Source organism: Lygodium microphyllum, chromosome 30 (assembly GCF_053477565.2).
Source record: "Lygodium microphyllum isolate KBCC chromosome 30, Lygodium_microphyllum_v1.1.10, whole genome shotgun sequence".
NCBI classification, from domain to species: domain Eukaryota; kingdom Viridiplantae; phylum Streptophyta; class Polypodiopsida; order Schizaeales; family Lygodiaceae; genus Lygodium; species Lygodium microphyllum.
Window position 1 is genome coordinate 40355344 of NC_141164.1, and position 72089 is coordinate 40427432.

General features: G+C 41.6%; 2 protein-coding genes across 2 annotated transcripts; both read left to right on the plus strand.

Moving 5' to 3' along the window:
- Nucleotides 1-25540: 25540 nt before the first annotated feature.
- LOC148009768 (uncharacterized) lies at nt 25541-26394 on the plus strand. The gene is made up of 3 exons (XM_087672826.1): nt 25541-25590; nt 25710-26210; nt 26285-26394. The coding sequence occupies exons 2-3, from the start codon at nt 25841-25843 to the stop codon at nt 26392-26394; spliced, it is 480 nt and encodes a 159-aa protein (XP_087528952.1). The 5' UTR covers nt 25541-25590; nt 25710-25840.
- A 2361-nt stretch (nt 26395-28755) lies between these two features.
- LOC148009769 (uncharacterized) lies at nt 28756-29456 on the plus strand. Its single transcript, XM_087672827.1, has 3 exons — nt 28756-28844; nt 29022-29156; nt 29279-29456. The coding sequence occupies exons 1-3, from the start codon at nt 28756-28758 to the stop codon at nt 29454-29456; spliced, it is 402 nt and encodes a 133-aa protein (XP_087528953.1).
- The last annotated feature ends 42633 nt before the right edge of the window (nt 29457-72089 follow it).

Below are 72089 nucleotides of genomic sequence, written 5' to 3' on the forward strand. Positions count from 1 at the left end.
GGTGAGGTATCTTAGTGGACATCTCCTATGATGGATGATAATGCCTCAAATATATCACTAATGGGGGCAATGGGGTCAACATCTTAGGGACCAAGAATTCCTTGCTTGGCATAGGTTTGTGACAGCTCTAAAGTGACTCCTCGGAGAAGATGACCTACTTGGACGTGGAGAGTCTTCTATCAAGGAGGGGGTATCTCTTTGGTGTTGATTGTGGTGAGGAAATTTGTGAGCACCTTGTGTCTCGATAGGTCTAGAAGTGCTACTCTCCTTCCCCTAAGGGTTCTCTTTATGCCATGTTATGTCACAAGTAAGAAAAGTCTCGAACATCTTAAACCTCATACTCCTGACCAAAAATAATGGTCCTTATAGTCCATGACCAAACATAATGATCCAAAATGTTGTTGGAAGAGGCAGTTATAGTATATAATGGTATGGCATATGTAGTCCTCCTTTGGCTTTGCCTCCACCCCAGAAAGTTGACAAATGCAGTGCTTTGGTGCAACACACACGCACGTACACACACACACACACACACACACGCACGCACGCACGCACGCACGCACGCACGCACGCGCGCACGCACGCACGCACAAGTACGTACATGCATGCATACATTCATACATAAGCCACCTATGAAACAAACTACATAATGTTGATATTTAATCCCCTTCATTAGCTCACTTGGGATCTATTGATATTCCACTTAGATCCCTTCGTAATTGGTGATATCTCTAACTAGCATATAATAGTGTTTCCTTTCAAGTACCAACATGAGCATAGCATTGTCTAGTGTAGCAAAGGCTCATACCCTACGTTAAGGGGTCCACATAGAAGATCTCCTAGTGGAAGAAATGCATCAAAACTATCATCAAATCCTACTATTGATGTATGTATGTCTCAACAACTTGCATTCAACACAAGGATCTACTATTGATGTTCTCACTAGTCAAGCAAATGAGAGCACCAAATAACAGGGTTTGCCATTCAAGCCTTTGCCAACATAGTGCCATCACAAGCTATTATAGCTAATCAAGTAGACAATAGGTCATTTTAGCCTACTTGTGTGAATATCCTATGAGCATTCTTGAGAAGTTACATATGCACATGAGAAGCACACATGAGAGAGAGAGTGAGAGAGAGAGAGAGAGAGAGAGAGAGAGAGAAGAGAGAATTTGAAGGTTGTAATATCCTTCAAACAAAGAGCATAAATAAAGTTCCCCTTCAAAATAAGGGTACACTTTGGATAAGAAGAGTAGTGTGTCCTTCCAATCTCTTCATAGAAAATTTTAGGTTTTACTACTGAGTTAGCATTTCCCTTCAAACTAAAATTTGGGATTCTCTTAAAATTCTAGCATGTGTGTGTGTGTGTGTGTGTGTGTGTGTGTGTGTGTGTGTGTGTGTGTGTGTGTGTGTGTGTGTGTGTGTGTGTGTGTGTGCGTGCGTGCGTGCGTGCGTGCGTGCGTGCGTGCGTGCGTGCGTGCGTGCGTGCGTGCGTGTGTGTGTGCGTGTGTGTGTGTGTGTGTGTGTGTGTGTGTGTGTGTGTGTGTGTGTGTGTGTGTGTGTGTGTGCGTGCGTGCGTGCGTGCGCATGCACATGGGAGTGTGCGTGTGTGCATGTGTGATGAAAGCAAAAGATAGTGACATAGAGCTCATCCTATAATACAAATTTTGAGTTCTTTTTAGAGGCAAAGGTTCTCACTTGTACCCTAGACTCTCACTAAATATAAGTTGGTGAAGGTTCACTCACACATGGCTAAGAATAAATATCCAACAAACCCCCCTTTTGGGCATGGGTGATTAAGCATATGTGACACAAGGAATTAATGGGCAAACCTTGGGAAGATCCTACTTGAAGATTAAAGAATGTCTTACAAAAGTAAGAAATGCAAAGACAAGAGGGAAGTCCCATGAAATCTCATATTCCCATTGTTGGGACCTAGAACGAGCCAGAAGGTGGCTCTCTCACACTTAAACACACCAACAAGCATCACCAAATGTAATGCTCGTGCTATCTGCACATCTTACACATTATTTGTGTACTTATTTTTTCTAAACAAATGATTTTTTAAATTATGAAGAATGGTTTGATAAGCATTTTGAAAAAAAATCTTTTATTTTTTATATTTTTATATTTTCCATATGAATTTTATGTAATTCTCTCTATTTTTTGCATACTTTTCATGACAAAGATCAATATTTTCTAGCACATAAATAGTGATAGACATGAAAACCAACAAAAGGGATAGAATTCATCCCATGAAAACACATGAGATCCATATTTTTCCAAACTATTTAAAAGAAATAGCCTTGAAACATCCAATTGACGTGTTTATTTAACAATTTTCTATGTGTTTCATATTACACAAGAATGTGAGAAGCCTCTAAGATACCACTAACATGCTAAAACACCAATGATGCGATAACTCTTGACTCTGTTATGCTTTGACAGACATCTCTTTCAATTGTATGCACTCATTTAGCATCCATCTCCCATCCCCTCTCACATATGAACATGAGCTAGTGGCTATGGAGGGAGAAGACAAAAAGATTGCAGAGAGGAGAGAGAAAGAATTTTTTTTAATACACTCCATGATAGGCCATGATGTTGGTATAGACTCATAAAGGACAATGAATAGGATCCATTCCCCATCTTAGATGCTACAGATGATAAAGATCAGGCCTCACACAATCAAAAATGCCATCATCAAGAAGGCTATGTCTCTCCTCACATTTCCTTCCTCTCTCTCTCTCTCTCTCTCTCTCTCTCTCTCTCTCTCTCTCTCTCTCTCTCTCTCTCTCTCTCTCTCTCTCTCTCTCCATGATTAGTTTTTGTGGTCCTTCACATCTTAAGGCTTATGCCCTCTTCACCTTTTTTCACATCTCTTCCAATTTTTGACAAAAAATTAGCCATTCTAATGTCCTCCTGTACCCCATTACTAAAATGAACTAACGCTATTTGACTCGAAATACATAGTTTTGGCATCCATTTGATGGTTAGCATTCAATTTCTTCCACTATGCCAATTTTACACTTTGCTTTTGGCTCTTGATTGTACCATAAATTGCACCTTGACTGCCTTGTAAAATATGACACCTTTGAGACTTTTTTCTTCATTTTGAGTTGTAGAACCACTTAAGATGCCTCAAAAGCCCCATAAAAATTATTTGAAGTTGCTCTTAAAATCTACTCTCATTGGCTAGCATGGAATAGGGTGACCTAGCTAGTCAAATCCACAAACCATGAACTTGTCCTACCAAAACAAGCACCACATGAAAGCACACTACAAGGAAGAGATACAACCAAATGAATGTAAAAGATAGAACATTGAGCCCCATACACATGGATCAAGCCAAGATGGAGACCAAGCGGGAGAGTGACCCAAGGATATAACACTCTATAACTCTTCATCCCATCAAGCGAACTTAAATCAAATGAGAGGGCACCTAGACTATCCAAATAGGCATGTAGAAGTCATCTCACCCCCACATAAGATGCACTTATGCTAAGGAAAGCCTAAGATAAGTTCCTTGCCACTTGGGCTCTCTAATGTAAAAAACATAAATGCTCAAGCACACTTATTTTGATTTTGTTTTGTATATCATGGCTTATTTTACTTCTTATTTGGTGGGTTTAGCTTTTGGTAGCCATTTTATTTTCTAACATGCCCCAAGGAGACCAAGGCATTAGTCCTGGGCCTATCTCCTACCTAGAAACTCACTAGGATCTTGCAAGGCAACATACATATTTTTATTTAGTTCTTCTTTTTAGCAAACCCCACAACTAGGGCTCATCCCAAGGAGGAGAAGGTATTGGCCCTAGGCATGTCTTGAACCCAAGGGGCCTACCAAGCCCTTGTGGGCCAACAAGTATGTTTTGGCTTAATATTGTTTACTTTTATTTTGTCTTATTCATGATGGGACTTTTAGTAATTTAGCATGTAGGCAATTAGCTCAAAAACATCCCCTCACTACACTATGAGACTTTATCATGACATAGACCTAACTAGAAACTCATACTTAGGCTAGCTACCTTGCAAGATAATGTTCTGACATAGACCTTAGCCAAGAACTCATACCTAGGCTAGCTACCTTACAAGGAAAAATTTGACACATATTGACCATCAAGGCTAGCTAAAATCTTGCTCCCATTCTTTTTATGGAAACCCTCACAAAAGGGAAAGCAAAAAAATTCCTTGAGTGAAAGCATGTATAGGTGGCTTAGAATGTGATGTCCAAGACATTTCTTTTTGGTACTTAAAGGTGGGCCGTTGAAAGTACTTATGATCTCAAAGAGAATTTCAAGACTAATTTAACAATATATTTGGTAATTTGGACATGCACAAGTCATTTTCCTCCATTAATGGAAGTTGCTAGTTACGGTCATTGTCCTGCATGGGCCTCTAGTTACTTTCTCTCTCTCTCTCTCTCTCTCTCTCTCTCTCTCTCTCTCTCTCTCTCTTAGTTCTATATGAGCACACTCTCTCTCCTATGTTCTCTCTATCTCCTATGTTCTCTCTCTCCCTCTCCCTCTCTCTCTCTCTCTCTCTCTCTCTCTCTCTCTCTCTCTCTCTCTCTTAGTTCTATATGAGCACACACTCTCTCCTATGTTCTCTCTATCTCCTATGTTCTCTCTCTCCCTCTCTCTCTCTCTCTCTCTCTCTCTCTCTCTCTCTCTCTCTCTCTCTCTCTCTCTCTCTCTCTCTCTCTCTCTCTCTCTCTCTCTCTCTCTCTCTCTCTCTCTTTGTGTCTCTCTCTCCCCCCCTCTCTCTTGTTTTTTCTCTTTCTTTATCTATCTATGTATTCACAAGTCTATAGAGCTTGAAGTGCTAACCCCCTCTATTTGAGCTTTCTCTTTGAACGAACTCTGTTTTGGATATCTCTAAGCTTCTTGCCTCATAATGCATAGATACTATTGTTGCAAATCAATGCAAGATATTTTCACGTTTCTACAAAAAGGAAGCATGTACTTATGATATGTCTTGTTGGTCTTGTAGGGGAAACCCTATAATAATGGATCCCTCCACGATCTCTCCATCACTGAATCAAGAGGCTAAACTTCAGTGTAGAAAAGCAAAGAAGGAATATTGGGCTTCTCAAAAGCAGAAGCAACGTCATGTGGAAATGGTGAATTGTAGAGGGAATGCAATAATGTGGTGCTTGATTAATTAAATAAATGTAGGACATGTCAATCCATGTTGGAATACTTTAGAGAAATTAACCATTGGAATGGATGCATGTGATGGGAAGAAAGTTTTTGATGAAGCTCTTCAACATCCTTTCTTCCACCCTACACAATATAAGTTGAAAGAGTTAGAAATAAAATGTTGACAAACTTCTACAACACCTTGAATCATGTGAAGATCCCAAGATCTTTAGATGAGTTCTTAGTAAAGAAATTGGCGATGTTGATATTGATGAATGGAGAAAGTGGGGGAAAAGCATTGACATGAACATATCATAAGCTGCCAAGCTCATGGGAATCCACAAAAGAAACCTATACAAAACCAAACATCACTTGGCAATGGCAGGTGAAGCTAATGGTTTGTTCCATGCATTTGTGTATCATGGACAAGATGGACAAAGAACCCACATCTCTAAAACTATCAAAGACTTAGTCTTTAAGTTTTGGATGGATGAGACAAAGGGGCCCCCCAATAAAAAGGATGTTTGTAGTAAAAGACGCACTAGATATTTGTGTGTAAGACATCTAGTAGTCCACCTTCTAGAGGATCCTTAGGTAGTGATTTGTTTTGTACATATTAGTGTTTACTAGTACTACAACCTGGTTTGGGTATTTTCCTCCACTTGATAGTACTAAGAAGTTTTATGTAATGTGCCCGCCTATCGGCTGTCCAAGCACGTTTTAATGGTCCATCGAGAAACGAATCTAAGCATCGCCACTCGACACTCCCATCGAATGTTCTAGGATTTGTCACATAGGGTTTCCTGAGTCCGCCTCACAACAGAACATTCGCGGTCGAACCCACTAGGATCGACCTAAAATATGGGTTCCTAGTTGTCAAGGTCTCCTGACAGCATTCTAGCGTCGAGTTTTGGGCATCCTACTTTATGCAGAGATACCTAATCCGAAACAAATCCATACCACACTTGGTTCAAAGAGAATGGAAAATGAGAGGGATGCACCACTCAACCTCTCTGCCCGTAGGGCATAGTCCCATTTCGGTCCCCTAAAATAGCATGAATCTGGTTTTAACTTAACAATACCTAAAGTCAACTGGCGATAAATCCTTGTGAGAAGCCTCCCAATTCTCTAGGACCATCCTAGCATAGGGTGGACCTGTCGGGGATTTTGTCCACCCACTTTCCTTGATAGCTTTAGTTTTCTAATTAGGTCCTACCACATTTATGTGCGACATTTAAAATCCACTTCATTAATTAGGCCTTTTAGGAAATGTGGTTCATTCACATAATTTACAGCACCAACACCAAAACAAAACAAGCAGTCCTTTTGACAAACAAGTTCCTTAACTTATCTTCAAATTAGTCTTTGTCTCCTGCCCATACAGGAGGATTATGTATCCCTTCTGTCAACAAAAGTACCTGGTCCAAATCACATGGCACAAAAATTTTCATCCTTTATCTAGAATAAGATCTTCCAACGCCTCTAGACATTGGGCTCACGACAATCTACAACTCCGTTCCGGACTCGGCAAGGGGTGTCCAGAGCTCCACTGACCCCTAGCCTTTGGTTCATGAATCGAGCAGTGCCCTCTCGGGGTAATCCACGGTGCGATCTTGGAGATGATCCACCCGTGCAAATATCCTTCCTTAATTAACCAATTAAGAATCAAGCATAATCAAGGCAATCATCCCTAATATCATCTTCTAGGAAAACATTCATTTATTCCCATGGAAACTTGTCATTACAAACCCATGCCATGCATTTGCCATCAACACAAGCCTTGGAATATTTATCAAAATCAAAATGCAACAATCTATTGATTGAAAGAAAAACATTTAGGGTCTTGTTCAATCAACCAACAAAACTAATTGTATTTTTCCCGAACAATACAAGAATAGACGCGATAATAATTCCATCACATATTCTGTCTCCCCCTTGGGATCAAAGAGCGATTCTATGCAAATTTTTCTTAATACTTGTATGCACAATTCTTAATGTCATTATTTTTATGATTATGCTATTCATAACCCCTAACCGATTGCTCTATCAACGAAAAATCCATATGCAACTAAGTGCAATTAACTTTCCTTGATACATGCATTTTGCGATTTCCATCTTTCAAATATGTGAGAAGAGGTCTATCCCTTCCCATGACCTATTCTCGTCCATCATAGTATGGAGCCTAATGTATCTCATGCGAGAATTAAAACAAGTATCTATCCATTTAGAAATACATTACTTACAGCCGGAATCGCAGTTGGATTGATAGTGATACCTTTGCCCAAAGCTTCGTTGCTGGTTGTAGGATTACCATCCGTACATGACATTCTTTGCTTGGAGGCCATCGTCCCAAGTAGACTCAAGAGATTAAGAAGGCAGAATAGATTCGAGATGGGAGAGGGTAAGAGAAGATGGCTACGTCGAGGATCAAGATAGAGGGAATTGTGCAGCCTCTGAGGATAAACTCTCTCTCTCTCTCTCTCTCTCTCTCTCAAGCTTTCTCTCACAATCTCTTGGAGGGGTATCCTTCTCTCTACATCTCTCTTGCAGCATCTCGGGGTCTCCTTATGCTCCCTTGTGCCTCCCCATGCCTCATATTTATAATGAATTAGAGAGGAGGGGATAAAGCTGAGAATAAGAGTGGAGGGGCTCTTGGAAGACTAAGTGATCTGATACTCAGATCATAAATTTGATGGTTGCATTGGCTCCAAAAGGGGGGTAAAACCCTAAGATGCTTAGTTAGAAAGCTCTCAGTTCACTCATTCTTTTCATGTTCGAAGTATTGTATACTACCTGTAGATTGCGATCGCGGCGCACACAATTTCGCCAGTCACTTTTCTTTTTCTTTTTTTTTGTCCAAAAATCTTATATTTTTGGACCATCTAAACTATACACATTAATACTAGTGATTAATATGGCTCATAAGTCTCATTCAGGTTGTAACTTCCGTGAAGGGTGGCTACGGTCCTTGTCAATCTGAGAAAAATGTCAGATTACGACTCTCGATTTATTTTAAAATATATTTTTAATTAAATAAAAATTATTAGTTATTAATGTTAGTTATTTTTTACCTTAGTTAGTCTTTAGTTAGTAATATTACTAACTTATTAATTGACTAACTAACTTTCATTGCGTGGAAATATTACATTTTAAAACATTTACTATAGTAGTCTCTAACAATTTCAAATGTAATTTTTGAGTCAATATGTCTTTGTTTTTGAAGCAATGATGTTGGTGAATGGTGAAAGTGGGGTGAAGCTTTGACATAAGCATAGCGCAAGGTGCCAAGCTTTATGGGAATCTACGAAGGCAACTTATATATAGCCAAAAATTACTTAGAAGTGGTAAGTGAAGCTAATGCTTTATTACTTAGATTTGGCAATTCACTATACTAGTCTATAACAATTTACAATGTTGTTTAACTTTAGTATTTCTAAATATTTCTAAAGCCCTTATCCTTGTGCTTAATTTTTTAGTGGAGCTAGTCACAAGTGGTGCATTGAAACTCTTTTTTGTCTCTAAACAAGAGTTTTATTTTATATACCACTATTTTGTCTTTGAACTAGTTTTTCATTTTATTAGAGGCAATATAAGTAGTGCAGTACAACTCATGGGTGGTTGCCAGCACTAACACTTCTATGCTACTACTTCGTCATAGTACACTACCACTTACAAGCTATGCAACTCCCATTCAAAAAGGTGTGCTACACAATGCAAGCAGTCCACTCTACCACTTACAACTAGAACCCTAACCCTTGAAAGTGGAGCACTACCATTCATAAGTGATATGCCACCCTCTACAAGTGGTCACCTATATCACTTACAGCTACATCTCCAAACTTTACAAGCTATCCCCTACCAGTTGCAAGTGATACCCCACCACTTGAAAATGTTCCTCTATCACTTATAACTAGCCATCTATCACTTGCAACTAGTCCCCTACCATTGGCAAGTGGTGTGCTACCAATTTCATCTGGTCCCCTACCACTTAGAAGTTGTGTGCTACAACTCATAAGTGATGTGCCACCCCTTATAAGTAGTCCCCTATCACTTACAACTCCTCTTCTAAACTTTACAAGCTGTCCCCTACCACTTGCAAGTGATTTCCCACCACTCGAAACTGGTCCTTTATCACTTGCAATCAAGTGGTCATGTATAACTTGCAACTGCTCATAAGTGATGTGCCACCCCCTATAAGTCCCCTATCACTTGCAACTGCTATTCTAAACTTTACAAGTTGTCTCCTATTACTTGCAAGTGATTCCCCATCACTTGGAACTCGTCCTCTATTACTTGTTGCAACTGGTCCTCTATCACTTGCAACCGGTCCCCTACCACCGGCAAGTGGTGTGCTACCAATTGCATTTGCTCCTGATCAGTTAGAAGTGGTTTACTACCACTCATAAGTGATGTGACACCCCCCATAAGAGGTTCCCTATCACTTATAGCTACTCCTCTAAGCTTTACAAGTTGTCCCCTACCACTTGCAAGTGATTCCCCACCACTTGGAACTGGTCCTTTACCACTTACAATTGGTACATTGCCACTTGCAAGTGGTGTGGTATCACTTGTAACTAGTCCCCTACCACTTACAAGTGGTGTGCTAAGGCTCCCATGTGTTCCCATAGAACTTGTAGTTGGAGCATAACCACTTCTAGGTGGTAAGCTATGATTTTCAAGTGGTTAGCTTTCTCTTACATGCGGTCCCCTACCATTCAAAGTGGTGCATAGAACTTTCAAGTGGTATGCTACCACTTTGCAAAGAAAGGCCATCATTTCAAGTTCCTTGCTACCACTTACAAGAGCTTTGTGTCTACTATGCAACTGTCTTTACCACTTACACACGGTCCATCACCATTTGAAAGTGGTCCTTACCACTTGCAATTGGAAGCCTTCTAGTGGCAGGCAATGCACCACTATTCCTAAGTGGGTTCGCACATTCCAAGTGGTTCTCTACCACTTCAAGGTGGTGTATATCACTTCCAAGAGGTCTGCTTCCATTGACAAAATTTTTGTCACCATCAAGCAACAATAAGACAAGAGGCATGCTACCATTTTTTTATGGTCACCACTTTCACTTTTTATGCTACCACAAAGTCATGGAAAAGCAAGCACAATGGGTAACTTACAACTTAAAAGTGATGAATCAACACTTTCAAGCAACGGTCACCATGTCCCAACTAGTGGCAAACCAATCTCTAGTGGTTTCTTTTCACTTACAAGTGGTTGTCATCTCTCGTAAGGGGTATGTCCCAAAATTTAGTGATCATTCACCTCTTTCTAGATATTAGCCACTCACCACTCTTGGGTAAGTTACTCACGAATATATGAATGTATCACATGGGTTCAAAATAAGGTATTTTTAAAATACCATTTTTATATATTATTTACAAATTAAATAGAAAAGGGTTATGTTTTATTCAAGAAGAATGCACATATAAGGATATTTATAAGTAGGCCTTGAAGACGATATACATATAGTAAGTTCCCCAAGTCACCACTTCAAAGTGGTAGCAACCACTCGAAAGTCCTTACTTTTTAACTAAGGAGTGGGTTGCTACCAATTATATATGCTCAATCATACTATTCTGCTAATTTGTCACATCCTCCCATTCATCGGTGAGCACTTTCATATGGTCAAATCACTACTTTAGAACAAAAATATGTTCTCTTTATTGGCACTCGGCATTTGAACACCATTGTGAAGTGGTCATTATGTAGTTTAACTTGTCGGTAAATTAAAAGTTTTGAATTTTGGCACTGAAATGTGCTAGCTTGAAAAGCACCCCACTAGTCTCAAGTGCTCATAGACCACTATTTTTTAAAATCAACCCCTACCACTTTCCAACCTATTGAAATCATTGTCTACTTTTGTGTTGTCTATATCACTTTATAGTGCTATGATAGTGCTTTTAGTATTACCACATCACTCTTGTGGTGTGCCAAACCACTCAATGTAGTGGTATTGCAACACTTTTTAGTGGTGCCTCGATACCCTTTGTGTTTTGTGTAGTTTACAAGTTAAACATTTCTGTTGAATGTAGTTCTTAGAGATGCGTCCTTTTAGTTGGTGATCTAGAATTTACTATTGCTAATTTTATTGCTAATAGTACTATACTTGTATATTGCAGGTTGAACTCTATATTAGATTCAAGGAAAAGTATATGAATATCCAGATTACTCAATGTTCTTTTGAGTCTTTGGATTCATTCTTTGTTCGGATATCGAAGGATCACTACACTTGTTAATGTATTGTGCATATACATATGATTTTCATGAACGAATCTGTAAGTCATATGCAAGCTCAAAGTTTTGGTCTTCATAGTTCTTATTGCACATGCAACTATTTTTTATGTGATTGTCATGGAATTGTTAGCAATGGATGTGTATGACCAAGAACACAAGTAATAGTATCGCTTTACTTTGGCAGTCAATCCTCTGTCCTGTTCCTTTTCTGACCATAGTTTCCATCGTCATAAATGCTTAATGGGAACATGCAATGTATGTGGAGTAAGTAACATTCAATTTTGTCCAGGAGAAGATCTTGATCAAAGTAAGCAAGCACCTATCAAGGTATTTCAAAATATAGTGAGTACTAGTGGATCAAAAAACAAACGTAGGAAGAGCACAATGAAAGACATTCTCCAAAAGAAAATGTTGCCTTTAGAACGTTAGCAAAGTGTATCAATGCCACTTAAAGAAGTATATCATTCACAATTCAAGTGGCAAGCACAATAGTTCAAGGACTACATTTCTTTGTTTCTAAAAGAGGTGCAAGGACTGATTTCCAGCTTTATCATGCTACTTTTTGACACTTTTCAACTTAGAAAACATAATGAAAAGTCTATCATATTCAGCTTGCAATCCATTAAACTTCTCTTTAAATGCATCCTTCCCATGTATCAAGACCTCCAAATTTTATAAAACAAAATATTTCTAAGTTGCATATGGCTAGAGATCGCTTGATGCATTCTCCTTGCAATGGCAATCCACTAATCATTTATTCTCTTTACCAAAACATTCTTCATCATGGTAGCATCACTCTACATGAACACCGACTTATCAAGATATACATCCAAATATAGTAACATCTAAACCTCTTCAGCGTTGTCTTTGTCATGGACTTCATAGAGAGCTACTCCTTATAAAGGAGTAAAAACAAGATCTAATCAATGCATTGGTACACTAGGTAGGTCACTATTTTAGTCATGATTACTTATTTTCGCATTGCATTGGATGTAATAAAGAAGACCATGCACTTTTTTGTCTTAGATGATAAACAACATGACACCTTGTTTGTGCAATAGGCTTTTCTCTTACATGCTCAATGGCTAAGAGATCAAGGGCTCAACTTTAAAAAACACTAGGTTTGGTCAGATGCTGTAGCTTCATAATTCAAAGTAAAGCAACAGTTTTACTTTGTTATTAGATATTGGGATCTTACTAACATGGAAATGACGGATTTTTTTTGCTAAGCACACGATAAGGAGAGCATGATGCAGTTGGGGCAGTCTCATCAAAAGGGATCTAACTCATGAGTAGTTAAAATAGAATAGTTTCTGCTTGACTTATGCTAGTGAAGTTGTTGGTTTCTTGAGAATGCACCTTAGTACAAGGGAAACTACTATGTATGACAAGAAAAAGAGGAAAGTTAGATGAGTCTTCTAGGAGGTCAAGCTTGGCAATGTTCAATGATCCTAGTAATGGGACTCCAAACTATTGAAGGGCTCAAGAGCAATGTACTCTGTGAATGGGTATTTTGAGACCAACAATTGTGCATTGCAAACAAAATGGTTGTCATGCTTCTGTTTTCCTTGTAGGGGTAGCCAATGGAGAAGGTGCAAGAGCAAATCACATGTAGAGATATGGCTACATCACACTTTGGAGCAAGTTGTTAAGGATTCCCAAGAAGGTGGAGACTCAAATGATTGATGCCCAAGTTGCCACCTATGCAAGTCATTATCATTCCTTGAGTAATGCTCTCTCACCTAAAGGGAAAATTTAATTGTCTTCCAAAGAGAATATTAATGAGAAGGTTGTTGAGTTCTACATATTGAACTATATTGCAACCAAGGACCTTACAAGTAAGGAGCAAATTGATGCATGAGGCAATAAGATAACTTTATGGTGATAGGTCATTGGTATAAATCTCTACTACAAGAAAACTTGTATGAGATGTGGGATAACAAAACAATGTCTTTCATATATTCCCACTAAGTTGATAAGGGCAATAAAGCTTCCTGGGAACCTGTAATGGTTGATGGAGTTTGAATTATCCAATAAAGATCATGAGGCTACATATAATAACATGCCCTTTGAATGGTAAGTCAAGTTTGTGTTTGAAAATCATGAGGCAATTTACAATAGAGTTGGTTACCCAATTTTTCAAGATTAAAAACATCATTTGGTATGTTTCATGTAATTCAATTTTGTTGTCCTATTTGATTACTTCAAAGTTGTACACCACTTTAAAGTAATGCATCGCCATGTTAAAATGGTGCACACCATTCAATGAGTGGTGCATTGCCACATTAAGATGGTGCACATCATTCAATAAACCATGTCTTTACATAACTTACTCTCAACTTTAAATCCTTAAACTTACTCTTAACATTGCTACATTCACTTTAAAAACGAATGGTGCTACACCAGCTAGGTCTTGTGTTGAACCACTGGAAAGTGATTCTACACCAATAAAAAGTGGTGCAAAACCACTAAAAAGTGCTATAGTGTTGCAACATTCCATTGGTGCAACACCATTGAAAGGTGCTTCTAAACCAATAAGAAGTGGTTATGCACCACTAAAAAGTGGTGTAGTATTGTTGCATTCCACTAGTGGAGCACCATTTGCAAAGAATTAATGTTGTACTACTAAAAAGTGGTTGTTCACCACATGGAAAGAATTCTTGTTGCACCACAAAAAGGTGGTCAAAAAGTGGTATAATGTTGCAACATTCTAGTGGTGCAACTCCATTGAAAAGTGGTGAAAAGTGGTGTAGTGTCGCAGCATTCCATTTGAAATACATTTGGAAAAAATTAATGTTGCACTTCTAAAAAGTAGTTGTGCAATACTTGGAAAAAGTTAGTGTAAACCATTGAAAGATGGTTGTGCACCATAAAAAGTGGTCAAAAGTGGTATAGTGTCGAAACATTCCAGCGATACAACACCACTTAAAAATGGTTGTACACCATTGAAAAGTAGTATAGTGTCCTAGCATTCCAATGATGCAACACCAATTAAAAGTGGTTGTGTACTACTGAAAAGTAGTCAAAAGTGGTATAGTGTTGTAGCATTCTAGTGATGTAATACCATTTAGAAAGAATTAATGTTGCACTACTAAAAAGTGGTATTGTATCACTTTAAAGTGGTAAAAAATACTAATATCATGTAAAGTGCCATCGCACCACTCAAAAGTGGTGTCTAACAACCCAAAAATGATTTTGAACATTTAGAGTACCCTAAACATGGAACAACCCAAAAACTATAAAGCCTAAAACTAGCAGTGTTGCAGCATTCTAATGGTACAACACCATTTACAAAGAATTCATGTTGCACCACTTGGAAAGAATTAGTATTGCACCATTGAAAAGAGGTCAAAAGTGGTATATTGTTGTAGCATTCCAATGGTGCAATTCTGCCAAAAAGTGGTCAAAAGTGATATAGTATTGCATCATACCAGAATTGTAGTACCATTTGGAAAGAATAATATTACACCACAGAAAAGTGGTTGTCTATCACTTGGAACCATTGAAAAGTGGTCAAAAGTGGTATAGTATTGCAACATTCCAGTGGTGCAAACCTACTTGAAAGTGGTTTTGTACTATTGAAAAGTGGTCAAAAGTGGTATAGTGCTGCAACATTCGAGCATTTAGAAAGAATTAATATTGCACTATTGAAAAATGGTTTTTTATCACTTTAAAGTAGCCAAAAATACCACATGTGTGTAAAGTGCCATCACACCACTCAAAAGTGGTGCTTAAAAAATCCAAAAGTGATTTTGAACATTTAGAGTACCCTAAACATGGAACACTAAAAAAGTTTAAAGCCAAAAACCAGCAATCTTATAGCATTCCAGTGGTGCAGTACCATTAAGAAAGAATTAATGTTGCGCCACTGAAAAGTGGTATTGTATCACTTAAAAGTGGTTTTAAAAACTAACTGCTTGTAAAGTCCCATCACACCACTCAAATGCAAAACACTACAAAGACACATAAATATCTCAAAGATTTATATATTCAAAAATATTATAGGTTGTCTAGATATCATGGTACATTTCAGCTAGTTAGAAGTGCATGCATTGTCTTTTGTCAATACAAAGTGAATATAGACCAACAGAGTTCATTCATCCTTAGGGTTGTTGAGGGGGTTGCTCCTTGTAAATTGAAGGGAGTTTGGGGTGGTTGCCCATCAGCACAACCATGGTTGGATCATGTGGATAAGGTAACATGGGTCCTACTACTCGTCCATAGGATCAAATGGGGGAGGGTTGATGTAGTTATCCTAGTCATTGTGGAGGTTTTTGTGCTTTCAACCATCAATGAGCACTATGTGATTAGCATTGTACTAAGGGAGCTTGTTCTAGATGTGAGAACAAGGTATTTAAAATTTTGTCTTGTCTCCAATCTCCTTTGGATAATTAGGAATCACCTAAAAGAACTTCCATGTCTCACACTATAACAGCAAGAATGTATCCAAAAGTTAATAATCTATGTCATAAAAAACCTTTTGTTAGCAAGATTTCATGATAAATTCAATGTTATTCAAAGAGCAAGAGCTCCATATAGTAACATCTATACTTTTTCTTGTATCCTACAAAAACTATTACACATCCTACCTCTATTAAACCCAAAGCCACTTCATAAGTCTAGTAAATAGAATGCGCTCTAACACTAGGATTCTAGGTTTGTAAGTGCTCCTATTTCTTCTTCTTTTTTGGAAATTCTATTTTGACAAGCAGCCCACTTAGATCCAAGATGACAAGTTTCTTGACCTTGCAAAAATTTGGGACTACATACATCCATCCCAACTAGGCCAATGAGATCTCCTGGATCTTGGGACAATCAGCAATCCTCCTTCACTTCATCTGCTTGCATGTATGCATTTGTTTAATTGTCAACCATTGCTTTGCCTACCTCATCATCCTCTAGTTCTTCAATCTCTGCCATTCAGTTTAGTTTTGCCACATAGAAGCTACATTTGTACGAAGGCTTGATAACACTTATATAAACTTAGTGTAAACTTAACAAGTGAATCCTCAAATTGAATTACGTTCAAGACACAAATATATAGTAAAAGACAGACTTATACATTTGATATAATTTTAATCTATTGTAACCTAGGAGACTCCCCTCCATTTGTTTTTAGAATCTAGAAGAAAGGGGGGGGGGTATCTAAAGTCCAAATGTACACCTTGACCAAAAAATAGCACCAACACAATAACTACTAGATGCAAATCAAAATGAACACTGGAAAAAATAAGGTATCGTTGTTCCATTTTAATTCAAGGTGTAAATCAAAAAAGAGGTTACAACAACAGAGCCATAGACTATAAAAAGGATGTGGAGCTTTACGAGCTTTACAGGGGACTAAAGTCTATACGAGTTTCTTTCAAGACTTCGATTTGGGAGATTTTATGTAAGGATCTTTGAAGTTAGTGCTTCTCTGAGGTGAAGGTCTCTAGTCCCTTTATCTCTTCGTTTGGATGCTATAGACTCTATTGCAATCTTCATCTTTTTCTTCAAATTGGTGCAGTGCATAGTGCCTTTCCTCTTCCTCTTCCTCTAAATTTTAGCACAGATCTTAGAGACCGTTTCAATCCCATCATTAGTCATCTCCATGGCTTCTCCTTCATCTGGCTTTTTAATTTCATGTAGCTACTACCTCACCTCATGCGACCCGGCATGGCCAAGTGTGAACGTGTGGCCCGAAGATAAGACGTGGCCGAGTCGTCGACGACAAGCAACCATGACCCCTGACGATGCCACGATAGGAGGCAGCAAGCGGCAGCACGTTCGATCCCAGCCTAAAAGCGGAGCTCCCCCGTCGCAAATGCAAGCACGATCAACACATGCAATCGCTTTTGGACACGTGACCCTGCATCCGACGACCGCCACATAGACGAAGCCATAAGAATACGTGGAACGATGACAAAGCAAAACACGGCACCAAGAATCAAGAACCTCAACCTCTCACACCATGTTGGAAGTGTGACGGGCCGGCTCAAGAGAGGCTGAGAGAGAGAGAGAGAGAGCGAGAGCATGTTTTGCAACAATCACAATTTCATGCACTCCGTAGTAAGTGATAAGTCGATGTAACGCATAAAAAAGCGCAAGGACGACAAGGGTTCCCCACAACAAATTTCAGTCCAAAGAGCAGCACCAACCAAGTGCCATTCAACAAAGAGTGTAGTGTACAATGTGTGGGGTTCCAATAGGATTGCCGCCTTGTAGGCTACGAGTGGAATGAGACTGGCGAGGAGTCTCATGGACTAAACTCGAGAGCACAATCTATGAGCACCTTACAAGAGAAACTCAATATCACTTTATATAGGAGCATACATATTTCTAGCATGTGTTTTTCTACCAAAGCCAAAGTACTTAGTTGCAAAGTAAAACTTAACTATAAAAAAAGAATCTTGAAAAAAGAAAAAAAACAAAGAAGTTGATATGCTAAGGGCAAGTAATTAGAAAAGTAGAAGAAAAATAAGGGAAACAAGCCTCAAATTGGAACACCTAAGAAGAAGAAGATGTTGCAAGCTCCTCAAGTATCCACAAGAAGTAGGACAACTTTTGGTCACCATTGAAGTTTCGAAAAAAGAAGACACAATTAAAACATAGCACTAAGGTTTCATAAACCTTTGGAAGGCACTAAACATATTCCAAGGTTAGTAACTTGTAACGTGTCCGCCCTTCAAATCGCAGGACACGTCTTAACAGCCCATCAAGAGATCAATCTAGAAGACGTCGCCCGACACTCCCAAGGAATGACACAAGGTTTGCCAACTAGGGTCTCTTGAGTCCGCCCGCAACGGAACTTATCCGGTCGTTCCCACTAGGATCGACCTGAAGTTCGGGTTCCTAGTAGTCGAGTCTTCCTAATAGCCTTCTAGCATCGGTCTTCAGCCGCTTCACTTTGTGTAGATACAACTGGACCCAAGCAAACTCATACCGCACTTAGTTCAAAGAGAATGGGAAACAAGAGGGATGCATCACTTGACCTCTTTGCCTGTAGGGCATAGTCCCATTCCGGTCCCCTAAAACGGTATGAATCAGGGTTCTAACCAACATTGTCTAAGGTCATTGTCCGACCTTCCCTAACATTCCTCGCTAACATTTCCTTTTGAGGAAAACTCTCGGCTAACCAAGACCACCCTTTCGTAGGATAGACCCATTGGTCACATCTACCACGTTTCCCTCGGGGGTTGTTTTAGTTATCTAATTACCTACCACGTTATGTTTGACACATAAATGCAGCTTTCTTAATTAACTCGTTAGTCACAGGTTCCTTTACGTAATTCAGGACATTGACACGAAGACAAGATAAAACAAGATCAAACACTTCCTTAACTTATCTTAAGGTTAATGTTTGTCTCTTGCCCATATAGGAGAATTAAGTATTCCTTTCTACCTCCGCAGAAAAATCCTTCCGTCTCTCCGCAATAAAACCCGAAGGTTTATCCTCCCAAGATTCCGCCTTGTAACTAGTATTAAGGCCTCGAGATCCCATCTCGAGTCACGTAGAACACTTGTGTAAGGCCTGGAGGCATTGGGATTTACGGCCAGAGTCCCCCACTGGCACCCAAGCATCCTCCTACTCCAAGTAATTTCCACGGAGAGACCTCTCGCGGCGGGTTCGGTCCACATTCCAGGCGTGGATTCATAACCCCCTTGGTTAGGGTTTGGTAGCTCGCGGGGGGTAGCTAGCACCATCCTTCCTTAATTATTCCTTTAGGGAATCAATCACAGCTGAAGCACCCAGCTTACAACAATAACTAAGGAAAACATTCCTTTCATTTCCAATCAAGAAAATATCATTTTCTTCATCAAGCAATCATTTTGCTTATAAACCGCTTGTCCTTAGTAGGGGTCTCCTCTTACCAAGGCAACCAGTCAATTCACTTAGAAATATCCTTTTCGAAACAACCAAGCATAAGCCTTGATCAACATTCCATTTAGAGTCAGCTTACTAGCCTAGTTTAAGCCTGGAGGATATCCACTTCCAATAATCTAAGACGGGTGTGTTATTTTTGCAAGCTTTTGATTTCGTGCTTTTGCAATTGAAATTGATTTTTAGAGCTTTTTGAAAAAACCTTGGATGCTTTCTACAAATGACATGTCAAAAATATATTGCGCATCATGCATTACTAACCCATTCACAATAAAGGGAGCAATGGTGTTGAATAATCACAACAAATAATAACATTCCAAAGTTTTGCATTACCCAAAAGGAGTACAATATCTAGAAAGGTTCCAAGATCTTCATGTAACAAAAAGGACATGTCACACCCTAATGAAGTGCATGATGATGAGTCCTCCAAAATGCGGAATGAGCCATGCTTACGTTGGGCTTCCTACATAACAGGGCATATCTTACGTGTTTGCCCTAACACAAAGGCAAGGTCTGTGGGGGTTAGTGCAGGCTGATGTATGACCATGTGCTCCTTGGGTTGAAGGCCAAGTATGTGCATGTACACATAATACATATGTTTGCAAGCAAGAAATGCCTTTTGGTTAGATTCTCTTTTTTGAAAATCAGGACAAGTGCACCTAGGCTCTTCTTTGATGTGCACATCATAACAACTCTCTGTCAAGACTCGAAATACTGAATGTTGTCTCTCAAGTTGCACTACCTCCTCCAAGAATGTCACAACCATGCAACCAGCTGCCTCTATTCTCTTTTGTGCATCTTTGGAAATTCCATGTGTCCACTTGCGCCTTCTCCCGCTTGAACCACATTCTGTAGAAATAGGAGGTTTGCTCTTCTCGTTCCTTGGTGGTGCTGTAAAGCTAAAGCAGGCAAACTTGAAACCAGCCTGTCTTAGGCTGCTACACTCTTCCTTCGATATATTTGTTCCTATATCAACTGGCCACAAAGATGGAACAATTGGTGATGCTATCACTTGTTTCTGCACAGCGTTTGTATGCTTGACATCATGATTACAGAACCATATCCATTGTGCAATGGCCTTGTTCTTATAGGCTCTCTCAGACCAAAAGCATGGTGCGACTAACCCCACTTGCCGACTCTGTAATTTGCTGGTGCAATTCTTTCTACCCTCCATACCAAAACACTTTCTCACACAGTTAGGTGGTGTCCTTCGTAAAGCCCACTCCTCCTGTGCCACTTCTACCTCTTCTATGTGAGTTGACGTTTCCGCATTTGGTGCACTTACTCCACCTGCAAAGGGCTTGATTGGTATCTCCTCATCCTCTTGGATACATATCTCTTCCATCTTTCCATCGTCAAACTGTATACTCCGTGGCCTGCCCCTGATTTTCCTTTGTCTTGACTCCATCACGTATCCCGGTCTATGAGAACTTACAGTTGCTCCACCTCCCTTCTTTTTTCTTTGCACAGTCTCCCTATCACCTTGCATTATAGGCTCCTCGTACAAAGGACTTCCAGCTACAACACCTTGCAACGCCCGTGCAACAGAGGAGGGATTTGGGGATTCCCTTTTGCTGGCACTAGCCAACAAAGACTCCATAGAAGGCCCAGATCCAATAAACCTCCCCGTGGTATAGCCCAACCTCTTTGCACATTGAATATATGCATTCAAAACATCACTAACACATGCATCATAAAGTGATATCTTTCGTTTTCCACCCTCACCTGCTAACCAACTAGCATGGACACTTTCTGATAAGTTTATGCTTGGAATTTGAGCATGTTCCCAAGGACTTTTGTTAGCCTGCGGAGTCAAATCCAAAAATAGAATCAGTAGCTCTCCCCATTGCTACATTGTGCAACAAATCTTAAGGAGCTGGAAAAAATGTCACACTTACATGAGATTCAATTCCTCCCCAGTGGGCAATTCTTTGCTCCCACCATTTCAACCACCTATCCAAAGCCTTGATGTGTTCCTTGTTGACATTTCGTGCCCACCAATCTCGGATAGCAGAGGCCTGAAGTGAGGCTAGTTGAGTTGTCGTTGCTAGCCTCCATGCTTCACACAATTCAATGTGGTGCATTTGTTTATCCACAGGGACTAATTTCTTGGTATGCTTTTGCAAACTTTGCTTCCAATGAAAAAGACAAGAACGCTCCCTCCCTTCCATTATGTTATGAGGCCCTCCATTGTACACAGCCCTTATTGCCATCCAATTCGCACTTGCCTCATCGGACATAAATCCAGCAAAGTCAGGTGGATCATGGCCACATTGAACCATGACAGAATTCAAATTTCTCCAAAACAGGATTTGAGACTCTTCATCCTCCTCTTTAAATTCACATATTGCAATTACCTGCAATGCTCTCATGCTAGTTCATGATTGATACATTAGTATAGTGTTCATCAACAACAATTTAATTTCAATAAAAGCTTTCATTATGTTGCCACATACCCGTGATCATAAACTGAACAAGACATAGTTGCCCACCCATCAATCCTATGGGTGTGATCAAAGTGCACCCATGCACGTCGTAAATCTCCAGTCCCAATTCGCCTCATACGATTCACTAAGTCCACCCCTGATGCTGGTCCCTTGGTGGACATTTTAAACAAGTAGCACTTCTCCTTGGCATCACCTTGTCCTGGAAATCTACTTCCATGGAAAAATGGGAAGACACAACATTTTTGCAAAAGAAGTATGTTGTCATACCCATCACCAACCACCTGACCTTGTTTGGCTCTTTCTTGTGAAACAATGCCTTTGAACCTATGTGTTTATTAGAGGGTTATTTCAAATGCAGGACATACATTGTAAGCAGAAAATAATAATGCACAAGCCTACCCTTTATTCTGCACAAGCGGCATCATTTCTTCTAGAAAATGATTAAGATCCACCTCTGTCGCCTCCGACTCGTCTTCTTTTGTTAAAGATTCAAACAACATCTGCCGAGCGACTAGCATCTGTATTTTTCGTGGGCCTCCCTTTTCGATCTTTAGGACCGTGCTCACAAGCCTCCGCACCTTGTCAAGGGTTGCCCTCTTAGTGCCATGTTGATGCTCCCCAACATGGATCACCAAACGTGTCATTGTAGGATCCAGCGGCAACACATAATAGATCATGCATTTGCAAATGGCTACACAAGTAGCAACATTAAGACAATAGTGACATGTTATCTTGGAGTTTCCCTCACTTGCAGGATAACCCATGCTCACGGTTCTATCCAAGTGACCATGGAAAAAAACATCATTGTACTTTCCCTCTGTTATGTAGTAAGGACAAGTGATCCTAAGACATTGAAGACTTCCAAGACAATAGCTCAAGCGCACAGTGCACTCAATTGCCATATTTGTCTGTGAGGGCCGCGACCACAGGTGACCATCATATTTTTGTTCCATACCCATCATTCGTTTCTTGCTATCTGTGGCTGGAAGCTCAAAAGCAATTGTGCCATTATACTCGATTGGGAGCTCATCCACCCTTCGTGGAGGTCCACAGAGCGCTAGTAATTTTTTCAATCTACCCGTTCTAGCTTTCTCCTCAATGAAGGCTGCAATCGAGTTATCATAGGAAGATAAGTCCTCGCTTTGGCTGCCCACACATAGGTCCTCCCCGACATTTGTGTCATCAACATCCTTCTTGTTATCTGAGTGTACGTCAAGACACACTGGAGTTGATTTGCTACAACCTGGAGTACAATCAATGTAGTTGTCAATCTCATCTTCTATTGACTCAATACTGTTAGAGATGCACACATAGTTACTTGAGTGCCTGATAGAGTAGGTGGATGATAATGTACTATCAATCAGATAGTGCGCATGCCCTTGATGATCCCATCTTGGAGACACAGTGACATTGTTTGCTCCACCATCATTCTCTATGACGGCTTGCAACCCCTGGAATTTTTGTGTTGGAGGCAATAGATTCTGTAGGTAGTACTCACTCAAAAGAATCTCCCCATTTCTTAATGAAACCCTGTGCTCTAAGCAATCACTGGCTAGTCTCCATGTCAAAATAGCAAAACTCGACATGTCGTGCCCTCTGGTGGGTTAGTATTTGATGAAGAGAAGAAAACTCTGAATATAGCTCATAGTGTGTATTTGATGAAGAGAAGGCAACAGTTCACCGTCACTACAAGCGGAGAGAAATCAATAGAAAAATTTACGACTCAACCACCCACCATCCTTCACCTTTATGCACTCATAATTTATTTATGTTGTATTAATTATTTAATTATTTAACGGCCAACTAGTTACCTAATTACGCAATCAACGGCTAACTTCTTTATTAGAGTTATTAAGTCTCTCCTCAACTCTCTCCTCTCTTTCTCAACTCTCTCCTCTCTTGGCTCTCACTCTCTCTCCTCTCCCTTCTCTCCCTTCTCTCTTTCTCCCTTCTCTTTCTCTCTCTCTCCCTTCTCTCTTTCTCCCTTCTCTCTCTCCCTTCTCTTTCTCTCTCTCTCCCTTCTCCCTTCTCTTTCTCCCTCTCTCCCTTCTCCCTTCTCTTTCTCCCTTCTCTTTCTCTCTCTCTCCCTTCTCTCTTTCTCCCTTCTCCCTTCTCTTTCTCTTTCTCCGTTCTTTCTCCCTTCTCCCTTCTCTTTCTCCCTTCTCTTTCTCTCTCTCTCCCTTCTCCCTTCTCCCTCTCTCTCTCTCTCTCTCCCTTCTCCCTTCTCTTTCTCCCTTCTCCCTTCTCTTTCTCTTTCTCCGTTCTTTCTCCCTTCTCCCTTCTCCCTTCTCTTTCTCCCTTCTCCCTTCTCCCTTCTCTTTCTCTCTCTCTCCCTTCTCTCGTTCTCCCTTCTCCCTTCTCTTTCTCTCTCTCCCCCTTCTCTCGTTCTCCCTTCTCCCTTCTCTTTCTCTTCTCTTTCTCCCTTCTCCCTTCTCTCCCTCTCTCCGTCTCTCTCTCACGACGGTGCCCCACAACTCACGATGGTGCCCCACAACGACGGTGCCCCACAACGGTCTCGCTCCTGTAGCTCACCACGGTGCCCCACAACGACGGTGCCTCACGACGGTGCACGATTGTTCGTAACTCCTGCAGCACTAGCGACGATCAACGGCTTCGTCCTGCAGCACTAGCGACTAACGACTATTCGTAACTCCTGCAGCACTAGCGACGATCAACGGATTCGTCCTGCAGCACTAGCGACTAACGACTGTTCGTAACTCCTGCAGCACTAGCGACTAACGACGGTGCCTCACGACGGTGGACTCCCAATCCGCGACTGTTCGTAACTCCTGCATCCGCGACTGTTCGTATCCTGCGCGACTGTTCGTAACTCCTGCAGCACTGCGCGACTGTTCGTATCCTCGTCCGTGGCCTCCCAATCAACGGCTTCTTCCGTGGCCTCGTCCGTCCCAGGTAACATCTTGAGCCCCCCAATCGTCCGCGTCCACGCAGACGATGGGTGGGCTTAAGCTTCGTCTTTTGGTTTACCTTTGTCACGCTTTGTCATGCTTCGTGTGGGCTAAGCCGTCGTGTTAATTTGGTCATGCTTCGTGTGGGCTAAGCCGTCGTGTGGGCCTCCAAGGTAACACCTTGAAGCCCCCCAATCGTCCGCGTCCACGCGGACGATGGGTGGGCTCATGCCCCATGGCAACTGTCCCGTATGTCGTCCCATCATTTGATTATGCCGTCCCGTCGTGTGGGCCTCCAAGGTAACACCTTGAAGCCCCCCAATCATTTGGTATGCGCCATCGTGTGGGCCTCCAAGGTAACACCTTGAAGCCCCCCAATCGTCCGCGTCCATGCAAACAATGGGTGGGCTTATGCCCCATGGCAACTGTCCCGTGTGCCGTCCCGTATGCCGTCCGATGGGCCTCCAAGGTAAGAGATTGAACCCCCCATGGATACAAGCGTGTGGCTTCGTCCCATATGCTTCATGAGAATAAGGTAAGAGATTGAACCCCCCAATCGTCCGCGTCCGCGCGGACGATCCGTGGGCTTATGCACAAGCGTGTGGCTTTGTCCGTGGCTTTGTCCCGTGACCTTAAAGAGATTGAATGTGTTGCTAATCTTAAAGAGATTGATTGTGTTGTTAATCTTAAAGAGGTTGATTGTGTATCTATTTGTAAGTGTGTAGAGAAAGTTATGGCACCTAAAAGAGTGCTTAGAAAGAGAAAGAAATGTGTGTCACCTCATAGTAGCCGTGAAGTCTGTATGAAGCTACGTTCAGGATGTGTTCCTGGGCGGATCTTAGAGCAAGAAGCATCATCACGTTTGAGATCAGTGGACACTCCTTCAACAAAGAAAGGACGTGGTCCAAAAAGATGTGTCTACACTGATGACGAAGCACAAGTGGATGGGGACTCCAATACAATTGACGGGGTTGCGGAGCACACAGGTAGTCACTTATGTGTCCATTTCATTTACATATGACTCTTTGTTCAGTGTTATGTATTAAATATGATTGGTTTAATGCTACTTTTTTTAAATTTTACTTATTAATATCTGCTCCTACAGAGACTAATGTGCAGCATGATAGTCTAGATGACAAAGAAGAGGTGAGTGGTGATAGTGATCAAAGGGAGAATGATGATGAAAAAGAAAAGAAGCACTCAAGGAACTTAGGCAAGCAAGTCTCTCTAGGACTGATGAAGGATGTGCTGAGTCAATTTTATATAAAAAAGAGGACGCTACCTCCTCTTGTGCCTCTTTGCAGATTAGTGGCTCATGAGGCAGTCAGATTTGCTACGGATGATGCCCAGTGGTTGATTCCTTCCTTTGATTCCACTGGTTATCTTGAGACTATGGGACACTTCCTTGTGTCAGTTGAAGGTCCGAGAGGGGAGACCATGTCTGTGACAGCCAACAATCTAGATGAATGGGGTCCAATATGGCGTCAAAGAAATGAGGATTTTGAGAGGGCTCTTGGAAGAGAGTGGCAAGACCTTAAGGGTAAAAAGTTCTTGGTTTGGGATGGAAACCACAGGCTTAAAACGTGGTGGAAACGCATCAAGGAAAGTAAGTTGTCCACTATACATGCAAGTATTGAATGTTCGTATCCCATTCTTATGTTTGTTGGTTTTCAATTACAGAGTACTCCGACTGTGCTCACTACCATGTTAGTGTACGGTGCCAATTCATTGAGGTGCCCAAGGCAAAGGAAGCAGAGCTACTACTTGCACTAGACACCACCAACGCATAAGTCTTCTTCCTTTAACTATGCTCCTCTTTGTAATATGTTACACTTACATTCTCATATTATGCTTTTGTTTGTTTTCAATAGTATTGCCAGAGCTCATGTTATTCCAAATATTGCGCATGAGGTGTATATGTTTCAAAAGTTTGGTATTGCAAACAAAGACTCCATTCTAGATAGATTGAGTCCGGCCATGAGGAAGTGGGCTGAGGTTGAGATGAGTATAGAGGCAAGGTATTATCATGGTGTTGCTCCATGGTATAACTCTCCTTGCGGTTTGATATCTCAGCTTGTATGGAAGGTGATTTTCTTTCTATGGCTCACTTGTATGAGATGTGCTTTTCTATCTCTAATTCAGTTTTTTTTTGGAATGATAGGATGAATTTCATGTCTTCATCTCAAAAGAAACTGCTAAGCTTGAGGCTCTTGGTCTAGATGAGGTAGAGAGGAAGAAACGTTTGGAGAAGGCTACAAGGGTGGAAGAGGAGCGCCTTAAGGATAGGGGTTACAAATACCTATCCATTGCTAATCCCCAAAATGGTGATGAGTTCTTTAAGTTGTTATTTGGGCTAAAGTGGGATGATGCAAGCATGCTCAAGATCACAAGAGACAAGCTGTATTGTCTCACAAGCTCAAAAATCCCTGCGGAAAGGTAATTTGTATATATAACGCAAGGTGTGTGTATGTGATGCTTTTTTCTTCAATGCTTTCTATTTGTGTATATTGTTGTGCATCACAGGAAAAAAATATTGTTGCATCTTATGAGTCTCACAAAGGCCAAAGACCCCCAATACCCGCATTTTGGTGATTATAAGCTCTTTCGGGTTTACATGAAGAAAGAGACATATTGGGCTCACTTGCATTCGGAGGCACTACTTCAGATTGATAGGATACAAGTAGAAGGTCCACAGCTACCAGATTCATTTGAGGAGTTCTTTAAGCTTAACATGAAGAATCATGTCATGCAGGTTGACTCAATGCAGTGCATTCATATTGCTTTCTTAAGTTCTTTCTTAAAATGTATATGTGCTAATGTTAAGCGCTTGTGAAACTTGTGTAGGCTTTTGTACACCTCTTGGATGGAGTGAAATCTTCAGATGTTGCAGAGAAGATGCCAGAGCTTACGTTTTCAGCCAAACGTGTGATTTATAGGTTAGCATGCATTTTCATATTAGATTGTGTGTCTGATTTTCATATTAGATTGCATGCATTTGCTTGCGTAATTGGCAAGAATGTTGCAGGTGGATACTACAATGTGTAGAAGAGAAGAGGCTGGATGCAGCTCCGCAATTCACAAGAGAGTGGATTGATGTTCGTGACGAGAACACTATGTATTCTCCATCATTACGTGATAGAAAATTGACGGCATGGGAGGCAAGTGTTTGCCCTTGGTGGCTGGATTACCCTATGGGGGTTATCCCTAAGCAAGAGAAAGATCTGCATGACAGTAAGTACTTCAATCTATGTAAACATATTGTCGCTTTTGTAGCAATAGTTTTTGTGCTCATGCATGGGAGTCTAAGGGTGAATGATACTATGTAGGATTCAAGGAGGGAGTTGATACTCATGAACCGCTTACCTCACCCACCACTGTAGAGAAGCAAGCAACCAAGGCTACCAAAGGTGCCACCCAGGGTACTCAAGGTAATCCAGGGAGAAAAAATGTGCCAGAGTCCTCTATGGCGCCCACCACCTCCTTTGTTGCAGATTCATCTCTTGGTCGAGAGAATTGGGAGAGGCGACCTATGACCCGTTTAGTAGGTGAGAAGTCTTATATTAACTTGAAATTCGTGTATGATTATTAAAAATAAATTACTTTGAGATAATTGTTGCAGGGTTCCAGTATCAAACATATGTCGATGCTCTATTAGTGGATGTGACCCAAATTGATAGATTTGCCCTTGATAGGTAGACATGACAACTACATATTGCAAGAACATCAATTTACATGTTGCATATAGCATTGCATCATCGGTTACTTTGCATTAATGACTATGTTGTTTTGTGTATAGCATCAACAAGTTTTTTGCAACACAAAAGATGCATCTTTATAGCAAAGATGGAGTTCCATGTCAAGAGGTGGCTCGATTGATATTTGCGGATTTTCCTACGAGCTTGCTTGTGGATGCTCTAGGTCCCATCCCATTGGGTAAGTTATGCTTTCTATCACACAAGGTTTACATCAAACTCACTTCTCATATATCATAATACCAATGTTGTTTGTAGAGGGCATGACTATTCCCAAGTGGAACACGTTCTCAAAGGGTCTAGTTATGGGTTGTATGGACCTTGCTCGCGAGTATTTGGCCGACCAGGGATTCTTAGTCACTATGTGCTTAGCAGAGCATATAGGTGAGTTTATTACGGATGCGGCAAGGGTGGGGTTTGTGCTTCACCGCACTTGGACACTCATGTGTGACTCCAAGGCTTATCGACATCCCGTTACTAGAGAGGCGGTAAGATAACAAAGTTGGATACGTTGAACGTACGGTTGTATGTTCTAAATAAAGTTTATGTTACATGCTTTAAATAAAAACATGGATCACTTATTCTATTTCCACTCGTGAATAGGTACTTGATCTTACTGTGTGTCTTTGGCATCGTGCTGGTCACGTTGTGCCCTGCTATGACAGAGAGGCTGGGGAGAAGATTTCAGAGAGATTGTTTCCAGCGTATCGTAGCTACATGATGGATGATTGTGTCTTTCCCATGGACGTTGATGGTGTCATTGTCAGAGGCGGAGCAGAGAGGTCTCATCTTTTCTTTCGGTAAGTAGTCTTGCATGTTTTTGCTCTCAGGTTACCTTGTATGGTATTTTCATTGTTTCTACTTGCATGGCCGCAAAGATTCTGTATCTTGATTGGTGATATGTGATTGGTGATATGGTTAGGTGGTTACTAGCTACATTTACGAAACGCTACGACTATGTTTTGGATGTGTTTGCGGGGTGTGGTGGTTTGGCGCGGGCCAGTGCAGAGGAGATGAGACATTGCATGTGTCTAGAAATAGATGATGTGCTCTATGGGGAGTGTTTGTCCACCATAGTGTGTGGACCGGTACCATGCTGAGAGAGAGTGTGTTTTTTTTTTCGAGAGACTCTAGACATTTCATTTTGTTACTACTTTTATATATATGCTTATATTACACTTCGTCATGTGACTATGCCCGATTTTGTCTAAGAGATTACATGCATTGGGATCTTTGATTTGTTTTTAGGAAGAGTGTACCTTGCAACTATTTGACACGAATATATTTTACTAGTTTTCCGTTGGTTTTGTTTTCTTGATGTGTGTGTGTTCATGTAAATGCAATGTGTCGTACTCCTTAAGTAAGACTATTTATATGCAGAATGGATATGTTGCACGAAAAAGCTCGAAAAAAAGAGATTGATTAGAAAAGAACGAAAATGAAAGCCCGCAAAAATAAAATCCCCATCTAAGACAAGATCCTTAAAAACAACTCACAAGCACGTGTGTTTAATTACGCAACTTCTTTTGAATCCCTCTTTCCCTTGGTTTTTCTCTTGGGTTCAAGTTGTGAATCCTCGATTTTCTTGCACATCATTTAATATACTTAGTAATGTTTAAAGCACATTAAATATATTGCATCACTTGTCATACATTCTTTCTATCCTCTCTTAGTGCGATGCTATGCAGAATTTCCTAATCAAAATTATCTTGCATGCACATGGTGCATTTAATATATTTGTACAGCCTAAACACTCTTCATATGTGGCAATGAGTACTTGTTCCTAAAGTGCAGGGTCTCATGTGACTTGAGTATATAAAAGTTTAAACTTAATTCACTTATCACTTCTATGCTCTGACATAGGTAAAACATAATCATATAATGTATATAAATCTTTCCTTGTAAGTGGTCCACGAAAGTCTAGGAACCTGTTAGTATTCTAAATGCAATTTTACCCTAATATTTCATGCGGTCTTTGAACATAAGCATTTGTTATCATAGGATAAGACAACCTATTTGTGGTATGCAAGATCAAGACCTATCTTCCACATGGAATGCAAGATAGATGACAAGTCCTCTATGCTTCTGTGCAGTTGCATCCTATGAATGGAAACTAACATTTCATGTATTTATTTTAATAATGGAAGTAAACCATAAATTATAGTTAGCAAATCATGCACTAAACTAAGTGAAAGTCTATCATTTTATGTGACATATTATGAAAGCCTTATCATTTCATGTGACGAAATGAAATCAATAGCTCTTCCCTAGGCCAAGGAGAACCTGGTTCCGCGAGATGGGGTCTAGAGTTGTGCTAATTCCTGCGTTGGCTATACCCAGTGATCCATGAATGGCCGCAATTCCAACGGTTCCATTTGCACCATGAATTCCATCTGTACTTGTCCCTTCAGCAACTATGGTAGTTCCCGCGGTCTTCACTCCTTCGCGATGCTTGGGGGCCATTGTGAGTAGCTAGCCAAAAATTGCGGATATGAGATCAAGAGGGTAAGGTGATGATGATAGTCAAGAGGGATGATAACCAAATCTTCTCTCTCTCCCTCTTCTCTCTCTTCCTCCCTTCTTCTTCTCTTCTTCTCTTCTTCTCTTCTTCTCTCTTCTCACTTCTTCTTTCTCTCCCTCCCTCTCTCTCCCTTCCTCTTCCCTTCTCTTCCTTCTCTTCTCCTCCTCTTATTCTCCTTCTCTTTCTTCTTTTCTCCTCCTCTTCTCTCTCTCCCGCTTCTCTCTCTTCCTCCCTTCTTCTTCTCCTTCTTCTTCTTCCTCTTATTCTCCCTCTTCTCTCTCACCCTTCTTTTCTAACCTTCTCTCTCCCTCTTCTTCCCCTTATTTCTCTCCCTTCTCTTTCCTTCACACGGATCACAAGGGGGGGGGGGGGGTTTCATTGAAGTCGACGAAGAAGGGGGGTGCTGACATCACGCGAGGTAGAGGGTGGCACGCTCTGATAACCCGATTGGGGGGGAGGGGGAGAAATTCTAACGACGGGGGGGAGCTTCTTTCTACCAACAGAGGAGGAGGGATCTGATAGTCTGTCGTAAACGGGGAAGGGGGGTGTAACTGCACACCAGCACCCGGGGGGGGGGGGGGGGATTCGCTTTGCAGTGTGACAAGGGGGGCACTGCTACCCAGTCGAAGGAGGCCGCCCATCCCCAACGGAGGGGAAGGTTTATAGGTGGATGGGAGGAGGTGGCACGACAGTGCCACCTGCCAGCTAGGGGGCTGCATGCCCCCCACTGCTTGCTACTTCCACTCTCTCTCCCTCTCCCCGCCATGCAGTCAGCAGGGGGAGAGAGGGGGTAATTTTATAAAAAAAAAATTGAAAATTTTTGACCTAGGGGGGGAGTCCTATGGGGAGTGCGGGACATTACATCCTCTCCCCCTTAGAGGAATCGAGATGTCCTCATCTCGAAAAGACCTGGGGGAGACAAGCATTACTGGGCCTTAGAGCCTGTGGGTTAGGGCCCATCATGCTTCCGCTGCGCTATTCTAATTTCTCAAATTATCAAAATAACAACTTGTCACAACTCATAGGATTCAATTGGATTTATTTCAAGTACAAGACTTATTATCTCAAGAGGATCTTCTTAGGATATGTAGTCATCCTCAAGGGTTACAACAGGCTCCAAGTCTTCATCATCATGTGGTTCATAATGTGCGCCAAAAGAAGAATTTAGACGGCTTCGTTTGACTGCACGTTTCTGATTCTCAGGGTCCAACTCAGGACAATCTGCTTGGATGTGTCCTAGTACATTGCAGTGGAAACATTGGCGGTTGGGACATCTTTTATGGATGTGACCTATCTCTCCACAGTTATGGCACCTTTTGTCTTGATCCGGTGAGTCATCTTCATCATAGTTGCCTGATTTAAGCTCTTGGATGATTGGACTTGCTCGAAGTAATGCATCTTGCAAGTCCGTTGGGGGCATCAATTCCAATTGAGTGTTTATGGGTGGATTCAACCCAGTGCAGAACTTTGATACTTGTTGTGTCATATCCATTTGTGGTGCGTACTTTAAGAGACAGATAAATTTTTAATAGTATGCATCAAGGGATAGCCCAAGCTACTTTAATTCATAGAATTCGTTCATCTTCTGTGTGCGATAGGCAGGTAGCAGATACCTCCCTCGCACGGCTTCCTTAAGCTTGTTCCAAGTGACTGTCCCCTCCGAGATTGCTTGGTCTCTGCATCACTATTTCCATCAAAGTCTTGCTTCGCCTATAAGTTAAAGTTTGGCGAGCATGGCTTGGTTAGCAGGTGTTGTTCTTCCTGCTACCTCAAAATAGTCCTCCATGGACTCAATCCAGATCTCGGCGTCCACTTGAACAGTCCTTCCCTTGCCATCAAATTCGGGTGGCCTAATTTGCTTGAGAAGGAACTTCTTCTCTTGCATGTCAGCATTCGTAGGTGCAGAAGGTGCTTGGCAGTCAAGCCATACCACTTAGGTTATTTAGGTTATGCCTATGATTTGAACATTAATCAATCATACATTATTAAGAAGTTTTGCTCTGATACCAACTGTAATGTGCCCGCCCCTAAAATCGCGGGACACGTCTTAGCAGCCCATCAAGAGATCAATCTAGAAGATGCCGCCCAACACTCCCAAGGAATGATACGGGGTTTGCCAACTAGGGTCTCTCAAGTCTGCCCCGCAACGGAACTTATCCGGCCGTTCCCACTAGGATCGACCTAAAGTCTGAGTTCCTAGCAGTCGAGTCTTCCTAATAGCCTTGTAGCATCGGTCTTCAAGCGCTCCACTTTGTGTAGATACAACTGGACCTAAGCAAATACATACTGCACTTGGTTCAAAGAGAATGGGAAACGAGAGGGATGCATCGTTCGACCTCTCTACCCATAGGGCATAGTCCCATTCCGGTCCCCTAAAATGGTATGAATCAGGGTTCTAACCAACATTGTCTAAGGTCGTCGTCCAACCTTCCCTAACATTCCTCGCTAACATTTCCTTTTGAGGAAAGCTCTCGGCTAATCAAGACCACCCTTCTGTAGGATAGACCCATTGGTCACATCCACCACGCTTCCCTCTCGGGGGTTGTTTTAGTTATCTAATTACCTACCACATTATATTTGACACATAAAAGCAGCTTTCTTAATTAACGCATTAGTCACAGGTTCCTTTACGTGATTTAGGACACTAACATGAAGACAAGATAAAACACTTCCTTAACTTATCTTAAGATTAATGTTTGTCTCCTGCCCATACAGGAGAATTAAGTGTTCCTTTCTGCCTCTACAGAAAAATCCTTTCGTTTCCCAACAATAAAATCCAAAGGTTTATCCTCCCAAGATTTCACCTTGTAACTAGTATCAAGGCCTCCAGATCCCATCTTGAGTCACGTAGAACACTTGTGTAGGGCCCGGAGGCATTGGGATTTACGGTCAGAGCCCCCACTGGCACCCAAGTGTCCTCCTACTCCAAGTAATTTCCATGGAGAGACCTCTCATGGCGGGTTCGGTCCACATTCCCGGCGCGGATTCATAACCCCCTTGGTTAGGGTTCGGAAGCTCACAGGGGGTAGCTAGAGCCATCCTTCCTTAATTATTCCTTTAGGGAATCAATCGCAGCTGAAGCACCCATCTTACAACAATAACTAAGGAAAACATTCCTTTAATTTTCAATCAAGAAAATATCATTTTCTTCATCAAGCAATCATTTTTCTTATAAACCACTTGTCCTTAGTAGGGGTCTCCTCTTACCAAAGCAACAATCTTGGTTTCAAGTGAATTAGGTTTCAAGATTGAGACTTGAACTCATAAACACAATCTTGTGTGTGGACAATGACACTAACACTTTACTGGAAGGAAAAGAGTACTATCATTGCATTAAGAAAAGGAAGCAAGTACAATGCTTTATAGGAAAGTAGGAAACTGCAGTAGGCACCACTGTGCATATGGGATAGGTAAGCCTGTATGTCCTTGGCCCTGCAGCTCCATACAAAGAGGCTGTCAGTGAGTGTGATTGCTGAATCTCAATACCCCTCCTCAATCACAACTAGAAAGGCACAAAGTGTGTAGAGCCTGTAATGAGAACCACCTGCAAAGTGTGGGCACACCACAAGCATGGTAGACACCAAAGGCTGTCGCAAAAAAGGCTGAGTGTGGGCACCAAAACATGATGGACATCCAGAGGCTATAACAGGGGCCTCACAAAGTGTATAGGGACTGTAGTGCCAAGTTACATGAGGAGTTTACAAAGCTTATGGCAAGAAGCATTAGGGCTAGGAAATACAAGGCTTTTAAAACAGTCTATCAGAGTAATGAGAGTAGAAGGACTAATGAGGCTTGTCCTTCCGATCCTGGTGGTCTTCATCTTCATCTTCATCTTCATCTTTTGGTCCATGGTCTTCTTCTTCTTTCATAGCTACAAGATAGGCCTTTTGGGACCTCTTCCTAGCATGACAGAACTTCTCAGTGTGTGCGGTCCTTTTGCAGAAATCACAAAAGATCAATTCCTTTTTACCTTTGTATCTGTTGTTTACGTATAACATTTGTTCATCCTTTGAAGTGCTAGGCTCTTCTTTGCTTTTAAGTTTCTTTTCTTCCTCTAGCAGAGAGGTTTTAATATCAACAAGTTGAGGATCAGGCATATTGGTTAGAGTGGTTGATACATTATCATAGGCAGGAGGCAGACTTTTTAACAAGACACCAATACAAACATCTTCATCCATTTTTAGCTTTATCCCTGCAAGCTAGGTTAGGAGACTTTCCATGTAATTTAGATGGGATGCCAGGGATGTATGAGGCTTCATATCAAGTCGGAAAAATTCAATCAATAGACCATACTTAGATGACTTTGACTGTGCACCAAATAAGGTATCCAATTTGTCCCAAGTGTCATGGGACGTGTCACAGGCATCCACATGATGGATGTAGCTTTCATCCAATTCCAGCTTAATGATGGCTTGTGCCTTGTCATCATTCTTCTGCCAAGTAACTGCAAGGTCCACATCTCGATGTTTCTTTTCTTTGCCATTTGTGATGGCCCAAAGACCTTCTTCATCAGGATGAGCTTGATGCATGTTTGCCAGGTGTGAAACCCGACTCCCTTGAACCGAGCATTTGGAGAGTCTTTTCCCATGTTGGATGGTTGGAGCAGTAGCAAATCAGCTCCAAGATTCTCAGATTTTACAAGTGAAAAAGCAAATTACAATATGTCAAGAGACACAAGTTGAGCTTGAATCTTCCTTGCTCGGGGTCGTCGATCCTTCTTCAATCTTCTTAGGTCCTTCCCCTCCTTGATTTGGTGCTGGGACAGTACATCAAAGTGGCAGTGGGTTGCTCCAGGTGGCAGGAGAGAGAAAATGATGAGATTTTTGAGCTTTGATGAAACTCGCTATGGTTGACAGTTTAGGGTTTCAGACAGGGGCCTAGTTTTTTGTAGATTGCAAGAGCTGTAGTTGATCATTTTGAAAACTTTTTTTATAGAAATGAAGCTTACTTAAAGCTCTTTCAAAGCCCTATCCTCCTTGTCAAGATCACAGCATCTACAGCGCGCACAGAGTGGACGAACAGACTAGGCGCCTTGATTTTGTTAGCAAACACGAATTTCGACAATGCCGTGCTGGTTGATCAACAATGTGGATGATTTTTGTGCTAGGAGGGAGCACCCTAAGTAGAGAAAGATATTTCTAGAAGAGAGTTCATGAAGATATGCTCTACAGAGAGAGATATGAAGGCTCCATGGAGGGTATGTCCTGCAGGTCACGGTTGAAGACTATGGCAGTGACTGAGAATTTTCACAATGCTGAGCTTCAGATAGCCAAATGTCATGGATTGATGTGATACAAGGAAGATTTGTGAGCTGAGGAACATTTTTCCAGAAGGAAGCTCCAAGAGATTTGACCTATGAGTGAGATATAAGTGACTCAATCTGACAGGGTGCTGCTTGCTATGGCTGCCATGGAAGCTCAAGTGAAGGTAGAGTTGGGAGATGAAGTCATGGGATGAAACTGAGCTGACCAGAGGTTAATATGAGCTGAGAGAGAGCAAAGGAGAGCTAAGCCGAGCTGAGCCATGCCCGACTGGGACCATGTTGAGAAACATGGATCTAGAGCATGGCTATGGTGGTTCAAAGACGGGAAGAAGACTCATGTAGACATAGACTCAGACACTGACTGTCATACAAGTGAATTAGGTTTCAAGATTGAGACTTGAACTCATAAACACAATCTTGTGTGTGGACAATGACATTGACACTTTACTGGAAGGAAAATAGTACTATCATTGCATTAAGAAAAGGAAACAAGTACAATGCTTTATAGGAAAGTAGGAAACTGCAGTAGGCACCACTGTGCATATGGGATAAGTAAGCCTACATGTCCTTGGCCTTGAAGCTCCATACAAAGAGGCTGTGAATGAGTGTGATTACTGAATTTCAACAAGGTGATGATGATAGTCAACAAGGATGATAACCAAATCTTCTCTCTCTCCCTCTTCTCTCTCTTCCTCCCTTGTTCTTCTCTTCTTCTCTTCTTCTCTCCTCTCTCTTCTCACTTCTTCTTTCTCTCCCTCTCTCTCCCTTCCTCTTCCCTTCTCTTCCTTCTCTCCTCCTCGTCTTATTCTCCTTCTCTTTCTTCTTTTCTCCTCCTCTTCTCTCTCTCCCTTTTCTTTCTCCTCCTCTTCTCTATCTCCCTCTTCTCTCTCTTCCTCCCTTCTTCTTCTCCTTCTTCTTCTTCCTCTTGTTCTCCCTCTTCTCTCTCACCCTTCTTTTCTACCCTTCTCTCTCCCTCTTCTTCCCCTTATTTCTCTCCATTCTCCTTCCTTCACATGGATCACGAGGGGGGGTTCGTTGAAGTCGAGAAGAAGGGGGGTGCTGACATCATGGGAGGCAGGGGGTGGTGCACTCTAATAACCCGATTGGGGGGGAGGGGGAGAAATTTTGATGACGAGGGGGAGCTTCTTTCTACCGACGGAGGAGGAGGGATCTGATAGTCTGCCATAAATGGGGAAGGGGGGGTGAGACTGCACACCAGCACGTGGGGGGGGGGGGGGATTCGCTTTGCAGCGACAGGGGGGGCACTGCTACCCAGTCGAAGGAGGCCGCCCATCCCCAATGGAGGGAGGGGAGGGGAAGGTTTATAGGTGGAGGGGGGGAGGTGGCACGACGGTGCCACCCACCAGGGGCTGAAAGCCCCCCATTGCTTGCTACTTCCACTCTCTCTCTCTCTCCCCGCCATGCAGTCGGTAGGGGGAGAGAGAGGGGGTAAATTTTTTTAAAAAAATTGAAAATTTTTGACCTAGGGGGGGGTCCTATGGGGAGTGTGGGACATTACATCCTCTCCCCCTTAGAGGAATCGAGATGTCCTCATCTCGAAAAGACCTGGGGGAGACAAGCATTACTGGGCTTTAGTGCCTGTGGGTTAGGGCCCATCACGCTTCCGCTGCGCTACTCTGATTACTCAAATGATCAAAATAACAACTTGTCACAACTCATAGGATTCAATTGGATTTATTCCAAGTACAAGACTTATTATCTCAAGAGGATCCTCTTAGGATATCTAGTCATCCTCAAGGGTTACAACAAGCTCCAAGTCTTCATCATCATGTGGTTCATAATGTGCACCAAAAGCAGAGTTTAGACGGCTTTGTTTGACCACACGTTCCTGATTCTCAGGGTCCCAACTCAGGACAATCTACTTGGATGTGTCCTAGTACATTGCAGTGGAAACATCGGCGATTGCAACATCTTTTATGGACGTGACCTATCTATGTGCACTTGTGACCTATCTCTCTGCACTTGTGGCACCTTTTGTCTTGGTCTAGTGAGTTGTCTTCATCATAGTTGCCTCATTTAAGCTCTTGGATGATTGGACTTGCTCAGAGTAATGTGTCTTGCAAGTCCCTTGGGCGCATTGATTCCAATCGAGTCTTTATGGGTGGATTCAACCCAGCACAGAACTTTGACACCTGTTGCGTCATATCCATTTGTGGCGCGTACTTTAAGAGAGAGACGAATTTTGAATAGTATGCATCAAGGGATAGCCCAAGCTGCTTTAATTCATAGAATTCGTTCATCTTCTGTGTGTGATAGGGAGGTGGCAGATACCTCCCTCTCATGGTTTCCTTAAGCTTGTTCCAAGTGACTGTCCCCTCCGAGATTGCTTGGTCTCTGCACCACTATTTCCACCAAAGTCTCGCTTCACTTGTAAGTTTAAGTTTGGCGAGCATGGCTTGGTTAGCAGGCACTGTTCCTGCTGCCTCAAAATAGTCCTCCATGGACTCAATCCAGATCTCGGCGTCCACTTGAGCAGTCCTTCCCTTGCCATCAAACTCGGGTGGTCTAATTTTCTTGAGAAGAAACTTCTTCTCTTGCATGTCAGCATTCCTAGGTGTAGAAGGTGCCTGACAGTCAAGCCATACAACTTAGGTTATTTAGGTTATGCCTATGATCTGAACATTAATCAATCATGCATTATTAAGAAGTTTTGCTCTGATACCAACTATAACGTGCCCGCACCTGAAATCGCGGGACACATCTTAGCAGTCCATCGAGAGATCAATCTAGAAGACGCCACCCGACACTCCCAAGGAATGACACGGGGTTTGCCAACTAGGGTCTCTCAAGTCTGCCCCGCAACGGAACTTATCCAGTCGTTCCCACTAGGATCGACCTGAAGTCCGAGTTCCTAGCAGTCGAGTCTTCCTAACAGCCTTCTAGCATCAATCTTCAGCCGTTGCACTTTGTGTAGATACAACTGGACCCAAGAAAACTCATACTGCACTTGGTTCAAAGAGAATGGGAAACGAGGGGGATGCATCATTCAACCTCTCTGCCCGTAGGGCATAGTCCCATTCTGGTCCCCTAAAACGGTATGAATTAGGGTTCTAACCAACATTGTCTAAGGTCATTGTCCGACCTTCCCTAACATTCCTCGCTAACATTTCCTTTTGAGGAAATCTCTCGGCTAACCGAGACCACTCTTCCATGGGATAGACCCATTGGTCACATCCACCATGCTTCCCTCGCGAGTTATTTTAGTTATCTAATTACCTACCATGTTATGTTTGACACATAAAAGCAGTTTCCTTAATTAACCCGTTAGTCATATGTTCCTTTACGTAATTTAGGACACTGACACGAAGACAAGATAAAACAAGATCAAACACTTCCTTAACTTGTCTTAAGGTTAATGTTTGTCTCTTTCCCATACAGGAGAATTAAGTGTTCCTTTCTGCCTCTGTAGAAAAATCCTTCCTTTTCCCAGCAATAAAACCCGAAGGTTTATCCTCCCAAGATTCCGCCATGTAACTAGTATCAAGGCCTCGAGATCCCATCTCGAGTCACGTAAAACACTTGTGTAGGACCCGGAGACATTGGGATTTACGGCCAGATCCCCCACTGGCACCGAAGCGTCCTCCTACTCCAAGTAATTTCCACGGAGAGACATCTCGCAGCGGGTTCGGTCCACATTCCCCTCACAGATTCATAACCCCTTGGTTAGGGTTCGGAAGCTCACGAGGGGTAGCTAGCGCCATCCTTCCTTAATTATTCCTTTAGGGAATCAATCATAGCTGAAGCACCCAGCTTACAACAATAACTAAGGAAAACATTCCTTTCATTTCCAATCAAGAAAATATCATTTTCTTCATCAAGCAATCATTTTGCTTACAAACCACTTGTCCTTGGTAGGGGTCTCCTCTTACCAAGGCAACCAGTCAATTCACTTAGAAATATCATTTTCAAAACAGCCAAGCATAAGCCTTGATCAACATTCCATTTAGAGTCAGCTTATTAGCCTAGTTTAAGCCTGGAGGATATCCACTTCCAATAATCTAAGACAAGATCCTTAAAAACAACTCACAAGCACATGTGTTTAATTACACAACTTCTTTTGAATCCCTCTTTCCCTTGGTTTTTCTCCTAGGTTCCAAGTTGTGAATCCTCGATTTTCTTGCACGTCTTTCAACATACTTGGTAATGTTTAAAGCACAATAAATATATTGCATGACTTGTCATACATTCTTTCTATCCTCTCTTAGTGTAATGCTATGCAGAATTTTCTAATCAAACTTATCTTGCATGCACATGGTGCGTTTAATATATTAGTACAGCCTAAACACTCTTCATATCTGGCAATGAGTACTTGTTCCTAAAGTGCAGGGTCTCATGTGACTTGAGTATATAAAAGTTTAAACTCAATTCACTTATCACTTCTATGCTCTGACATAGGTAAAAGATAATCATATAATGCATATAAATCTTTCCTTGTAAGCAGTCCATGAATGTCTAGGAACCTGCTAGTATTCTAAATGCAATTTTACCCTAATATTTTCATGCGGTCTTCGAACATAAGCATTTGTTATCATAGGATAAGACAACTTATTTGTCGTATGCAAGATCAAGACCTATCTTCCGCGTGGAATGCAAGATAGATGACAAGTCCTCTATGCTTCTGTGTAGTTGCATCCTATGAATGGAAACTAACATTTCATGTATTTATTTTAATAACGAAAGTAAACCATGAATTATAGTTAGCAAATCATGCACTAAACTAAGTGAAAATCTATCATTTTATGTGACATATTATGAAAACCTTATCATTTCATGTGACGAAATGAAATCAATAGCTCTTTCCTAGGCCAAGGAGAACCTGGTTCCGCGAGACGAGGTCTGGAGTTGTGCCAATTCTCGCATTGGCTATACCCGGTGACCATGAATTCCATATGTACTTGTCCCTTTAGCAAACTATGGTAGCTCCCGCGATCTTCACTCCTTCGCGATGCTTGGGGGCCATGGTAAGTAGCTAGCCAAAAATTGCGGATATGAGATCAAGAGGGTAAGGTGATGATAATATTCAAGAGGGATGATAACCAAATCTTCTCTCTCTCCCTCTTCTCTCTCTTCCTCCCTTATTCTTCTTTTCTTCTCTTCTTCTCTTCTTCTCTCCTCTCTCTCTTCTCACTTCTTCTTTCTCTCCCTCCCTCTCCCTTCCTCTTCCCTTCTCTTCCTTCTCTTCTCCTCCTCTTATTCTCCTTCTCTTTCTTCTTTTCTCCTCCTCTTCTCTCTCTCCTTCTTCTCTCTCTTCCTCCCTTCTTCTCCTTTTTCTTCTTCCTCTTATTCTCCCTCTTCTCTCTCACCCTTCTTTTCTACCCTTCTCTCTCCCTCTTCTTCCCCTTATTTCTCTCCCTTCTCCTTCCTTCACACGGATCACTAGAGGGGGGGGGGGGGGGGTTTGTTGAAGTCGACGAAGAAGGGGGGTGCTGACGTCACAAGAGGCAGGGGTGGCGGTCTTTGACAACTCGATTGGGGGGGAGGGGTAGAAATTTTGACAACGGGGGGGAGCTTCTTTCTACCGATGGAGGAGGAGGGATCCGACAGTGTGTCGTAAACGGGGAGGGGACGTGCGACTGCACACCAGCACGGGGGGGGGGGGGGGGGCACTGCTACCCAGTCAAACTAGGCCACCGATCCCCAACGGAGGGGAGGCAGGGGAAGGTTTATAGGTGGAGGGGGGGAGGTGGCACGGCGGTGCCATCCGCCAGAGCTGGGGGTTGCATGCCCCCCATTGCTTGCTACTTCCACTCTCTCTCTCTCCCCCCGCCATGCAGTCAGCAGGGGGAGAGAGAGGGGGTTTTTTTTTTTTTGAAAATTTTTTACCTGGGGGGTCCTATGGGGAGTGCGGGACATTACATAACTTCACATCACTTTGCATTTTCTTGAGTTTCTAGTATTTTCATTAAAAATGCTTTCGTGCTTTTCTTCTCTTTCGAGAGATCCAAAAAAACCCAAAACCAAAATCCTAAAGACACATTCAACAGAGTAACACTTCTTGTTGGAAGCCAAGAGTGAAGTCGTGGCTTGTTTACAATAAATAGTGGAGTGTTGTTGTAGGGGCAAAATCTAAGTTGAAATGCTCCAAAGGGACAATGAAGAGCCAAGAAGAGAAACTCTAGAGGCACTTCGATAGTGGTAGGACAGAAATAGCAAGGCTTTTGCCACGTTTGGTTGTGAGCCTTACTTCAAAAGTAACCCCTATTTTTTCACCATTGGAAACATTTTATGAAGTTTGGGGAGTGTTACAAGTGCCATGACTATTTAGCTCAACTTTACAACCTCCCTTTCACACCTAAAAAATCAAACCAATTCTTTTTCATGAAGGTAAAGGGCCTCCATGATTAGTTGTTTCCTATTGTTCTGAGTAATGGTCCACCTAAGTTTTGTGCATTGGCAAAAGCCATCCATCATCACAAAGATTCTCTATTTGTGAGCATGTGAGTCCTCTTGGGTTTCATCCTAGTTGTACTCTCTACTTGTAAACATGTAAGTCCTCTTGGGTCTCATCCTATTTGTATCTTCTTTAAAGCTAATCCTACTTGTTAGCCCAAATATCATGTGCTACACCCATTGTTCACTTGTTCTTGGTTGGCACTTCACTCTTAGATCTAGCTTGTTGTGAGTGTTCTTGGTGGCTTGTTTAGGGTAAGTCTTGTGCAAAGTTCATCATAATTGAGTTGTTTTCTACTCATCCCCATTGCTCTTGATCATTGTCTTGTTTTTACTAAGTGAATGATTGATCCCAACCTCTCTTAAGTCCACCATACTTCCTAGCAACATATGTGTTATAGGAAATGGTTTAAATAAGAAGAGCGAGGGATAGGTCGTTGGAAAATTTCCCTCTTTTTGATAGCCATATAGCACCTTTACTCACAAGATGGTGCTTGCTATTGTTGGATATTTCATAGCTTTTTGGTATGTGGGCACACATTACAGTGTGTCTTAGAGTGGGCTAAGAGTATGTGTTGGTGTGAGCGCTCTTTACACTACTGAGATATAAGGAGGGTAAAGGGTCTAGGTGTATACTTTGGCCTATATAAGGCCCTAACTTATGCTCCCAATAAAAACGTTCTATCAAGCTATTTATTTCACTGTCCAATTGTGGTTCTCCCTCCCTCCCTCCCCCCCCCTCTCTCTCTCTCTCTCTCTCTCTCTCTCTCTCTCCTTGGAGTTCTATCCTCCATAATTGGCTACTCTAGTCTCCCATGCTCCAATACCTAATAGTGGTATTGGAGCATGGATATTTTTACCCATATTGTTGCTTTGAAGTGTGGGAAGTGAAAGCCCATCTGCAAGGCAATTATGGAGTGGTTGAAGTCGACCATATACATGAACATGACATCATTGGCAATTTTCATGCTACCATAAGCATGATCTAAGGGATGCCTATAGTAGAAGTGGTGAGCTTGTGCATATGGGAAAGGTGTTGCAAAGTCAAGGTTGCTAACCTTCTCTCTCCATGTCTTGACTAGCCCATGCAGCAGTGCACCCTATAATAGAAGAGTGAACTTTATATTCTAAACTCTTAAGGTTTTCAAAAGAGACTTTTCACAAATATTAGCCTAGTTTTTGAAGTGATATTTGAATTAAAAATTTATATTCTTTAACCTTGAGATTTAACTACACTTCCTTCTCATGCTTATATTTTCAACATGCACCCCCACCTTTGTGGAGAAATTTTTAGAGGCCGGGTTTCCAACCTAGAAAATAAAGATGCAACTATTACTCATGCCAAAAGAACTATGGACTTGTCTCTTATGCTGACAAATCTCTAATAGAAGGTCTTGAGTTGAAAACTTAGAGGGAAAAGAGTAAGTAGTTAATAGGTATCATTACACTAGGACTTGTTGATTGTCTCATCCATCAACCTTAGCTTGATCACACAACAAAACTGGAGCAATCTAGAAGGTATTTTTGGGAATAAAATAACAAGTTTCAATGTCTCTTTAAAGATTCATCTCATGATATGAAGATAGAACATAATGAGAAATTAAGCAACCATCTCATTAAGTTCAATTCTTTAGTCCATCAGCTCACTAAAGTTAAAAGACAAGTGTAGTTGCTATCAAAGACAAGATGGCAATGCTGACTAAAAGTATGCAAAATGTTGATCAATTCGAATCAACCATTCAAGTATTGTGCCCAGCTTCAACCATGTTTCAATATATAGTGGCTTTGCTCCTTTAGTAGGATTAGTGCATGAGAAAGGAACAATCCTCTACAAGAAACATTCTTCATGACAAAATATTGTCAATTTATCAAATTGGGAGTGGTAAGAAGATGAAGTATTGTTATTATGGTCACATTAAACACAAAGAAGCCTAATGCTTTAGAAAGTTGAACAATGAATAGGAGTAACATCATGGTGGATTGGTGGTAGAAGTAAGGATTGAATTTGTAGTAACCGCCATTGCTCAAGTCTCTCATCACATTCATCATGCGGGCTATAGAGTTTGCCCTATGGAAGGATACACATCTAGAGCTAATCCCAATGGCATATTCATAGCAGTGATATTTCTACTTTCCATTGCCAGCTAGAACTAGTCATAACCTGAGTACAAATACCCCGATGAATAAATAGCCCTACTAGAAAATGGCTCTACAAACTCATCTACTATAGGCCCTACACCAACATTTCGTATTGTCAGTTTGCTGATTGACTGCATGTCTTGAATGAACAACAATGCACCATTTTTCTTGGCCATAGTAAACCAATGGTTTGAATATACAGCTGAGGATGGCTCCAAAATTTTCATCCCAATCTTCTCATTTAACAACTCCATAAGCTTAGGCAAGTATGCTTGAAGCACAAGAATTGGCCACAAATTCCATGGAACATGTGGCATTGTAAAAATCACCATTGGGCCACATTAGTAGGTCAACACAACTAATCTTAGCAAGCTGAAATGTGAAAGTATTCCCATGTTTTAGTCACATCTACACAAAACAATCCCTTTCTACTGGAAAAACATGCCCATCACACCCAATCTTCAATTCCTTTCAATGTTTCTGCAATAAACTTATGCCCAACACCCTTGGATCTCTTAAACTTGGCTATTTTGACATTGTCTCATACATCCAATGCATAGGAACTAGATTAACCTTTTTGTCCACTATTTTGTACTTTGTCTCCACAAGTGTTTTAGCACATTCATGCTGAAATTTACATTCTTGTTGATTGAATTCTTTTATGACTTCAAACATATCCAAGGTGCATATTTGTAGGACATAATTTTTAGCCATATTTTCTACATTAACCACTACTATAGTTTCAGCCATAGTGTCTCCAAGATTAGCCCATCCAACTGCCCAAAAATACATTCATCTTCCACCATAATGCCATATTTTTAAAGCCTATTTTCATCTTTCACTAGATACATCCTTTTCGCCTTGCACATGGCTTCAATCCTCTTGTATCTTCCCAAGCCGTTTGTTGTTTATAAATGAAAACCAATTGTAAATACATTTTTCCCTTCACTAGGAGGCAAGAGTATCTGCCAAGTAGCATACGATAGCCTCCCATTATAGCAATGCCTTCTAGAAACCCTTAAATTGTTTTATATTCAATTGCACTAGTTAATCCTTAAGAGTATTTCGGTTTTGTACATGATTGATATACAAGGTAAAAATTTGTACTGCTCTTCTAACATCTCTACTCCTAAAAAGAGCATATGCAGAACCATCATCAAGCACTTTAGTCTCCATTCTCAATGCCATGATGTATGATTGTCCCAATATAACCAGATAACTACATGTGTCTTGCACAACAAAATGTTAATTATCATGTACATCCCCAATATGCACTTGGACATTTGGACATATAGTATAAATCTCTTGAATGGAGTTATTTATAGTCTACATTCTCCACCCATGATTTACATCAACTGGTCAACCACCATTCTCATATAGACTATGTCATGACATTTATTTCAGACCCATGATCGAGTAATGCAAACCATGGAGTCTCTTGCTCCTCGATTTTCAAAATAGTCTATGTAGTGGCTCTAGCCCAATGTGTGTATGAAGAGTTGCTTCTAGGAATGAAACTAGAAGCCTCATCCTCGTTAGCCTACAGCTCCATAACATTCCCATGAATAGTGCTACTACCAACAACATTTTCAACCAATACATTGACTTTTATATCTTTATTTTTCCAATTCTCAACCTAAGCCATTTTAAAACAACAATGGACTCATCAACAACATCCAAATGTATCCCTTGTGCATAATCAATGCCACCGTCTTTTAAGCAACCTGCACTATCAGCAATAGAGATGTAGAGTTGTGAAGTTAAGTAAATATGTGATAGACATAAACATTCATGTTCTCACACAATTTTGCAAAAGCTCAATCTACCTTAAGTAAGTTGGAAAACTTCTTCTAATGAATGATATGCATTTGTATTTACATGGCTCAAGAGCTTTAGCTATGAGATTGATCCAAAAATTTGGTAGACAGTACTCACAAGGCACTAAAGATGCATTCTTGAAGGCTCATGGGGATTACCATGGTTCAATTCATAGTAATTGGCATTGGCAATTTGGCTTGACATTTATAAGATGCTTCATTGGCCTTGATACTGGTTCAAAAAACACAAGGACTAAGGTTTAGAAGACATAACAAAAGGGTACTATATAAAAAATTTCAAGGAAAGGTCATGAGAAACGAGTGCCTTAATGTCACAAGACTTTTTGGGCACAAGAAGGCACCCAAGGCTACATGGGTTTGTAAATAAGGTCATCTTTGTTTTCTTATTTTGAAAAAATGCAAAAAATTACAAGGAAAAGAGGTGATATAGCTTTTATTAAGCTAAGGCTAAAAGCCTTTTAGCATATGAAAAAATACGGGAATATTGTTTTTAACGAATATGGACCCCCTACCTCCCCTCGAAGATCTCTCATCTACTATGGCTGATACTCCATAAGGCGGTCTGGACTCGAGCATAACGTATCGGGATAGGAAATGGCCTTTGTCCTTAGTGCAAGAGGGATAAAGAAACCATCATGCACCTTTTTATTTTATGCCTAGGTCACATGTGTTATGTCAACTAGTTACAAGAGATCATCTCCCCCATCCATTCATATAAACTGACATGGAAAGAAATCCTTCTGGGTGAAGCAAACAGCCTTTCCCCCTCCTTGTGGACCTTGATACGCAGAATGTTTCTATGGGACGTATGGCTTGTTTGCAATGAAAATTTATTTAATGGTAAAGATGTTGATTGGCTCCCTCAACTTAAAGTGGATCTTTGCTAGCAGGTTCAAAGAAATGCCTGAAAATTAGCGGCGCATGAAGTGCAGACCTCCATCAAACGTTCGGGTACCAGATGCTCAAAAGATTAAAAGAGAATCTAAAATCAAGAAGGAGATGAATGAACTGTTCCAGAGCATTAGAAATACTGCAATGACTAGGGACCCCTTTGCAATGGATAACACAATGGGTCAAATGACTAGTAACCCTCATGCCACCATACCCAACAGCTCCCATGATAGCCCTCTCTCTTGCCACTTCTGAATCAACCTGTGCAGCTACCCCCCAGTTAAGTTACTCATGAATATATGTGTGCATCACGCGGGTTCAAAATAAGGTATTTTTAAAATACTATTTTTATACATTTTTTAACATATAGAAGGGCGTAATATAAAGGGGTTATTTATAGATTGAATAGAAAAGGATTATGTTTTATTCACGAAAAAAACACAAATAAGGATATTTATAAATTAGCCTTGAACTCACGTGATGTAGAGGATATATATATATATATATATATAGTAACTTCCCCGAGAGCTCCCCCCAGTAGCTCAGTCCCATGCCCCTTCCATACTGGACACTGATAATGGATCGCAGGTTGGGCCTTAGCCAAATAAACTAACAAACTCACCTCGTTTCATCCAAATATACTAGCTCCACAAAGTCTTTTTGTATAAGTTTTTGGCAAATGTGTGCTCATTGTAGCCTTGTAAGTTATGCTTTTGGTTGATAGGGGCAGGATCCCCAATTGTACATACTTACCTTTTTAATACAATTCACGTCTTCATAAAAAAAAAGAAAAAAACTTTGAAAAGCTCATGGAACGCATATTGGGTGGTTTTGAGGAAGGCTATAAATGAGGAGTATAATTTGTGTGTTTAAATGAGGTGTTGCATGTAGTTGATGTCATGATCTATGGTTATGTCTGTTAGCATTGTGCTTAAGCTAAGATTGAAACCAGGTGATCAATGAAGATTTGGAAGATCTGATTTTGACTAAGAATTTTGAAAAACAAAGGGTCAGAGCGACCGATATTGTGGATTGTCATCATCGATTCCATCTCTCCTTTGTTCGCAGTTAGGTCCTCATGCAATTTGATAAGTCTATGGCCCAGGCTTTGTAATCAAGAGTAAAGTCAAAGGTTACCTTTTAAGGGGAATTTACACGCCTACGGATGTTAAGATAATGTGTGGAAATTCTTTCTAGAGAAAGCAATGAGGTGATGCCACTCAACATGATGAAAATAGTTGCTTCTTATGATAAAGTATTGGCTCATCGATTTCCTAGCCTTTCAACAATTCTAAAGTTGTGAGAATCTTCATGACTCTCTATAGGAATCTTGATGTCTAAGTCAAGAGAATATTGTTGGTATATAAAATTGTTGTTTGGGTGGTTGAATGGTGGTATTGGATTGTTAGAGTCTATCTATCTTGTTTTTTATAGCTTCAAGCTATCTAGCAAGATTGTTCTGGCCAAAGTTTGGGTTATCAAAGGCTAATATCAAGTGTTGAGAGTGGAAAAATACTAATTTTTTGACTAATTATTGTTATTTTTTAGGCCTGAATGGTTGATTTTGATGGATTTTGAGTGATGATTGGTTGTTTTGGAAGTGTTTGAGAGTGTTTTGGATTATGTTGATCATGTTTTGGAAGCTCATGATGATTCTCAGTAGAAATATGAAGCTCTGAGATGTTTTGATAGGTTCTGTTGAGGTTTTGATTGGATTTGATACCTTTTGTTTAACTTCTGTTTTGTTCTAATTTTCTTCTATATGAAGTATGGATTGATGATTGATGAAGGTTGAGATCTTTTGAAATGTTATTGAATAGTTTTTAATAGTTTGGAATGGTTTTAGTATGATTTATGAGGATCTGATGTTCTTTGATAACCTTCTGTAACCCTCTCTTGATCTTCTGTAGACCTTCTGTAGAGCCTTTGTCTCTGTTCTGTAGATATTCTCTAAGTGTTCTGCGGAATGAGGGTGTGACTTTGGAAAAGTTTTCTAAATTTTGGAAAGGATGAATCTAAGCTCAAAAGAGCTAAAACAAATGGAAGAAAGTAGTTGTTGAAGACTGAAGAGCAGACTAGAGTTACAGAGACAGAAGTGAGTTATGAAGAGACATTATAGTGGCTCTGGTACCCTTTCATACCTCCCCTGCCTCGTGGGAGGTGCATCCACAACCTAAGAAGGATTATTATGAGTGATTATTGAGTATTGTAGTGAGAAGATGATGTATTATTGATTGATTGATTGATTGATTGAGAGAGAGAGAGAGAGAGAGAGAGAGAGAGAGAGAGAGAGAGAGAGAGAGAGAGAGAGAGAGAGAGTCAGACATAGTCAATTCTATCAAAACAATGTATCTATCTATGAGAGATTGAGAGAGAAAACTATGAAGACAATGAAGATGAATACTATGTGATTATTTCCATTCAAAAGTAGTGTATTATCTTGTATTTCTTATTCTATTAATGGATTCTATGAAGATGTTGAAGATTATGGTTGATTCTATTAAATCCGTGGGAGATATCTACTATGATGCTGCGTGAATATTTGTTCTTTTCCTTGTTGTGCCTCTCTAAAGAATGAAATAAAAGCTTGTTTATGTTACTAGATACATTTTCTTGCAGTAAAAATCCCTTTTCCTTGGTGTCTCTCTTGCGGCTCCATGTTTTTGGTGCGTAGCCAGGGAAATTTGCCATGAACAAGCATAAGAAGAGGCTGAAAATCAAGGAAACGGCATTTCCAAGAAGAGGAGAATTCAATTGATGCTTATAAAGTTCATCCTTCCACTGAAGAGTTGGATATTCTTATTGCCAAAGCCACTTTCTACAAGAATTTCATCCCACAATGGCGGAAACATATTACCATCATGATACAAGCTCTGTGTGGTAGACTATTTCCTCTTCCTGTTGAAGCAACAGAGACGTGCATCTTGGCGACAAATTGTTTGGAAACAAACTAAAGAACACAAACAGAGAGAATGACCATCCATGGAAGATTTTGCATTCATTGAGAAGTTTTCAGACATCATCAAGTGGGAGATCATGAAGAAGCTTCAGGAGTCGTGGTTAGTGGTGGAGATTCATGAAAACAAGAAAGAAAAGAGTTGGAATTTGCTCATGGATGCTCAACAGCAAGATACGTGGGATGCTTGGTGTTCTGACAATCTTATGTTTGTCCAATCAGCAACCCACTGGAAGTTAGTAGACAGTGTTCTTTACAACATACACTATTGAAACCATTAGAAGCGGGCATTATTATAATGATGGCACAACAACGATCCTAAGAAGAATGAGTTTTGATACTTTCAGAATGGAATATCTCCCCCTCTGTAGTGGTTTGAAAGCTAAATTCAGAGATGTTGAAAAGAAGTAGAGGAGATGTTGGCCAGAGAATCCTCCAGAGACTGAAGCCCCTCTCTGATTCTATTTTGTTGAGTACAGACAAACTGTTTTGAGCCGACCCCCTGATGAATGATGCAATCAAGAGGCAAGCGCTAGAACGAATCCAAAGGTACGTGAGAAGAGAGAAGGCAAGAATCAAGGCTGAGAATGAGCTTGCAGTAGAAGCCTCCTTTGACACCCTAAAAGCACTCTTTACAGAAGTCCCCATGGCAACTCAAGGTCCCCTTCCTAGTCAGATTCGTCCTGGAAATATTGATGACAGGCCAGCAAATGTAGTCCCATTGCCAATTTTTAAGGGAGAGTACAATGAAGACCCTGATCTTCATGTAGCAGAATTTATGGTAGCATGTGTGGCTAACAATGCCAGAACCCTTGAGCATTGGTTAGCAATATTCCCTACCACTTTGAAGGGCACAACATTTCAATAGTATGAGAGAAAAGAAACATGAGCTTTTGGCACATGGGATGACCTGAAGTTGGTCTTCCTCACTAAATTTAGTCATGAAGGTTTTGAAGAGCGGATGGGAGAGGAGTTCATGAACCTAAGTCAGTCCTCTGGAGAAAGAGTAGAAGCTTATGTCTCGCGAATGGAATCCATCCTGAAGAGATAGACCAATCATCATTTGGATGAAGGCATCCAAAAAGGAGTGTTTCTCAAAGGCCTACAACCAAAATTTCGCAAGTTCATGGAATTAAGAAGACCGTTCAATCTGCAAGCTGCAGTGGAAGGTGCAAGATTGTATGACAAAGTTGAAGCAAGGTTGTCAATGACTCTGGGAAGAGGAGTTTTACCTCCTCCCATGCCAGGAATGGTATACCTACCAAATGCAGTCCTAGAGACAATTCCCTACCCCCATTCCTAGATGCAAACAGTGCCACAATACAATGCACCTAATCCACAGTGGCCACATACAACAATGCCTCAAGTAATGGTTCAACCACAACAACAATGGCCTCAAACAGTTCCTCCAATGGTGACTCAACAACAATGGAACCCTACCAACTAGAATCGACAACCCCAAGTATCAACAGGAGCTTTGAATCAGAATCAGAACAGAGGATCCTCTAGATCAACCCAACTAGTGTATGTAATAATTATAGAAGCTTCCCAAAACCCTACTACAAGTACTCTAGGAAGTGAAAATTTGAAAGACTACTTATTCAACTCAGTTTGCAAGTATCAAGAAAGAACTTATGGATATGATTACAGATAGCTATAGATGTTGAAGGTGAATACTGCTAATATATCCACTCCTGCAGGAGGTGGGAGAGATGTGATGCATTCTATTACATGGTGCAGAAAGTGCCATCAAGTGGGACATTTAGCTAGTGAATGTATCCAAAAACCAACCATTCTTGGATCCTTATGTTCCTACTGTTTGAGAAAGAACCATACAGAGGATATTTGCTCTTTGAAAGAGATGCACGAACGAAGACAGAAAGATGAAAATGCAAGATTCAACTTGCGAGAATCCAAAATGAAAACACAGGACATTCGACCAAAGCCTAGAGAGTTTGGTCCTAATTTCGGTCCAAGGAGGTTTCCCTCTCAAAGTTACAAAGGACACAGTCTGGCGGTGGTCAGAGATCTGAGGTGGAATGTTACAGATGTGGAGAAAAGGGTCATATCTCACCCAATTGTCCAAACCCTAGAAGATCTGTGGACTACAAGCCCTTATGTAGCCAATGCAAAGGAGAAGGCCATACTGCAAAAGATTGTCCAAGTCCAGCCCTTGTCAAATCTACTTTTGATACCCAACAGTAGATCCAAGAACCTGCTTCTAATTTGGTAGAATTGGAAGTGGCTACAATAACACAAGCAAAGAAAGGAGAATCCATAGTTCTAAAAGAGAGCATTCCTTCTGCCAAGATGGTGAAGTTCAACCTCCCTCTAGAAAAACAAAACAATGCAATCCAAAATAAGGAAGTACAAAGTACCACAGAGCCATAGAGAGCTATAGAGATAGCTGTAGAGGTAGAACTAGAGGTCCAGGAAATAGAGGATGCAGAAGTATCTCCTCATGAAGAAGAAGCACAAATATTGCCACTCCTAGAAGAAAAATGAAAGATAAAAGTGGGCATGGCTCCATTTTCCAATCGATTGGAAAAGCTTGTGGATCCCATCAAAGAGTATGATTTGGTCAAAGACCTAGACATCTTTAAACCAAACCTAACCTTCCGACAGTACTGATGCTATCTCCTAGTTGTCGAAAGAGATTTAAAAGCATCTTGACAAGAAGACACGAACTAAGGATTGCTCCCTCAACAACAACAAAGTCCAACAGAGTCTCAGAACCTGTGAAGGAAGTGGATGTGGCTAACACCTTCCTAGATCCTGGAACCCCAGATATTAGTGTATAGATAAAAGGATGCTTTATTTAAAATGCATTGATTGATGGAGACTCATAAGTAAACATAATGACGGATGTGACAATGAAGGATCTAGGTTTGTAAGGAATCCAACCTACACAGTAGCTTATCATATTGGTAGACTAAAGCAAAATTAAACAGTTGGGCATCCTCCCATACGTAAAAACAACCCTAGCAGGAAAAGACTATCGGCTGACATATTTGGTGGTCAAACCAAATTCTTATGGAATCTCATATCCTCTACTCTTGGGAAGACCTGGGCTTTTTGAATCAAGAGCTAGGACAAACTGGTTCAAAGGAACCCTAACCCTAGGCAAAGGACCCAATAAAGTGGTGTTCAAATTATATGGATCACAAAAAGGCAATGGATCCACATCCATCGAAGTCATAAAAGACTCCTCCAATGAAGTAAAAAATGGTACATCAGGAGACGAAGAGGCTGTTAAACATATTTTTTCCAAGAAAACTGCGGCACAGTCCCTAATAGTGGGCACTGTAAGCCAACTACCGAGAGAAGCAAAGTCTTTGTCCATGGGAGAATACCTCCTGTCTCAACCCGAAGTGACTTCTGAAATCACCTCTAACAGCGAAATAGAAGCATGGATGTACTATTCTCCCTGTTACATGGCAGTCACAAAGTTAGAGACCGAGTCAAAAGCAGAGACAGAGCTAGAGACAGAGGTAGAAGCAAAAGAAAGCACAGAGATGGAGGACATGTTCTTCTCCTACAGAGCCTCTATAGAAGCAGAGATAGAGCCTCTAGAAAAAGAGGATAAAAATAATGAGAAAGAAGAAGAAGCAGGTTATGAAAGTGCAGTTAAAGAAGTTTCTCTGATGCCGAAGATCTTGTTGATGTCCCTATAGAGACCTCAGAGACTGAGGATCTCGGGGTGTTGGATGGAATGGCCATGGTTCCATTTGGGTTGACCAATGGACCACAAAGTATGCATAATCTGCATTAAAAATGGATCAAAGGTATAAAAATTAAGTTCACCAGTGGCTCTTGTCGCCCTAACCATTCATTATGGAGAAAAGATGATGATGATGCACCTTGTCAACAAAAGCCAGAGCCATCTGAGTCACGACTTATAGAAGGTCCATGCTATGTGACATTCTTGGATGCATCCTCTAAAGATGAATCCCTAAGTCCACAAGAAATCATCACTCACACAGAAGCAAACAAAGCTCTGGTACCCTTCCAGCAATCCCAACAAACAAATGATTCAATTGTTAAGAAGAAAGACACTGATTCTCATGGAACATTAGACAATGACACTACTCCCTTGAAGGAGTCTATGGGACATTTATCCGTGAAGTGGAAGATGAAAGGTAAGTGACGTTCCTGGATACTGATGGTACTGAACGTCACCTAAAAGTGGGTCTCAATATTCCAGAAGAAGAACTAGTGGTCATGCGAGACTTATTAAAGGAAAACTTAGACGTGTTTGCTTGGTTGTACAAAGACCTAAAGGGGATTGACCGTACAGTTTGTCAACACCACATCGATCTAGAGCCTGATGCCAAACCGATGAGGTAGAGACAGAGGCATATGAATCCCAATTAATCTACTCTGGTGAAGGCCGAATTATTGAAGCTTCTAGAAGTTGAGTTCATTTATCCCATGGCTAATAGTGAATGGGTTTCGCCCATTGTGGTCGTACCTAAGAAGAACGGGAAACTTCGAATATGTGTGAACTTTCGAAAGATGAACTCCAAGACGAAGAAGGATCATTTTCTTATCCCTTTCACATACCAACTATTGGATATAGTGGCCCGCCATGAGCTCTATTCCCTCTTAGATGAATTCAACGGATATAACCAAGTCCAAATCACAGAAGAGGACCAACTCAAAACAACCTTTACAACAAAATGGGAAACCTATGCTTACAGAGTGATGTCATTTGGGCTCTGTAATATTCCTGCCACCTTCCAACGAGTAATGATGGCTGCCTTCCAAAACCATCTACATGATTTCATTGAGGTGTATCTCGATGACTTTTGTGTCTATGGCCTAATCCGTGAGCATTGGGGACACCTAGAGTAATGTTTTGACAGATGCCGAGAGTATGGGATTTCTCTCAATCCTGACAAATATGTCTTTGGTGTCTCATCAAGAGTTCTTCTGGGCCATATTTTCTCTGCACAAGGAATTGCAACAGACCGGGCAAAGATTGAGAAGATTGCTGCCTTGATAGCACCAACAAACCTCAAGCAATTGAGAGGATTTCTTGGCCATGTGGGCTACTACAAAAGATTTATTGCACATTTTGCAACTAAGGCAACCCCTCTGTGCACAATATCCTAAGGAAAGATGAAGATTCCCTTTGGACTAATGATTGTGAAGAAGCCTTTAATACCCTAAAATAGTGCCTCATCAAAGCACCCATCCTACAACCTCCTGATTGGACAAAGGAGTTCCATGTGCGCACAAATGCATCAGTTGAAGGGCTAGGTGTTGTCTTATGTCAAAAGGGCCATTCTAAATTAGATCAACCGATATATTATGCAAGTCAAAAAGTAACTGACCGCGAGCGGAACTACACAGTGGCAGAGCTTGAGTGCTTAGCAATGGTGTTTGCACTAGAGAAGGTTTGACACTATCTACTGTCAACGCATTTCAAGTTCTACGTGGATCATGAAGCCCTGTCCTTCTTGATGAATAAAATAGATGTTAAAGGATGAATGATAAGATGGTTGCTCCTATTCCAAGAGTTTGATTTTGAAGTGGTTACTAAGCCCGGTCGTTCCCATGTCCTAGCCGATCATCTTTCATGGATCCCTCAAACAGCAGAAGAGGAATAGGATGATCCAGACCTTCTTGATGCTTCCTTGTTTCTAGTCAAAATATTTACTCCCTGGTATGCAGACATAGCCAACCTCCTGGCAACTCAACAGTATCCTCCTAGCATCTCAAGTCGTGAGAAGAAAAAGCTTCTCTTGGAATCAGCCCCCTGCACCTTGCTAGGCGGTGCACTGTACAAGAAAGGCAAAGATGAAGCGTTGCGAAGATGTGTTGAAGGAGATAAAATTGGCATAGTATTGAAAGCATGCCATGAGGAACCATGTGGTGGACACTTTGCAGGAGAAGAGGCAGCCAGAAATGCTCTATTAGCAGGATACTGGTGGCCCACCCTCCATAAGGATGCATATGACTACTACAAGAGATGTGATGCTTGTCAGTGAATGGGAAAACCCACCAAAACAAGTACCATGCCACTGCAACTTATCCTTCCCCTAAAGCCGTTCGAGAAGTGGGGGATTGATTTCGTGGGTCCCATTGATCCGCCTACCAAACAGAAGCAGAACAGATACATCCTGGTATGTACAGATTATGTTACAAAGTGGTGTAAAGCTAAAGCTCTGAAGCGAGACGATAGTAACAATGTATCCCTGTTCATGTACGAGAATATTATCACCTGTTTTGGCAGTCCCCTCGAGCTAGTAAGTGACAGAGGTACTCATTTTCTTAACAAGATCATGGAAGAATTGATGGAACTATATAAGATCCGCCATCTCAAGTCCACCCCTTATTACCCCAAATCCAACGACCAAGTTAAAGTCACCAATCACATCCTCTGCTCGATCCTGATAAGGATGATTGCCACACATCGTCGCAATTGGGATGATCGACTTACAGAGGTCCTCTAGGCATACATAACCTTTTATAAGGCAGCTACAAGACAAACTCCTTTCCAATTGGTGTATGGTACAAAAGCTGTCTTCCTTGTTGAGCTGAAGTTGCCCTCTTTGTGAGTGACAATTAAAGAATGCCTCGAAGATGATGAGTCCCTCCAGCGCCGCCTCTGCTGCATTTGGAATGTTTGGATGAGATTTGGCGGATGGCCCTACAGTGCATGGAAACCACTCAAGCACGACGCAAGGCCTATCATGACAGCTTCATCAAGCACAAGGAGTTCAAAGAAGGTGATATTGTCCTAGCCTATGATTTGCGATTTGGAAAGTTTCCTGGCAAGCTTCAACAACGTTGGATACATCCCTATAAGGTACTTATTGTCAATCGTAATGACTCTATCCAAGTGCAGGTCATTGACGCCTCTGATGATCCCTTTCTAATCAATGGCTTCTCCTGAAGAAGTATTTCCCTCCCTCGAGATCCTAACAATCACAGCCAATGCACCCTTTCCCTTATGGACGTCACACTGTCCTCCTTCTCCTTCTGATAGCCGTTATGATCTTCCTCATGAGGCGGTCTCATTCTGCTAGACTCTCCCAAACACCTCCCATCCTTACTATGTTCTCCTCTCGTCTGATCTAGTAGTGGTAATGCGAATGGTCCTGGCACATGGTATTTCTGCCATACTCTTTATTAAAAGAAAAATAATAATAAGAAAAAAAAACAAACAAACAAACTGTTATGGGAGAAAAGGAAGAAATTCCCTGCCATAGCAGACCTCGTTCCAAGAAAAGGTGGCAAACACCCTTGGGCGGGAAGCTAGCTGTGGAAAAGGTAGTAACACCTAGCAGTCCAGAAAGTTGATCCATCAGTTGACATCTCCAGAACCTAGTTCCGAAGCTGCCTCCTTTGGTATGCTATGTCTTGTGCCTCTCTACTGAGGTCTTCTAGCAGAGGACATGTTCTATATCCGATACATAGTTCCGATCTATTGGCTACCTCCCTAGGTATGCATCTTCATTAACAGACGAAGTGATCTTCATCGACAACCCCCCTGAGTGATGTGAGTTTTCTTCCTAACCAGATGGAGATGTGAGTATGGTCTGCCCTCTATATCTATCAGTAAGCATAAGACAGAGGGTGGGGTGAGTGACCAGTCCTTTTCCTTCAATTCAATTGAGAGGCGCAATGTGTGAATGGAGTGTTGCATGCATGGGTTGGGCCTCTCAATGCACAAAGCACGATCTGTTCCTATGCACTGTACTGTAAGGCTCCCTAGCCTTCCATCTCGCACCATATGTCGGCACAAGGTGGGATGCATAGTTGCACCATCAATTGCACATAAGGCATACAACATTTGCACAAGTGAATGTGAGGATTACATCAATGGGTTTCAAGAATGGGCGGCCCTTTGTATCTTTCAATAGAGCATGAGATAGAGGGTAGGTTGAGTGTGACTGGTGTTTCTCCTCAATCAATTCTGAGAGGTGAGATTGAGAAACATTACTACACAGGTACGTTTCCATTTCCCTCTGCACACACGGGACGAGTCTCTGCCACCATCATAAGCCATGCCACCCTATTCTGTACACTGCATGATAAGGCTCCCTAGCATTCCTACTTGCACCTATGCCAGATGGGTGGACCGCACGAATGCACCATCAATTGTGCACACTGGCATACTCCCTCCCAATCACTTTTTCCTTGTTCAATTAGACATCGACCGTGAGTTATGGGATTTCATGCTTATTCATGGAGCGATTTGCGTCATGGGGTGAGCGACTGTTCTATCATCCTCATGAGTGCGCGTGAGCTGAGAGCTTTATTCTTCATCATAGACACTTGAATCGACAGAATTTATCAACAAATCTACCTCCTTGGGTGTTGTTGCATGGTCCTTGCCATACTAGACGTGTTTTGTGGTGTGCCGTGGTCCCTCTTGCCACCCGACGATGGCTTCAATCTTCCTGCATCAACAACGACGGTTCCCTTCAACCATCTACGAAATGGGCCAAGTGTTCCTAACCCTACCTTTATGTTTACAAGTGCATGTTATGTCTTAAGTGTGGGGACGCTAGCGTCCAGTCGGTTGACATGTCCGCAGTTGTGTTGATTAATCTATCCTAACTGGTAAGGTCTTAAGTGTGGGGATACGTCCTTGCGCATTTGATATGCATACCCCCTACATATGTCATTACCCAATCATGCATGTCTACCACGTACTAGTTCTGCCCTGATGGGGTCCCTTCCTCACCCACCCACCCTCGTCTCCCCTATCATCAAGGCCATTTCCCTTGTCACTTTTACTACGCAATTTTTCTATTTTCTATGTGAACATACCCTACGTTCACCAAACTCCCGATCCAACCTTATAGCCATGTTCATCCCTTTGAATGATACACTTTTCCTTTTTATATCCCCCTGTTCCAACTTACCATTTTTGCGTTATTAATTTTTGAAGCTTTTCCCACACAATTGGAGGTATTTCCATGCGAACACACCCTTATCACTTCGGAACAGTGATCTAACATACCATCCCTATCATATGATTTCCCTTGGATATTTTTTTTTCATCACTTGCCATTCTGATGTACGGTTTTTTCGTAATTAATTTTTGAGTGGTTCGTGCCTTTTCGCATACGTTTTTGACATTTTTCCATGTGAGCCTACCCTATTCTCCTCAGACTTCAATTTTGATTAGATAGCCTCGTCTGGCCACCCTTTCTGCCCAATTCTCATTTTCCCTCCGCCCTATTCCAACCTCTTGATTTTTTGTTATGAATTTTTATTGGTGTTATCGAGCTCTATTTTATTGTTTTTTCTATGTGAACACCTCCTAACCCCATCCGAACTGCGATTTGATGTAACAACCTTGACGATTCTATATGTCCTAACGTTTTTTCTTTTTTCTGCCCTCCATTCTGGTGCATGGATTATTCGCTATTAATTTTTGAATCCCATTTTGGATACAATTTTTGGATTTTTTTCATGCGAACGGGGGGTTCTTTTGCTCGACACTGTGTTCTAATGTGATAGGATTGTCGGGCACATTTTTCTACACATTTTTTCTTCTTCCCTCCCTTCGTTCTGGCTAATGGATTTTTCGATATTAATTTTCGTATGTATTTTCGGGTTCAATTTTCACTTTTTTTGCATGTAAAACCCTCCTCATTCCCCTGGATATGCATTTTAATGTACTTGCCATGTGAATCCCCTTCTTGGGACATTTTTCCTTTTTATTGCCCTTCGTTCCGGTGACCAGATCTTTTTATATTAATTTCTCTATCTCGTTTCGGGGTTGATTTTTTTTTCCATGTGAACGGGTCTTATCTCCTTCGGAACTGTGTTCTGACATGATAGCATGTCTAGTATGACTTTTCTCCCAATTTTCCTTTTTTCCATGTTTCATTTCGGCAAATGGATTTTTTGATATTAATTGTCGTACGCATTTTCGGGCTCGATTTTTGAGTTTTCCCCATGTGAACGCCTTGAATTGCTCTCGGACACCCTGTTGCCCTTTTCCATTGTCTTTCCCTTGTCGTCCAATCCATTTTTCCTTTTTATGGCATTTCGTTCCGATGCGCGGTTTGCATGTTTTTTTTTTGTCGCACTCCCTACGCGCCTCGCCTCATGCGTGTTTTTGCTTTTAGGGCGATGGGCAATGAGTTTTTGTTTTTGCCCATTGCCAACCCTGTGCATCCACGCCTTGCCCATCACCGTCCCGGCCCTCGTTGCTTCTCGCCACTGCAAATTTTTTTTTCCCCTCACCTTGCACATAAGCGTGGGATGAGGGGGGTTGTTTTTCATTTTTATCTTTATTTATTTATATTATTATTAAAAAAACCCACACCACCCACCTGACGGTTACTCTCCCCTTCTTCTCTCTCTCCCTCTCTTTCTCCCTCCTGCCATTCCCCCCCGCCCCGCCACCCAATTTTTCCCTCCCCAATCCCCCCCCCCCCCCCCCCCCCCCAAAAATTTTGTCCTCCCCCTGAAACTTTTCCCTAGCCCTTCTCCCCCAGCTCCCCCCGCTCAATAGTTTTTGCCCCCTCCCTGACGCCATTCTTTGCGCCCCCCCCCTGCGATGGTTCTTACCCGTCAATTCGCCCCCCGGCCTCCATACATCGCCACCATCCTCCCCACAGCGTTGCACCTCCGCCGTCGCCCGCTTGTTGGGGGTAAAGGCGCCTTTGCCTAGCCGCCCGTGTATTACTACACTTTACTACACTGACAGTACCCGCCATTGCACATTGCAGCTGTGGCGAGCACCCGTCATAGTCACTTATTCTTTATTCGTTTAGTGACAGTTTGAATAAAGGAAGGCCCGATCACACATTGTGATTGTTGGAGTTCCCACTTTGAGTTTCACTCTCTCTCTTGCTCTTGTTCTCTATCCGCCATAGCTCTCACCACCAAGCTTCTTCCTCTCCTAGGTTTCACATCCATTTCAATTGGTATCAAAGCAAAGGCATTGGAGTTTGCCCGGCATTCTCTTCAGCCCGGATTTGAAGAGCTTCAACCCAAACTTCAATGGCAGCCATGGCACCTTCATTTGTAGGTATGTTTTGATCTCCCGCCTCCTCCACGATCTTCCGGCCTTCCATTGGCACCTTGCAGGGCTACATCGGAGCCCCCTCAACATTGCCAAGTGCTCCGGAGCACTGCTGAAGACCTCCTAGCTCCCAGGAGCAGCCAGCGCAAAATGTGGCATATTTTTAGGGGGCTGGGCTGATCTCCTCCTGGCATTTCTAGCTCCTTCCCCGGCTTCCCGGCGCTATTGGCAACCTTCCCGATCATCGTTGGACTCCCCGGCATTAGTTATTGGCTCCCGACGATTGATTCGAGTGCTTTCACCTTCAACCATTGCTGTATACACAGTCCCATGACTATTAAAACAGGGCATCACTTAACATTTACTGTTTGATGCTTCTTGGCATTGCCCATTTGATGCCTATTGATGCCCGCATGTTATGGGATGCTATGACTATACTTTGAGACTGATTTGGAGCAGATTTGGGCACCGATTGAGCTTCCTTTGACAGTAAATATGTTGCTGTAATACAGTGGGCTAAAACTCATTTACTTGGTGTATGCATTGGTTCTTGGATCCGGGGTGCTTACCGGAGATTTGAGTGATCATACCGATGTATTTGGAGATTTTCAAATGCTTCTTTTTGGTTCCGAAATGCTTTTGAGCTTGGACTAGGCTCCGCCTTGGTCGTCATTCACTAGTATTTGGCTTCAGTTTGCATGTTTTGGACTGGTTTATGCCTATTGTCACTGCTTGACATTTAGGCTTCTTGCATTTATGCTTTGGTCAGATATGGATACCACTTGGTTTGCCCATGCTTGACAATCACTTGGAGCTTTGTCTTCAAATGTATTTGAGCATTTTGGACCTATTGAGCATTACATTTGGTTGTCAGTTACATGCTATCTGCATGCTTTCAAGCTTATGCTTTACGGGTCTGAGATAGCTTGGGATTTATGCTCCGGATGTACCCTACTAGGATTTGGTATGTTTGATGCTATGTACTCGATCTATTAGAGCATTGCTTGCTCTATTTGCATCTAACTTTACTTCCACTGCAAGCCTCTTGGTATATTCGAATGTATATAGAGTCTTACTTACACTTGAGCTTGAGCTTGTGGGATAGTTACATGCATTTGCTCTCTTGAGAGCTTTATGTCTGTAGTTAGTCTATAGTGGACTGATTTGATACGCCTATTGGGGTAGGCATCTATCTCTGTCACAGGTTTGTCAATTTTGTATGCATCTTGGATGGTTATGCATTGAGCTTCTTGCTCTATCAATTGTTCTTGTGATTGGTCTCTTCTCTTACCCTGAGACCCATTACATGCACGACTTCTAGACCTATGAGATGTCTCTTTTCTAACAGGTTATTGGTTTGACAATTCTTGGTACCTTCTTTCCCCTTGACACTCATTGTTGGATGTATCTTACTACCTTGGCAGTTGCAGTCACATATGTCTCAGTGATTACTTCGCTTTGGGACCGTTTTACATACTGTTGTCATTTATTCTAGCAAGCTAAAATCTGGAGATTTCGAGCACTTCTATGAGGGTAATGCTTATTGTTTGATGTTATCTTGGTCATATTTGGTGGATAGGTGGTTCTCTTGGTGATATCCACTCTCTCAACCAATTTTAATAGTGATTTTAGTGCATTTTCTACTAATTACAACAACCTGCAATTTTCCTTTTTTGCTTTGATTTGGGACAGTATGGCTGGTCATCTAAAAGACACAGCTCTCTTTAACATTGCCAAGTTGGATGGTACAAACTATGGGCATTGGAAGTCCTAGATATGGCAGGTTTTGGTGCAGAAGTTGCAAATTAAACCCTTGCATTTCAAGGGTGTTAAACCCAAGGATATGGATGATGATGTTTGGATGGAAGTTGACATCTCATTGCAGTCAGTTTCATGCTATCATGAAGAATTTGTTGTCACAAGGTATTGAGTTCAAAGACAACTTGCACCCATTGTTTTTGCTTGGCACCTTGCCTGAATCATGGGATGTCTTCCATACTGCCATATGCACAAACAAGCTTGATGGGCTGAAAATCAAAGATGTTGAGAGTGCTTTATTGACTGAGGAAATCAACAGGAGAAACAATGATGCTTCCTGCTCTTCACGTGCATTGACTGTTAGAGGTGGCAAACATAGTAGGCATAATAATGATCATAAGGGCAGGGACTCTCAAAAATCCAGGTCCAAGTCACGTGGTGGTAGTAAGTCTTGTGGACGGAAGTCTAATCTTACGTGTCATTATTGTGGGAAAGCAGGACATATTAGGCCGCATTGCCATAAGATGCGCGATGATAAGCGCAAGGAAAAGGGAAAAGAGAAAGTGCAGGAAAAGTCTTCTGAGCACAATATTGTACCTGCAAAGTCCAATTGAAGATAGAAAAGGTTAATGTCATGTAGGCCACTGATTTAGATGAAGATTACACACTTGCAGCTTATTCATGCGATGCCTTACAGCCTTTTGAGATACATTCTATGTATGCGCAATGCTGGCTTTTGCATTCGGGTGCATCATTTCATGTGACACCCTGTAGAGACTGGTTTTATACCTATCATACCATCTTTGGTTCTGTGCGTCTTGGTGGTGACAGGTCTCTTGACATTGTAGGCATTAGAGATGTTAGGCTGCAGTTTCCTTTTGACAGTTCTTTTGTTTTGTATGATGTATACCATGTACCTGCATTGACTCGCAGCCTTATGTCAGTTGGATAGCTTGATGATGCAAGGTATTTTGTGTCTTTTGGAGACTCTACATGGAAGATTAATCGTGGCAGGCTTGTGCTTGCAAGAGGTGCCAAGTCTGATAGCCTCTATCCCTTACTTGTATTTGGAGCTACCTTGGATCATATTTTGTCTGTGGGTTCTATCCCCCATGTATCCCTCTGGCATGATCGTTTGGGGCATATGTCCCTTAAAGGAATGAAAATGCTTCATGCTTTACAGTATCTTCCGCCTTTTGACTCTTTGCATTTTGATTCTTGTGATCATTGTTTGTATCGCAAGCAGACTAGAAATACGCATAAAAAGTCTGGTAAGAAACGCATGGGTGAGCCCTTGGCTCTTGTGCACTCAGATGTATGTGGGCCCATGCCTTGTCAGTCACTCGATGGGGCAAAGTACTTTGTTGCTTTCATAGATGATTACTCATATAAGGTTTGGGCTTATCCCATAAAGAGAAAATCCAATTTCTTAGACACATTTCAACGTTGGCTTGCACTAAAAAAGAACGAGTTTGGGAAAAGGCTAAAGTGCCTAAGGTCAGATAATGGGGGTGAGTATGTATCACGTGCTTTTGAGTAGTTTTGTGATGAGCGGGGTATTAAGCGTCAGTTGACCGCCCCTTATACCCCACCCTAGAATGGTATGGCTGAATGCATGAATAGGACCATTCAGGAAAGGGTCCGTAGCATGCTTAGCCAGGCTGGCTTACCATAGCACTTTTGGGTTAAGGTAGTTAGTACTGCAGTGCATCTCACTAACAGGTCGCCTAGCAGTGGCATTGAATTTCAGGTTGCAGAGGAGGTATGGACAGGCAAGCCCCTCTCTTATGATCATTTGTGTGTCTTTGGATGTGAGGCATCCTCCCATGTGCCCAAGGACAAACGCAATAAGCTAGATTCTAAAAGTGTCAAATGCATTTTCATTGGCTATGGAGATGTAGGAGAGATGGGTTATCGTCTATGGGATCCGCAGGCGCGGAAAGTGATCGGCAGCCATGATATTATCTTTCATGAGTATAAAATGCATATGCAACCTGAGAAAGTGGTTGAGGTAAGCAAAATTATCTTTCAGGAGGAGCCACCTACTCCCATTCAACTCGCTCCACGGCCAGCTAGATAGCATGCATCATTACCTAATGCTCATGGCCCAGATGTTAGACATGTTGATGCTAGACAGGATGTTGGTTAGGCAACAAAGCCTGGGTTGAGGCGTTCTACTAGAGATAGACGACCTCCTAACTGTTTTGTGCCCTCTATGGATTATGTACTGGTTACATATGCAAGAGAGCCTCTCACTTATGATGAGGCTATGCACAGGGGTGATTGTCACTCTTGGGAGAGGGCTATGCAGTCTAAACTTTGCATAATAATCAATCTTGGAATTTTGTTTCCTTGCCTCAGGATAAGAAGGCTTTGCCATGCAAGTGGGTGTACAAGCTGAAAAGTACCCTTGGACACCCCAAGCTAGCATACAAGGCTCGATTGGTTGCTAAGGGTTTTAAGATGGAGCATGGTGTTGACTTTGATGAAGTCTTTTCTCCTGTGGTCAAGATGACCACCCTATGCTTAGTCTTGGCCTTGATTGCACAACTTGACCTGGACTTGTACTTGATGGATGCCAAGACGGCTTTTTTTACATGGGGACTTGCATGATGAGATTTACATGGAGCAACCTAAGGGCTTTTACGACCCTGGCAGGGAACACCTAGTGTTGCAAGCTAAAGAAGAGTCTATATGGCCTGAAGCAAGCACCTAGGGAATGGTACCATAAGTTTGATGCATTCATGTAGTCATAGGGCTACAACCGCAATGCTATGGATCTGTGCTTGTATACGAAGAAAGCACGTGATGATTCTTTACTGATTTTGGTACTCTATGTAGATGACATGCTTTTAGCAGGGACAGCTCATGAGGAGCTAGATGCTCTTAAGGCTCAACTCAAGAAGAGCTTTGAGATGAAAGATCTGCGACATGCCTCTCATATACTTGGTATGTGCATTACGCGCGATAGATCTTAGGAACTACTCTATCTGTCACAGAGGGAGTATATTCATAAGGTCCTTGAGCGCTTCCGTATGTAGGATGGTAAGCCTATTGGATGTCCATTACCCTCTCATGTGAAGGTTTCACAGGCCGATTGTCTGCAGATAGATGGGCAAAGGGCCGAGATGGCCAAGATTCCCTATGCATCAGCCGTGGGCAGTCTTGTGTATGCCATGATAGCCACCCATCTAGATATTGCTTTTGCAGTTGGGGTTGTGGCACGTTATAGGGCTACACCTGGCAAGAAACATTGGGATGCCGTGAAGGGTATCATGAGGTACCTGAAGGGCACATCAGATATGTGTTTTTGCTATGGTAGCCAGGATACAAGAGTTGTGGGGTACACTGACTCTGATTATGCAGGACATGCAGATAGTAGGAAGTCCAGTTCTGGCTATGTGCTCACTTATGCTAGAGGGGCTATCTTTTGGATGTCTAGGGTGTAGAAGTATACGACCCTTTTTACTACAGAGGCTGAGTATATTGCAGCCACAGAGGCTTGCAAGGAGGCTATTTGGTTAGGCCGTTTGATTTGCAAACCTTGGTATGACAGATGCTATGCCTACACTACATTTGGGTTCTATGAGTGCCATTCAGTTGGCCAAGAATCCGATCTTCCATGCGAAGACGAAACATATTGAGATGAGGTATCACTTCATTTGCGAGGTCGTTGAGGACAGGTCTGTTGACCTTGTCAAGATTGCGATTGAGCAGAATCCTACAGACTTGCTTATGAAGAGCCTCACTATAGAGCGCTTTGCCTTCCTCAGGAGATTGATGGGCGTTGGATGAGATGACATCTTTTTCCTCATCATGCTGTACATGTGTACATGTTATACTATCTTTACTATCTTTTTCTTTTCTTTTCTTTCTCATTGGGGCAGATTCGCCTTAAAGTGGGAGGTTGTTGGGGATAAAGGCACCTCCGCCTAGCCGCCCATGTATTACTACACTTTACTACATTGACACTACCCGCCACTGCACACTGGAGGTGGTGGGCGCCTGTCACAGTCACTTATTCTTTATTCTTTTAGTGACAATTTGAATAAAGGAAGGCCCAGCCATGTATTGTGGTTGTTGGAGTTCCCACTTTGAGTTTCACTCTCTCTCTTGCTCTTGCTCTCCATCCGCCATAGCTCTCACTGCCAAGCTTCTTCCTCCTAGGTTCCACTTCCCTTTCACCACTCGCCATCTACCTTCTCCGTCGCTGTCATGGTCGTTGCCGCCACGGCTCTCTCCACTACCACCCCTGTCCGTCGTCCCCCACTACCCCCCTTCCTCTACTGACCGCCCGCCCTTACCCCTCCCCCCTACCCATCCACCCCGCCCGCCCACCCTTTTCCCCGTTGGCTTAAACTCATCCCTCTACTCCGCGTGTTCGCGTATTGGCGTGTTCGCGTGTGGGTGGTCCATGAGGGCGCCTATTTGGCGTTCGCGTGCATGATTTTGATTTTCGTGTCCATGCGATTTTTCACGCAGGTGTTCATGCGCAAGGACACACGTCGGCCTCATTTGAGGGTGTGTGCAAATGTTGTTCACACGTAGTTGAGTGCCCATTTTTCATTAACAAAATAGTAAAAAACCCTAAAAAATACATTAAAATTGATAAAATTTAATAAAAAATCTTAAAAAATTACAAAAAAATACATGAAAATACCTTTGACCAACTAGACAATTTTTGAATTATTTTCCAAAGCTGAAATTCCACAAGTTAATTGTAGAAAATTCAGACACTTCAAAATTCATTAAAAATCCATTAAAAATGGTTTAAAAAATTAAAAATATAAAAATATAAAAAAAATTCAAAAAATTCCATCCACCTTTTTCTTTAATTTAGATTTAAAAAAAAAACTAAACATGCTTTACAAAATGGTCAAATTTTTATTTTTGGATAAAATTCTTGAAAACCGCATGTTAAATGCCACACATAAATGAAAAAAATTTGAAAAATCTAGTAATGTCTTGCAAAAAAATCTAACCAAACACCACATGTTTTTTGATTATTTTTTAAAATGAGGTGTTGGTTTGTTTTTTTCAGAGCTTACAATATTCAAATATTTTCCAGTTGTTGACTTTTCTCTTTTGAGACTCCTTTGCAGTGTGGGACTGATACGTGCGCATTTAGTATCTTTACACACACACACACACACACTCTCTCTCTCTCTCTCTCTCTCTCTCTCTCTCAGATTCTTTTTTTTCCCTTCTCGTTTATTTTTACTGCTATCCTAAAATTCACTTATTAATTCCTAAAATGAACCCTGATCATCACCATGGCATGCGCATCTGCGCTCAACGCACATTCTTTTTAATTAAATAAAACTCAACTAGTCCTTCACTTTACACGTGCTCTACGTGCACTTCAGAGGCACCTTAATTTTAAATAAAAGTTAACCATCCATCACAAAAATACATGCGCTGAAAAGAAGAGCGCTTTAGACACATTAGATTTTTAATTAATGAATCTGCATTTAGAGACCCAGTCTAGGTATCGAAGTCTGGGATTTGATAAAAGCATCATTTTACATTAATAAATTATAACTAACAAGTTAAAAATGAATCATTGTTTTCTTATTAAGATTTACAACTTAATAAATTTTCACACATTGTTAATAATTTACTAAAACAAACCCTTCACTAAAATCATTTCCCTCAATGCACTTTTTCTCATTTTTAATAAATACGCTTCGTGGGATGGGTACGTGCAATGCAGTCTTTCAAGTTGTCATTGCTTATAGAATTTCTGGTCATGTCTTGAGTGGGTTATTGAGGTATTATGGGTTGATTGTATGATATAGTTAAGGGTATGGTCTAAATCTATTTTTCATTTTATCTGCCTGATACGGGGTCTCGGGTGCCTGTATGTTGCATAACATGATGCTTTCGGTCACATATGTCTAGAGGTCATGTCGATTTTTTCTAGGATGTGCCTTGCTTGGGGATAGTTGGTCGAGTCTTGTTTCAAAAATCTTGGTTGATATTTTATCTTTGATCTTTTCTACTGGTTTTTCAGGCATCTCTTTTGTCTATGAGTTGTGTTGTGTGTTCACTATATAAATGGCACCTCATACGCCTCCTCCTATTCAATATGACCCATTGATTAGTAGGGATTATTCTTCCCTATTGACTTTTGAGCCTATTGCGAAAGCTAGCCTTGCATCTTTTGTGGCTGCTCCTCTCCCTCTGATCCCAAACAATCCAGTCCTTTGTGATGAATTTCTTGTATCATACAGTAAGAAATCGGGCTTAGTTCGTGGTACTTCCATGGTCCTAACACCTAGAGGGTTAGGAAAGGCTTTGTCCCTTCCCTACAAAGGGAAACCCTTTGTCACAACCAAACAATTATTCTCCAATGAAGATATCCTCAAGCTGTTACACAGAAGTAGACTAAAGAGGTCCTCGATGTCAAGAAGGCGATTAACACTTTAGGAGTGTCTTTTTCAATGATCACTGATCCTTTCTGGAAGCTAGTTTGCTAATTCCTTCAAGACAGGTTCATGCCTGCCAAGACACCATCTCACTACTTGTCTAAGGAGCTCTTCACAGTCTCTAGGATGGTTTTAAAAGGGGTTGCTATTGACTGGAACACTTACCTCCTTATGAAGATGGACCAACATTTTGTCAAGGTGACTAGAGGGAATGTTACCAATGTAGCATATGGTTCATATTTAAATGCTTTTCTAACATATTCACGCCTTAAGAAGGGTGTTTTACCTCCTCCTCCACCTGATCCAGTTTCTCCCCCTTCACCTTCAGAATATTCAGAACCCATTGACATAGAGGATATTGACTCCCCTCCTCCATTGGTCATTCAACGAAAGCGCTTGAAGCGTGTAGCAGAGACAACTCCACCAGTCATTCCTTTAGTGTCATCTCCTGCTACCTCTGGAAGTGACCCCCCTGCCTACCTCACATGCAACAATTTCTTCAGGGCACATCGAGAGGGTTCTTTGGATATATTAGTTCCTTCTCTGAACCGCTTACTGACAAGGGATGCCATTCCTTCCCTTTGCAAAGATATCTAGAGTTCTATTGAACTCTCTCAGTGACAGCTTGTGTTCAACAGTTATATTCTTCTTTTTATGAAGAATTGATGCAATCCACAGACCAGATGCATAAGGCAACCATAGAGCTAGCCTCTACTAAAGACACTCTTTTTGATATGTTTAAGCAGATGGAGCAACAAAAAAAAAAGATTGAGACCCAGATAGAAGAAATATCTTCTTTGAAAAATCAATCAGCAAAAGCTTAGTCAAAGGTCACTAAAGTTTTGGAAGAGAAAAAGAAAATGTCCAAAGAAGCTCATGAGTTTAAGACTCTTCTGGATATGAAACTGTCAGCTTTGCAGATTTCTCACAATACAGTGGAATCCCAAGCCTCCTAGATTAAATAGTTGAAGGACCAACTGGCGCAGTCACGATCCATTCCTCCAAGTCCCAGTCTCCCCATGATTCCTTCTGTATCTTAGCAAGACTTGGCTGCTCTTCAACGGAATGCCACTTTATGTCCTTTATTTCAGGCCAAGGTTGAGAGATTGCAGTCTAGAATGGATATCTTATTGACTACTTTTGAGCAGTTTATGGAGTTTGTTCCTCCCACCCACTCTTTCTTTGTTCATTATCAACAATAGAAGTTGGCCTTTTATGTTAAAATTTCAGCCATGGATTTATCTCCTCCAGAGGATGACTGGAGTGGAACCTAGTCTGCGGATCTGTTGTCTAAAGTGGTCAGGATGGTGTTTGAGGATTCAGTAATCCTAGATTCAATGTTGATGTCCTATATGTACCTCAGAGGTGACCTGTTAATTCTAGATGATGAAGACCTCTCTTGGTGAAATGCCCTACCACAACAACATCGAATTAGGATTTACCCTCCCCACTACTTAGCAATGACACTACAATGTCCTTCATATTCTCCATCCATCGATTTCTCCTACTGCACTACCCTCAATCTACCTATCTAATGGTGCCTCTTTGTCTTTTCCTTCCATCTTCGACACACATGATAGCAAGCCCTCGTCTCTTACAAGGATGTGCTGACCTCGCTGTCAAAGGGGACATACCACAAAAGATGAAACCTGGAGGCGCACGATGCCCCACCAGGAGGATGACTAGAAGAAGAGGGAGATGGGCTGCTTGTTGGCAACCTGATGGCTTTTCCTTTTGGACTGTGCATGAATCATCAGATGGGCTGTTAGATGGGACCCGATTCGAAGGACTCGAGAGAGACAGAGAGAGAGGCAAAAGACATGCTTGACAGGAACCTGCAGTGATAGAAATCATGCAATAGGAAAATAAATTCACCTTTCTGCAACATAAATTTGCCATCTTAGGTGGATTTGCTACAACACAAGGAGCATGTCAACGGGCTACACGCACCTCGAGATGGAGAATGTATCCAAATCTGTCTCAATGCATCTCTAGTGTCTTATCAATGAAAGAAAGAGAAAATCGATAGAATGGACAAAAGACCAGCGTCCTGTCTTAGCCTTTCATGTTGGATTGTCCAGATCTGAGTCGAGGCCTCAAGGTTGCAGACAACATCTTCCCACCATTAGCAACATGCATACCGGAACGAGAGATGTTGAGAGAGAGAGAGGGATAGATGGCGAAGGATTTGAGAAGCAACACGGAGCTCCACACAAGTCTCAAAGATAGCAACTCCCCCTATTTGCACTTCTGGGCCTCGTGTGGTGCATTGCCTTGGCCTAGATGGACACATAGACAGAGAGAGGTGGTAGGATGCCCACCACAGAGCATTGGAGGAAAATGATTTGTGCAACGATGGAGGCACCCAGGTTTGCGATTGCAATTGCCAAGCACCAACAACCGTGGATTCTAGCAACCGGCCCAATGCGGCATCTTATGCAGGTCTGAGAAGGAGAGAGATAAGAGGCACAGAGGAACCTTGTTTTCGGTGTATCCACTCATCATTCGATTGTTTTGGTTTTACTCTTCCCT

What these genes read in the sequence shown, in the direction of transcription:
- LOC148009769 (XM_087672827.1), top strand. Translation starts at nt 28,756, where the DNA reads ATGCGGCAAGGGTGGGGTTTGTGCTTCACCGCACTTGGACACTCATGT. An exon ending in ATCCCGTTACTAGAGAGGCG is followed by an intron (nt 28,845 to 29,021) that starts GTAAGATAACAA and finishes CTGCTATGACAG; the next exon opens with AGAGGCTGGGGAGAAGATTT. An exon ending in AGGTCTCATCTTTTCTTTCG is followed by an intron (nt 29,157 to 29,278) that starts GTAAGTAGTCTT and finishes TGATATGGTTAG; the next exon opens with GTGGTTACTAGCTACATTTA.
- LOC148009768 (XM_087672826.1), top strand. Translation starts at nt 25,841, where the DNA reads ATGAAGGATGTGCTGAGTCAATTTTATATAAAAAAGAGGACGCTACCT. An exon ending in GTGGAAACGCATCAAGGAAA is followed by an intron (nt 26,211 to 26,284) that starts GTAAGTTGTCCA and finishes TTTCAATTACAG; the next exon opens with AGTACTCCGACTGTGCTCAC.